This window comes from Eupeodes corollae, chromosome 2, assembly GCF_945859685.1.
Source record: "Eupeodes corollae chromosome 2, idEupCoro1.1, whole genome shotgun sequence".
Lineage (NCBI taxonomy): Eukaryota > Metazoa > Arthropoda > Insecta > Diptera > Syrphidae > Eupeodes > Eupeodes corollae.
Genome location: NC_079148.1, coordinates 121,450,466 through 121,522,554, shown reverse-complemented (window position 1 = coordinate 121,522,554; position 72,089 = coordinate 121,450,466). Strand labels below are relative to the sequence as shown.

At 32.2% G+C, this 72,089-nt stretch overlaps 2 protein-coding genes across 4 annotated transcripts; both read right to left on the bottom strand.

Moving 5' to 3' along the window:
* Positions 1–323: 323 nt before the first annotated feature.
* LOC129945472 (85/88 kDa calcium-independent phospholipase A2) lies at positions 324–10,464 on the bottom strand. 2 transcript variants are annotated; one of them, XM_056055251.1, is made up of 14 exons: positions 10,234–10,464; positions 9,304–9,554; positions 8,813–9,105; positions 8,567–8,737; positions 3,466–3,594; positions 3,026–3,379; positions 2,794–2,968; positions 2,644–2,734; positions 2,410–2,586; positions 1,689–2,338; positions 1,415–1,626; positions 1,199–1,322; positions 1,044–1,137; positions 324–985 (listed from the first exon to the last, which is right to left on the bottom strand). In XM_056055251.1, exons 2-14 carry the CDS (start codon positions 9,341–9,343, stop codon positions 847–849), a joined length of 2,649 nt encoding a protein of 882 aa, XP_055911226.1. In that variant the 5' UTR covers positions 9,344–9,554; positions 10,234–10,464; the 3' UTR covers positions 324–846. The 2 variants fall into 2 exon arrangements, with proteins under 2 accessions (XP_055911226.1, XP_055911227.1); XM_056055252.1 differs by lacking the exon at positions 9,304–9,554 and having other exon boundaries at positions 10,234–10,463.
* Positions 10,465–17,926: 7,462 nt separating this feature from the next.
* On the bottom strand, positions 17,927–66,395 carry LOC129944520 (serine/arginine repetitive matrix protein 1). 2 transcript variants are annotated; one of them, XM_056054005.1, is made up of 10 exons: positions 66,244–66,395; positions 65,414–65,523; positions 35,628–35,686; positions 30,772–30,917; positions 21,664–21,767; positions 21,487–21,601; positions 20,763–20,896; positions 20,428–20,706; positions 18,816–20,362; positions 17,927–18,725 (listed from the first exon to the last, which is right to left on the bottom strand). In XM_056054005.1, exons 3-10 carry the CDS (start codon positions 35,662–35,664, stop codon positions 18,625–18,627), a joined length of 2,463 nt encoding a protein of 820 aa, XP_055909980.1. In that variant the 5' UTR covers positions 35,665–35,686; positions 65,414–65,523; positions 66,244–66,395; the 3' UTR covers positions 17,927–18,624. The 2 variants fall into 2 exon arrangements, with proteins under 2 accessions (XP_055909980.1, XP_055909979.1); XM_056054004.1 differs by having other exon boundaries at positions 17,927–20,362.
* Positions 66,396–72,089: the final 5,694 nt, after the last annotated feature.

The window sequence follows — 72,089 nt, the reverse complement described above, 5'->3', positions numbered from 1 at the left end:
AACAAAAATATTATGATACCAAGAAAATAAAAACATTCATTTGGAAGCCATGTTTAATGGAATGTTACTTTTAGCTGATATTTCGTTTCAAATTTTTAGAAAATTTATAATGAGTATATAACGTGTGAATTATATAATTATATAGTTTAGTTATATGCAAATTATAAGGATGCCCAAATTAATCACAATATTTTTGAACTACGTATTTAATATGAATTAGAATAAAAATACACATAATAAAATAAAACTTAATAAGATTAATGAGCTTGACTCTCTAAGGATACTTTCGTGGTTGTTTTAGAATTAAAAAATTAAAGTATTAATTGTTTTTTTTTTTGGCAAAGAATATACATAGAATAGCCGAATGATTTAAGAAATTGCATACATTTTTAAATAAGTCAAAATTTGCATTTAATTTTTCACTTTCTAATAATTAAAGAATCAGATTTTCTTTTATTTAAGAATGTTTTCCTAAAACTTGACATTTTAAAAGCCAATAAGATGCAAATTTCAAATTAAAACAAATTGTTCAAAAACTCTTTAAGTCCAGTTAAACTATACTTATAGCTTTTCCTTGAAATTCGTTATCTTTTTCTTCTTTTTGCAATTATATAATTTATCTAGGATTTAATTTAGAAACAACACAGAAAAAAGAAGAAGTTCAAAACAAATGTTTAAGTTTTTTTTTTTTTAATTTTGTTTGGGCTTAAAGTGTAAAGGGAGTTTTAGATCGTGGGAGCGCCCTTAGAGAATCCCTAAATCTGATAAAATCAGTGCTGATGGTTTTCTTAAATATTTTTATTTTTTAATTAATTAAGTATAAACGATCTAAAACTTTCCAATGTGCTATTTTACTAAATTAATCATTTCGAGGAGTTTATTCCGATTTTGATAGCAATAAGCTTTAGCTTGCCAGAGCATATTGATAAGTTTTTGGTCACTTTTTTCATCCATACAAATATCTTCGTGAAGTTGTGGGTTGAATCTATCAAAATAAAATAAATTATTGATGAAAAAAAAAAAAAATAATAATAATAATTAACCTGAAGTATGGAATTCCAACAGTACTACACCAAGCACGAGCTCTGTCAACTACACGACCATCAGAAGCAGTTGCTTGGTCTACGAGTAAGTTACCTACAAAATAAAAAAGGCATATAATTAAATTTAGTCTTTGTGATAGTTAAGATAGTTTTACCAATGGTCGAAATGCCATAGGCAAGTTTGGCGGTATCCCAGATACTTTCGGGGCGAAATACATCAATGTCCTTCAATTCAGTGACGGGTATAAGTCCAGTGCCTAATGAAACCACAACGGAGACCTAAAAAATATAAGGAATGTTGTTTGAAGCTCCAAAGGCATTGATTCTTTTAATAAATAGGAGGAAACCACAAAAATCATAATTCTACTTACAGGAACAGCTTCGGATGCCCTGCCAACGCTTTTAAGTGCCATATTGTACTCATGAATCTCTGTCATAGCATCGAGTGTTGGATTGTTAGCAATCAAACCTCCATCCAAAAATCGACCAAAAGCCCTAAAGTAAGATGGAGCAGCACCAGTCGCTCGTGCTGCACGCCAAACTAATTGAGCATCGGGTTGTGGTGGAGGGACACGACGATTGCCTTAAACAAAAATAAAAAATAAAATCCCAAGTTGAAAAATCAATATTAGAAAAAAAACTCACTTATTGATGTTACAATCCCCAAAATATCGCTTGCACTTGTATAATTTCTGAAAAGATGAAGATCTACAGGTTTTCGATCGGCCATAACACCAGTGACCATGATTTTGGGATGTTTGATATCAGTCATAAGGGTGTATTCACCGAGATTATCTTTTAGAATTTGTTCGAAAAGCTCACTCGGATATGGTCGAGATCCAACAAAACACTGCTCTTTCATGCGGACATACAATCCCATGCATTGACGCATTGTCTTGCCGCAACCCAGACCAAGAGCTAATATACCTCCTGTACTGGTGCCGGCAATCCAATCGAACATATGAATTATTGGAGTTTGGGAGAGTTTTTCAATTTCCAGCAGCATTTGAACCAAAACCAAACCACGAATACCGCCACCGTCGAGTGAGAGCAATCTACCACGGCCATACGGTTTTTCGCCCTTATACGAAGGGGCGGCTGATGTTGGAGATGTCGGGGATGATGTTGCCGATGCCATAGCAGCATCGCTAGTCTCTTCAATGCTGCCTGTGGGTGAGTCTTTTTTCGATGTCGGCAGAGAGTCGGCTTTAACTTTGAGACTAAACACTCCTAATAAGGTGTCCATAACACTTTGTCCTTTCTTTTCTTTTTCCGTGTCAACTATAACTGGAGCTCTATTGATTAATAAAAAGAAAAGAATACATATACTTTAATATTGTTTAGGGGTTGTGTAGAAACTTCTTACTCTACAGGTTTACAGCCTCCATTTCCTAGAAGTCCGATAGCTTGTCGGCTAGTTGAAGCAAGCATGTTTTCGATATGTTCACGTGGCTCAACAGATTCAGGAGCTTCGGGAGGGATTCCGTTGTAGATTCCTGTAGCACTACAACCTGGTTGGCAGCCTTTGTTGGTTTCGGGACATCTAAATACAAGAATTGTTTTGTTACGTTCATAAATAAACGAACTGCGGGAAACTAACCTTTTAGCTCCAACAGAGTGTAGAATATAAAGAATCTCATCATCTTTTGAGCCACTAGCCTCTTTGCCAACCATATGACGTGGTGTGATACCTGAAATTACGCAACTCATGTTTTTCAGACTTTTTGCAAGGTTTACCCTAGTTACTTACCCTCTTTGTTCTTCAAATCGAAATCACTTCCAAACACTACCAAGCACTGTACAATAGGTACAAGCTTCTTCTCAATGGCAATATGCAATGCCGTGTTACCATCCTTGTCCAAGACATCAATTTCAGCATCATGAGCCAACAAAGTAACAACACATTCGAAACGGTTTCTTTCCACCTACACCAAGTAAAATAATTTAAAAATCTAAAGTTCCCAAAACTGGTTGGAATTTACCATAACATGAAGTGCAGTTTTTCCATCAAAATTTGTGGCATTAACATCACATCCGGTGTTAATCAAAGCCTGGACTGTTTCTCTTGAGGAACACCAATGCAACGGAGTTCCACCATATTTCATATCCTGCGTATACAATTTATTTGCATTGGTTTTAACAAATTCAGCAACAGAACTTGGTGCTGTTGTTTTATAGACTTTATTAATATTTTTAGCTGGTAAATTAACATCGGCTTTGGCTAAGAGAAGAGCCTTAACACAATCGGGCTTATCGTAGAGGCACGCAAGGTGAAGAGGCGTATAACCATCGATATTGCATTGATTTAAGTTTGTTGTACCTTTTTCAGTTAACATCTAATTTTAAATGAAATAAAGACAATAACAGATTTTATTAAAATGTATAATTTTGTTTGTTGTTATTGTTGTTAAAAATTACTTACAGTTATAATTTCTTTGGTCGTATTGGCTGCATAATGAAATACTGAATTATTTCTATTGTCCAAGTGTTCGATGTTGCTAAGTGGAAGGAGGACTTTTACCATTTCAATGTTATTCACGTTAACAGCCAGCTAAGAAGTTGAACTTTTAACATTCAATAATTCGAGCTAGATTCGAAAAGGATAAAACGATTTGTTTCAAACCTGGCAAAGAAAACTGTTTGTGATTCCCCGAAAAAAAAATCGATTTATTCTTTAAACTTTTCTTTAACTATTTTAAAAAGGTTTTGGTTTTTTCAAACTTTCTCAAAAACATTCAAAAAAGGGTTTGATTACACTTCACCCTACAGAAATATTTAACATCAAAATCTAACATCAATTCTCCACATGAGAAAGAGAACTTAAATGGATGCTTTGGAAGTATTTGAGGTACTTTTTTGATAGTGTGTTGGTAATAAGGCATGTATTAGTTTTTCATACTGGAGCTTCAAAGCTATGTTTTTATAGACAGAGTTAATTTTCAAGAAATGTTTTTTTGTACGACTTTCGATGTGGATTATGAAGGTAAGAATGCACTGAAAAGCCTTAATCCACGTTTGGTAATGAAACTCAATCTTTTCGCTTGGTATATAAAATTTAATACTGGACTGTATTCGCTTAGTGGCTAAGTTTGGGAAAGGTGTCCAAAATCAGTTGTAGTCGACTAAATGATGCTGCTCGAAGTACGTCTAATCATTTGAGAAACTCAGAACTGGCAGTTCGGAATGTTATAAAATATTTTGTTTGCCGGAGGACTGAAAAAATATAACGATTTCAAATGAGCTATTAGTGTATAATCCTTTGCACATAATAAAAGAAATTTAGCAAAAATGGTTTGACTATGACTGCTTCAAAGTTTGGAAGAAATCGTTTGCACTTCTGAAAGCACTGCGGTCATCGAATGATCTTCAATTAAAAAGCTGGTATCTGGAAGCGAACACAAGTTATATAATTTTATGCATGCCTAACAAAAAACCCAAAGGACTTCTGGAAAATTGCGAAAGAAATTAAGGGAACCAACTATAAAATAGGTACGGGTATTTCTACAGAAACCCTTGCCACTCACTTTACTTTTTTCTTCTCTCCAACGATTCCAGCTTTACAACTTTCACTGCTGATCCTTTAATCATTGACCAAATATTAGATGAATACATTGAAAGCGAAGAAATTCAAGCTGTGTTAAAGAAAGCACTTGATGAAGATGGAATTCCTTACGAATTTTTTAAAAATGCAACCCCTATGCTTCTCAACCATTTAAAAGTTATTTTCAATAAAATCTTTATATGAAGGTTATTGCAAAAATATTTTGCGGTATACTAGTTGTAAGGATCGAAAAATGGATAATATTTTATCTGGCCGATTTCAGAAAAAGCTTTTCAACGATCGATCACATTTTTATACTATCACCTATAGTCAAAGCGTTTCTAGCACGTAACAAGTAAATAGAGAGATGAACACGGTTACGAAGGGTGCTGTTTGGGATGGAGTGAGCTTTTCAAGATGGTTTATCACCAGCACAGGAGTCAAATAAGGATGTCCACTTAGTGCTCTTTTGTTTCTCTTTTGTTATGATGTTGCGGATGAACTTCCTGGATATTAAGAATAGCTAGTTGCACCGTGAATGTGTTACTATACGCCGATGACCTCGTTATACTTTCAGAATCACCCGAAGGTTTGCATATTGTAATAGATAGGGACTTTCTATCAACACAACAAAATCCAAAATAATTGTATTTGCCCGTACACAAAGCGCTTTTAATGGAAAAAGCTAAAAATATAATGGTACGCAAATGGAGGTAGCAAAAAATATCTAGGCTTGAAAATGAATCCAATATTAAATTTCAAAATTCATTCATCGGAGAAAGCCGAAAGCTCACAAAGTGTGATAAATGCAACATGGATAAATATCTTCTCTACCAAACAAATTAATTTTAACAAAATGCAAAATATTTAATTCAATAGTAAAATCTACTCTCTTGTATACTGCTCAGGTTTGGGGATCAGAAGAATATGAAGAAATCGAAAAATTTTATAGGAATTTTATAAAGAAACTTTTCAACCTATCGCTGAATACGCCTAGTTATGCCATATATTTAGAAACAGGACTTCCAAAACTTCTAACAATCATTATGAACTCTCAAGCTGACTACATCACCAGAGTCTGCAGCAACCTTTAGGGCACAAGACTTTCGAAAAATCTTCTTTTATATGAGCTGAGAAACAAGGACTGGTGGTTTGCAAGATGGCAGTCTGTTGGCAATGAGTGTGGAGTGAGATTGGATGATGATTTCAGCAATGTAAACCATGTGAAAGTACAAATGTACAGCATCATAGAGAAAAATGGGAACATAATGAGGCATTCACTGATAGAAGAAGCTCAAGCCTCATTCAGTAGATTTATCTACAGTCAGCTAAGCTATAATCTTGGTTCCAGAAATTATTAATTGTTTTCGACCGAGTTTCTTGCTTCCAATATATGTTAAACCGCTTGCACAGTAAAAAATCCGATTTAGCAAGTGATCAATTTGAATGTTTTCAGCGTCTGGTAAGGACAACGTCAAGGCGTCATACACCTTACGATTCCTCTCAGCCCCATTTTTAATATTGTTCAAAGACAGCCGCATGTCCAGAACCCCCAGACGTTTAAAAGAACACTTCAGACAAGCACCTTTCAAAAAAAATATATATGAAATGTGCTGCAGTTAGAAGGAGAATGCAGAGTCAATCGCAGCTAGATGTTGTTGTTTTTGGAACTACATATACATATATACGAATATTTTGGTATGTGATTCATACATGACTTATCTTGACTTTGTTATTAAGTCTCGTTGATTTGAAGAAAAAGAGACAAAAAAACAAATTTCGAGCTTTCTTTGTGGGAACTTGCTCTAGGTTATGAAGTGATCAAAATAATAAAAAACATACTTTATAAACATAGCACTAACCTTCAGTTTGAATATCCATTGCTAACAAATATAAACACAAAACTATTCTAAACAATATAGGACTTTAAAGCTTATTGCAAAAAGAGCACTTGCTATGACAACGATATTTGTCTGGTATGTCCCACTTCGGAAGCACAAAATGAAAAGTTATGTTTGTGGATTTGATTGTTTGAGTGTAATCAGATGAGGTAATAATAACAACATCAAACTTTTACCCTATGACCTACTACGGTCCCATTGTTTAATGGTAGTTTAACCAATTCTGTACGCTGTGCAACTTAAAATCAAAAGAAGATTGTCTACATTTCATTGGTATCTGTCAAATATTCAAAACTCAAAGGCGCTACTTTTTCGGTAAAAATACTCTTACCCTACAAAAGACTATAAACACCCTTAACGAGCATGATTGGAAAATATTAAGTACATTTTTGAAAGATATTTACAAATATAGATTCTTATTAATAACAGAATACTATTAAATTCAAAACATACATACATTTATATATTCTTATTTTTTTTCAACCTTATTGACGGCATAGTCATATCATCTAAATTCAAAATATTGTGTACAATTTTGTAAATTTAAATAAATGAATTATTTACTTACTTACTAATAAAAGAAATTATTTTCCAGAACTCAATGCGCTTTTAAGCTTTATATTGTGTAAGCCAATATTTTTTAAAAAATCACAACAAAAATTGAAAGAATGTGCATCACAGTTCACAATTTTTGACAGTCTTATTTTTCGAAGATGTGATCATAATTGTTCACCGAAATTGAACACCTTTAGACGCAATTGACAATCGATTCAACACTTTAAAAATAAAATTCTTTAGGTTATCAAGAACATGCAGTTGAAAAATGCGAATTGGCCTTTTAAATTTCATAAAAAGGATGGGATGGGATGGGACTTCAAATGAATTTTACAAAAAATTTCGTGGGTGGTTTTTTTAGCATAGCATTTACAAAAAAAGGGTGAAGATTTTGGTTTACCCTAAATATCTCACGAACTAATAACGCTAGAGGCTTGAATTAAATTTAATATTATATATTGTAACGTAATACTAAACAAGTATATTTTTCGAAAAAAATACATTAACGGATTTTTTATTATTCAAAAAAACAAAAAAAAATATTTGTCACCTCGAAAACTTTACGAACGAAAATTATTTTATTTTAATATGTTATGCAACGAAAAATAACGTTTTCAACAAGTTTTGAGAAAAATCAAATTGACAGTTTCCTTACAACAAATTAAAAACCTTAAAAAATTTAACAAAAGTTGGTAAAAATTAAATTTTCGACTCAAATATCTTTTCAAAAATTAAAAATATTGGCTTCAAATTTATTTTATTCACAGAAAATATTGTTTTCGACATTCAGTAATTGAATCCAAAAGTGCATTTTTTTATAAAAAAAATAAAATCTACAAAAAATAGTACGCACATTTTTTAAAAATTGATGTTCAGTTCTCGATATCTCGTGAACAATAGAAGATATTGAATTCAAATAAATTTCAATTTATATTTGTTTATGCAAGAAATTTAAATGCTTCTAAAATTGGTAAAAATTGGTTTCATTATATGCAAAATATTGTTGGTACCCTTGAAATTTTTAAGAATAATTGAATTTCAAATTTTTAACACAACACGAAAACCTACAAACTTTTAAGCATCCCAGCCTCGTTTTTCTGATAGTTTTGTCCATTGATAATGAAAGAACGACAATTTTTGAAGTTATTTCTGGACTAATTTAATAGACGCTTGTCTTATTTGTTTTTTATTTTTTAACACCTTATTGACTTAATTCAAGAGATAAATTCTCCTGGAATAACTGGATTTGAAAATATTTTAGTTAAAAGTACCATACCAAAAAATCACTTTTTAGGCTTCTTATTTCATCCAAATGTTTCTAAATAAGTAAAAACAAACAAAAATGTGCAGAGTTGAATGAGATAAATATCATAATAATGATAAATGCACATCACGTTTGAGTTCCCGACTTAAAAAGATAACTTTACATACTAGAAGCCTACTAACAAAGATGATAAAATGTTTACTTTTTTTAAGTTTGTTTTATACCTACCAAGGTCCAGACAATAAAAACACTTCCTCCTTACCTGAAGTGGAGTCATGTTTGTTACATGATCGGCATAATCAATAAATTCCAAAATTTTCGGATGACTTATATATTCCGGATAGTTGAAATAAGCCACTAAATGAGTAATGGACCACGATGGATTATCTATTAAAACATCGCATATTTTTTGAAGTCCATTAACATTGTATTGCTATGAAAACAAAAATACAAAAACATCAATAAATTTCTTTCAATATTAAATCCATATTTGCAAAAAAAAACTTACTTCCTTAACTATGCTAACATATATTGGCAATCTATGTAGAAACGCGTTGAATTTATCCTCGGCATCTTGTTGAGTTGTGGCTCGATATAAACTAAACGATGTTGTATTGGGATCAGTACATGGTCGCTGGAGGACAATCTCCCAAATTGTCTTCTTATCGGGTTGTTGATGGGGCGGGGCAAATAATACCATAGATTCATCTCGATGGATAACTTGTAGTGTTCCCAAAGCGTCTCCTTTGATTTCAATCACCTTATTCGGTGGATAATCACCACCGAGAAGCCTTTGAAAAACTTCAATATGCAAACAAAGAAAATAAGAAGGAAAACAAAAGTCGCAGATTAGAGAGGGTGGTGATAGAAAGTAAAAGCTTTTAGTTTTTCTTTTTTAAGAAAGTAAAAAAAGTCTATGCAAATCATATTGAGCAAAATAAATAAGATTAAAACAACAAAAATAGTGATTTAAGGCAACAAAGAGAATGAGAACAATACCATAGCCGGTAGCGATTGCTCCTAAGCCCAACCAGGTCATATTGTTCTGACTGTTTATTATCTTGCACTCGGGTTCGGCTTCGGGCTAGTGGCCGGGGGATGCAAGTTTTGTGGTTAGTAATTTTTTAGTTTTTTTTTTCTACAATGAATTGACCTAGTGAATCATTTAGTTTTTCTGTCTCTCCACATGTGTTTTTCTTATGTTTCCAATTGGGATTGTCGTCGCGTTAGATGAAGCGATTGAGGTAAACCTTTTAAAATTAACTTAGTTATCCGGCACTAATAGTTTTATGATGATTCAACTAAATTAGATTTATGAGTGCATTTTGCTTAAACTGCATTTATTTATCCAACAGAACACAACACAAACAAAAAACAACAAAAACAAAAACAATTTTAACTATGTGAATTCCAAAGAAGCAACATTTATTTAACAAAATTGAATTATTTATAAAGGAAAAATAATAATAGCTATAGGTAAGGTAGTATATATAAAAATGAAAATGACAATGGATTAGTTTAGTTATGGATGGTATCCTGCCCGGTGTTTTATCATCCACGTCCAGTCCAGAGTTGATGGGGGATTCACCGAATTGTTTTGCTTGCAATTTTTGTATTGATTACAATCAATTATTAAGTTATGCAACACTTATGAAGGATGAAATTCCGACGCATGGATAAGCATTTTATTGAATTGAATAGAACGTGTAAAACTCAAGGAATTTTTAAGAAAAACAAAGATTACAATTCGGCTGGAGTATAGGTGTGGGAAATAATTGTGTCTGGTGTCTATAGACAGAGAGACAAATGGCAGGGCAAGTTTGGTTTAGCTATGTTCTAGATCTATGATGAAAATTCATGCGCATAATGATGGAATCTTTGAACTGAGATATGGGACAGCGAAAAACTACTTTATTATTTTCTTCTAACCATTGAACATCGTAGAAAACAATGAATTTTAGTTTTTTGTTGTTTTGTTTGGAATATCTTTTATTGCGATTGAATAGTGTAGAATAAAGAAACACAAAACTTTAGTGGTTGGATTAGAGTATTTTGGAAAAACAACACTCAGCACTACGACACAGTGCGATTTTCTAATCTTTTCACTCCACAATCACGAAGTAACACAAATAACTAAATATGAATACTGAAAAGTAGAAGCAAGGCAAGAGCAAGAGGATTGGATGGAATCAAATCTTGCAAAATATTTATCTGTTTTCTTTGTTGTTGTCTATATTTGACATCTTACAGCTGTTTGAGTTGAGAGACTTTTCGATGCTTGTTGTTTGTTTTTTCGAGACTCGATTTCCATATTGGAATTGTGAGAAAGTAAAACGGATGTCGATATTGAATTTTTGGTTTGAATTTTATTTGAAGAGTTTTGTAGTTTTGTTGTTTAAATTACTTCAATATTATGTTTCAGTTGGAGATTTATATCAATTTAGATATAGAAAAAAATGATTTAATTTTAATACACATTTTAATAGCTTTTATATAAATCGGGTGTTAGAGGAAGTTCCATTTTTTAAATACGAATTAAAGGATGTGTTCATAGATTATCATCGGTATGAATTTTTTGGCTCGTTCAAGTTTGTGAAGATAAAGGAATAGTTTTAAATTTTTTCTATAAGAATTGCAAGAATTTATATAAAAAATAAAAATGTGCAGCAATTGGCAAAATTGGAAGAAATTTCAAGAGACTGAATTGATTACAGAAGTTGTAAGGCCTTCAGCAACGAAGCACATATCTTACTCGGTAGCATGTTAATAAACAAGATTTTGTATTTGTGGTCCTAAGAATTGAAGAGAGGCCATTACATCCACAAAAGTCACTGCTTAGTGAGCTCTAGAGGTTTAATTTGACCTTACTTCTTCCAAAACGACGATGGAATGACTAATACCTATAGTTCGGAGAGTTATGGTCATATGATAACAGACTTTTTTGCCTGATATTGAAGAATTCGACTTATAAAATATGTGGTTTCAACAAGACGGTGCCATATGCAACATTTCTTAATTGCAAGAGAAATTTTCTAGCCGCGTGATTTCTCGTCGTGTCGATATCTACTGGCCACCAAGATCATGTTATTTGACACCGTTGGACTTGTTTTTTGTGGGGCTACGCGAAAGACCGTGTTTATACAATGGACAACGCTATATAAAGGCCCTTTTGCATATAAATATTTATACAATACAAAGAGAGTGATAATTTCATTTATTGTTTGTTGTTTGTTTTGAAATTTCACCCATTAGTCCAATTTTATAAAGACCAGGTTTGAGTTTTTGCAATCCTGGGTTTCATTTAAGTCGTCTTCCATATCTCAAGGACCAGTCAAGGTATCGACTTCAAATAAATGTTGTTATACAGATAATAATGCAGAAAGATGTAGATCAGATCAAAAAATTGAGTGGGTGGTTTTTTACTATAGCAATTTCTATATTTTTATCTAAAAAATAATTTTATGCAACGAAAAATTACGTTTTTGAAATGTGGTAAAATTTTGAGAAAAACCTAACCGACAGCTTTTTTAAGAAAAATAAAACCAACAAAATATCTACAAGTTGTTAGAAATTGAATTTCGACTTAAATACTTACTTACTTAAGGTGGCGCTACAATCCGGGGTGGACCTGGGCCTCAACCAACAAGTGTCTGCAGCCAGCTCGGTCCCTAGCTAGCTGTCTACAGTTTTGCACGCCAAGTTAGTTGAGGTCCTCTCCCACCTGGGTGCGCCACCTGAGTCGCGGTTTTCCTCTACTGCGCCGCCGCCGTCCCTCGGGATTGGATTCGAAGACCTTCCAGGCTCAAGCGTTGACCCAGCCATCTAAGCCGTTGGACTTTAATTTTGCTAATTAGGTCAGAGTCGCTGTACAGCCCGTACAGTTCGTCGTTATATCTTCTCCTCCATTCTCCATCTATGCGTACGGGACCAAAAATCACCCGAAGAATTTTTCTCTCGAAGCATACTAAGACGCTCTCATTTTTCTTTGACAGGGTCCAGGCCTTAGGGGGCCTTAGGGCCATAAATCAGAACCGGGATGATGAGTGTCTTATAGATTATGATTTTAGATGCTTGAGAGAGGACTTTACTTCTCAATTGCCTTCCAAGTCCAAAGAAGCAGCGATTTAGCGCTGGTTTCGTTGTCTGTATTAATACCGGTGCCTAGGTAGACAAAGTGCTAAACTACCTCAAAGTTATAGCTGTCCATGGTGGCGTTTTGTCCAAGACGTCGTCGTTCAGTGTCCTTTTTTGATGACAGCATATACTTGGTATTGCCCTCATTGACCACTAAACCCATCTTCTTCGCTTCCGTAGTTCCGACGCAATGCTCAAAAACGCTCCACTGACATCACGCTTTGATCTTCCAATTATGTCACTATCATCTGCGTATCCGAGTAATTGGATGGACCTTTGGATTGTGCTGTGCCTCTAGTGTTAACGGTTGAGTTTTGCACAATTCTTTCCAGAACGATGTTGAAGAAGTCGCATGACAGTGCATCGCCTTGTCTAAAACCTTTTTTGACATCAAATGAATCGGTAAGATCTTTTCCAACCTTGATAGAGCAGCCTGCATTCTCCATCGTCATTCTGCACAAACGGATAAGTTTGACAGGGATGCCAAAACTAGACATTGCTCGGTAGAGCTCTTCCCTATAGATGCTGTCATACGCGGCTTTAAAATCGATAAAGAGATGGTGGGTATCGATTTGAAGCTCCTAGGTTTTTTCCAAGATCTGCCGTAGTGTGAATATTTGGTCGATAGTGGACTTTCCTGGTCTGAAGCCACACTGATAAGGACCAATCAGGTTGTTGACGAATGGCTTCAGACGTTCACATAATACGGCAGAGAGGATCTTATACGCAATGTTAAGGAGACTGATGCCTCTGTAGTTGGCGCAGTTTAGAGGGTATCCTTTCTTATGTATCGGGCACACTATGCTGAGATTCCACTCATCGGGCATGCTTTCTTCCGACCATATTTTCCAGATGAGTTGGTGCATGCTCCGTACCAAGTCATTGCCTGCTGCTTTGAATAGTTCGGCAGCGATGCCGTCAGCTCCAGCAGCTTTGTTTGACTTAAGTTTAGATATAGCTATCTTCACTTCGTCAAGGTCGGGTAGGCGGAATTGTTGATCTGCGTCGCCGAGGTTGAGTGGTTCTATCTCCCTTCCAGCGGAATTCGGTTCGTCATCGGCGTTATATAATTTAGAGAAGTGATCTTTCCATATTCTCAGCATCGACTGCGGTTCTACTACGATGTTCCCCTGATCGTCTTTACAGACTTCGGTTCGTGGCTGGTACCCTTGGGAGGTTTTTTTTTTATCTTTTGGTAAAATTTACGAACCTTATTCCTGTAGTGACATCCCTCTATCTCCTCGATCGCGCGCTTCTCATGCTCTCTTTTTTTCCGTCTAAGAAGCCGGTGTTCCTCTCTGCTCTTCTGCTCGTAGAGCTCGCGAGCAGCTCTGATCCTTTTGTGCAGCGCCGTTTTGTATGCCTCTTGTTTCGCTGCGTGTGCTTGCCGGCATTCGTCGTCAAACCAGGGGTTTCGCTGTGGTGGCCGTGTGAAACCTAGCACTTCAGAGGCGGCATCTCTGATGGCTGCAAGGCAATGTTGCCACTGGTTTTCAATGCTTAATGCAGGAAGCATAGGACTCCTTAAGAGGTTATTAGAGAATCGATCGGAAAAGGACATGGCAGTCTCTTGCGATTGTAGCCGTCTAACGTCGAATCTTCTCACAGTACTTCCTTGTTTTGGCTTGGATCGGGATATCCGTGGCCGTACCTTGGCAACAACGAGGTAGTGGTCCGAGACAATGTTTGCCTCTCGGAATGTTCGGATATCCTGGATACTGGAAAAGTGTCGTGCGTCGATCGCAATGTGGTCAGTCTGGTTGACGGTTGATTGATCAGGAGATTTCCATGTCCCCTTGTGGATATTAAGATGCGTGAACTGCGTACTAGCTACCAGAAAGTCTCGCCCCGCAGCGAAATCGACCAGCCTGAATCCGTTGTCGGAGGTAGTGTCGTGCAGGCTGTATCTCTCGATTATGCCACCAAAGATGTTTTCTCTTCTTAGCTTGGCATTAAAATCTCCTAAGACAATTTTAATGTCATAGCCAGGACATTGCTCATATGTATTGTCCAAGAGCTCGAAGAATATGTCTTTGGTGTCTTCATCTCTCCATCGTCTCCTCTGTTGGGGCATGCGCGCATATTAGGCTTATGTTGGCGAATTTAGCCTTGATGCAGATTGTCGTGATGCGCTCGCTCAAACTGTTGAAACTCAAGGCCTTTTGCCTGAGCCTAGTTCCAACAACAAATCCCCCCCAAATAGACGCTGTCTTTGTTCTCGGTAGCAGTCGCCGTAGTAGATATCGCAGTCTTTTAGTTTGCGTTTGCCCGGTTCATCCCATATACTTATCCGAAATTCGTTGTCCTTATTTCATTTGCGTGGGTTGTCAAAAGTGAATCCATCCTTATCTGAGACTTGTTGGTGCTTCGAAACTATGATGTTTTTACGTGGCCAGGAAGTCACCCCGACGGCACAACCCCGAACCTGGAGGGCCAGATCCTTAGTATAACTCCAAGGAAGGGGAGCCGGATAAACCGCTCCTTACAGGCCTGGGCTCCGAATATGTCGATGAAGCCCTATAAGGTGTTCACTAAGTAGTTCAACCTTACTGGAACTGTAGACGCCACCGTTGATTCCATTCGTCCGCTGCCGCCTGGATAAGGAGAGGTGCCTTAGTGGAAACACCTCTTCCTCCCTCTCTCGTTTGCTGCCCCCAACAACTTTCCACTGGGATTGGAACCCAATCTCTTGTTGAGGTACTAGGCACCCGATGTTCACCATGGGGACGTGAGAGTAGGAGTTGATAGACAGAGGTGGGTTTTGAGAAAAACCTGTGGACGCTTGTGTCCTCTTGAATGCACATGTCTAATAAAAACCTAAATAAAAATTATTAAAAACTGGTACAAAATTATATTTTACTCAATTATCATTTCAAAAATTTGAGTTTATGGTTTCCAACTAATTTTGACTTATAAGAAATATTGTTTCAACATTCAATAAAATTTTAAGAGAAATCAAATTGTCAGGTTTTTTCGACTTAAATAGCTTTTCAAAAATTAAAAATATTGTCTTCAAACTTATTTTATTTCACAGAAAATATTGTTTTCGATATTCAGTGATTTGTTTATAAAAATCCAACAGTCCGTTAAAATACAAACTTGTTAAAAATTTATGTTCGGTTCTTGATGTCTCTCAAATTGATAAAAAAGTTTTTAAAATTGGTAAAAATTGGTTTTCGAATAAAAGTCTCGTTAACCAAAATAGATTTTGAAATCAAATTCTTTTATCGTATACAAAATATTGTTTGTAATTTTTATTTTTTTTAGAATAATTTAACTGATAACTTTATTAACAAAACATGAAAACCTAGAAACCTTTTAAGCAAGGCAAACCAATAGACGGGATATGAAGTTGTCAGTGTGGGTCGCATCACAGCCTCTTTTTTTAATGGTGTTAAATATAATCAAGACAAACGATTGATCATGTTTGTCTTGCAATACAATGCTTTGAAAAAATAAGAATAGACTTTTGTGCCTGTTTGGTAACTAAACTAATAAGCTCAATCTAACTAATCTCATTAATCTTAATTTTGCGAGTTAACTACGTTAGCACTAGCGGGGAGAAAACAGAAGTATGGTAAATTTTTCAGACTTTAAAAACTACGTTGCCAAAAAACCTTAATAAATTCAGTTTTTTTTTTTATATTTAAAATGACAAAAATATTAAAACTTATGGGAGAAAAGATGTGAAATTATTCGAGGCTACAAAAACTACGTTATCGCCAAACCTTAATTCTATTCATTTTGAAAAACCATGGTTGAGTAATGTTTAATTTTTTTTGTAGAATTACGGATTTGGGCAAGTTTAAGTTTCTACAATTCTTGGAGAAGGGCCAAATTGTCAACAAACTTTGAAAAGTTCGGATTCAATGGGGCTAATCAATCGAAATCGGTTTATAGCTTCATCAAGCTTCATCCACTTTATTTCTTTATGTTATAGCTTCCCAAAAATAAAAACAATAATAATAAATTGGTTTACAAGTCATGAACTTATGGCAAACCCCTATAAACAAAGTAGCCTTTAAAAGAATCAATTCCGATCTCCAAGATTTAAGAAATAAATTGGTATGCATAAACTTGGGAAAATTAACCTCAAGTTGTTTTTGAAAACTAGGTAAACTGTAAAAAATACAATACAATACTTTAGAAAGTATATTTAGCCCTTGACAAATTGTAATAAAAATATGGGTATGTTCAAATTAAAAGCTATAAACTTGTTATTAAATGCTATAAACTTAAGTTCCTACGAAGCATATTCAAGATGAGGACGAACATGACAATTGTACTAAGAAAGAGTAACATAGGGATCATTGAACACATTTGCCCAGCGTTTTATAAAACCAAGCATAAAACTTACCTTATTGACAATAAAATGTAGGTGATGTGTTAATTCTAAGTTGGAACAGAAATTAACACCTAAATCTTTAAATGTGAAGACGCGACAGAGCTTTTGCTGTGATATTCAATAATCAAATGCACTACCGATTCGTTTATAAATAAATAAATAAATTGGGTGGCGCAACAGTCCGTTGATAACTAGGGCCTAGGGCCTAGTGACTTACAACTCTCAACCATTCCTGTGTGCGAGTAATGTTGTCAGGAATGAAGTACCCGTTGCATGATGGTTAGTGCGTTGGACTGTCACGGGAGAGGTCTTGGCTTCGATGCTTCGATCCCTGCCTATGCCATCTATGTCACGAAAAAGTGCTTACTCAAACTAGCCGTTCGGATTCGGCATATAAACTGTAGGTCCACAGAAAAGGGCCAAGATGGCTTGCATTGGGAACATATTGAGCAACAAAAAGTTCTGAATGGCAATTTCTAAATTTTACCTCACAGGATCTGTTTTCAAGGTATGATTTGATAAAATCTAAGTAAAATGGTTGAAAACCAAGAGCTTTTAATTTAACCGTGGTTAAGTTGGTCAAAAGCTTTAGAAAAGTCAGTGTATACACAGTAAACGTCATAACCTTGTTCTAAAGCGCATGATATTTGTTTGAGAATGTGACGAGACTTGTGAGGGTTTATCTTTTTTTCACGAAACCATATTGCTGTTTGCAAATGAGATTTTTACTAAAAAATGCTACACTTTCAAAAACTTATTCAAATAATTAAGGAATGCAACAAAGTTTTGCAATGGGCCTGTTGTTTGCTATATGTGCCTCGTTAATTTTCTTGAAAATTGGTGTTAGAAAATACTATCGGGGGAATACCGTCGGGACCTGCTAAGCAGTTATCATTCAACACGTATAAAAGATCAAGGACCGGTACTCTGTAGCGCAGGGATGTGACTACAGTAGTTTTACTTTAAGAACTACTTCAATGCTATTAAGAAATGTAACACGAAAGCGTTACAGATATCTAATGAAAGGTTCTTGCAAGTGAAGTGAACTATTTGAAATTAAACTATAAATTATTATTTTTATCTTAGTAAAAATAACGCCCCATCAGCTGTAAGTAATTAAGCATTTAAAAAATTAAACAACCTTTTGTTCTTATTTATATTTTTTTATTTTGTCTTTAATTATTTCTTTTTATGTTTTTTTTTTGTATTTCATTCAATTTAAAACTATTTATCAAGTCTTATTGGCGACATAAATAGATAACCATACATTTCTTGTTTAAATAAACGTACTTGTTCTATTAAATTATATCCTTAAACATATAAACAGATTTTGCAAAATTTCTAATTTTCATTTTTTGTTTTAAAAGAGTTTATAAAAGAAGTGTTTGTTTTTTTTTCTATAAAAAAAGGATATTTTTTTATTAAATAATTTACAATTTTATTTAAAAAAATAAAAAAAAAAAGAAAACGAAAACAGAAAACAGAAAAATCTGTTATGTTCATAACTATCACGACTCATGAGTATTTTCTAAAAAAAAATTAGAAAAGAAACAAATCAAAATTTAAAAAAACATTAAAAAACTTGTGTGTTTTTCATTTTATATTTACATATAATTTCATGTTTCAAAATGTTGGTTAAATTTGTTTGTTCTTTTCTTCTCCTTTTTTATTGTTTTGTTTGTTCCTAAATTGATTGCAAAATCTTATGTTTTGGTCCTTACGTTATATTAAAAAAAAAAAAAAATAAAAATCTTCGAAAATTCGTTGGCTAAGAATTCTACTTGTATCTATTTTTATTTTCCTCAAGGACAAAAGGGCAGGTGGAAAGCAAGCACTCCCGATTAGTATTCGAAGTCATCATAAAAATGTTGCGCTACTCTCGTCGCTCCTCGAAATTCTTGCCGTGTGTTACGCGGTGCTGAAACGGTTCGTCTCCGGACATCTGTGGAGGAGAAATATGAGTCAGGAGCGTTATTATAATTATTACTATTTGGAGCTGAATATCCAGCCCGCTCGTATTTATTGAACGGACCTAACGAGTTCCTATTGTTATTAGAGGAAAGGGGCTTTAAAGTGGGATTGAGAGCATCGTTTAGGGTAACGTCATAATCGTTTTCATACAATTCATCGAGGATGGCCTTTGGATGCTCAATCTGCGGTGGCAAGGTGGTTCGGGGACCTTTACGTGGGGATATGGTGTAGTGAATGTCTGATGGACCACTGGGCCCGGTTTCCCGAAGGATTGGGGCTCCGTGTTCCAGAAGACGCACTCCCGAAATTGTCGATCCCATGTCGACGGGTGTACTATCTGTGGCGGTTTGCTTGAGAGCAGCTCCTACAGGTTGGAGTCCTCTGGGTAAGTAGGGGCTTCCACCGCGCGATGGCAGGAATGGACGCTTCACTACTCGCACCACTGGACGTCCATCCCGTTGAGCTGGCTTATCACTTTCAAGGTTTGCAGATGGTTTTTCGTCGTCGGCATCGTCTACAACATGTTCATCGTAGACTTCTTCTGTATCTTCTTCTGGGACGGGAAGAGGAGCTTTGTCCACTTCCGCAGGTCTTCTGCGATGATCTCGTGGTTTATGTTCCCTGGTGTCTTCCACAATGGGATCTTCTTTCTTAAGAGGTCTGCGAGATCGTGGTCTCTGTTCACGGACTGGTTCTTCTATCGAGTCAGAATCTTCCGAAGGCTTTTCTCTGATGGCATGTGGGCGCTTTCGGAGACTGGGTTTCCTCTCTGATTCGTCATTCGCTGGAATAGGTTCGTAGTCATCATCGATTGCTGGTATTGGCTTCCTAGGCTTTCCAACTCTCTTGGGGTTTTCACTACCACGCCTTGTCTGGCTATGCGAACGACGAGGAGGAATATCGTCAGTTCGGCGAAGACCGAGTTCATCTTGAAGTCTTCGGCGGGGTGTCTCTCGTCTGCTAGATGGTTCTTCTCTTTCCTTAACCGGACTAACTTCTTCATATTCTGAGTCATCATAGTACTCATCGCTTAGTGGGGCTACTGTTGTCGTTGATGTTGTGGCCTTTTGTCCCTGATAACCGAACTTATTTCTTTCATGAATAGGAACTGGTCTGGGAATTTTCGGGGCAACACGAGGCCGATCGAATATGGAGGCTATTGGACTTCCTGCAGCAGCTGAAGTTTGTGGTCGAACTACAATTTCATCTTTAGCTGGTTTCACTTCAGCAGGGCTTTCGTTTTCTTCTTCTCCTTCATCGCGTCGAATTGGTTCATCGAAATCATCATCAACTGGAGCTGGACGTTTTTGACCATTTTTTCTCCTTCTTCCACCAGCTGTTGGACGTCGACGTTCTGGAACAACTTCTGGTTCATCATCGAGTCTATTTCTGGGCTTTTCCTTTTCATCACTTAAGCTACGTCTTTCGTCGAGAACTGCTTGACGATCAGCAGCGGATTTACGAGCAATCGGTTTGTTTCGACGTTCCGATAGGTCACCTTGTCTGCTCTTTGGGCGAGCTTTGGGCTTGGGACGGCGATCTTCTTCATAATCTTCTTCTACCTCATCTCTAATTGGATCTCTGTTCTTTGAACGTTTGTTGTCAAATCTGAAAAGCAAAGTTTGTATTTAGATTTTTGAGACAATTTATGTGACTGAAGGCTTGAAAGTTACCGTGAATCTTCATCACTGTAAGCACGCTTCTCCTCGTATTCATCATCGTATTCCGGTCGGCGGTTACGTGGTCTTTGCTTACGGCGTCTGTTGGCCCTACGGTCTTCCTCATAGTAGTCATCTTCATAATCTTCGTCATAGTAGTAATCTGATGGACGACGACGCCTTAAGGGTCTACGATTTGGTCCACGTCTGAAATCTGGCTCTGGAGTTAGAGGAGCTGGCGTTGTTGTTGTTGTCGTGGACGTTGTTGTGGTGGCCATATATAAGTTGTCATTTCTTAATAAAAAGACAAAATAATGTTTAACTTAAAAGACTCTTATAGTGCATGTTACCTGTTCCAGAACTTGGCCGAATTTTCACAGTCTACTTCGGAAACGAAGTGGCAAATGAATGTCCTTTGATCGAAGGCTGTAAAATTGGCGCACAGGAAATCGTGACGAATACCATAAATACAATGATGGTAGACCTAAAAGAAAATTAACGAAAATGGGTACAGATACATTTTTGACACTATAGGGTTTAATTTATACATTAAGATAGGTAGATATTTTATCTCAGATTAAATTCAATCTAATCTAATTTACATATGGTCTTGATTTTATTGTACGCAAATCTAAGGCTCATGTTAAATTAAAATGTGTATGACTGCCTATCAAAAAAAAACAAATTTAAAATCTGATTTAAAAGACATCTTGACCAATGGCTAAAATATTGTATTAATTATCATTTCCACAATAATTATCGCACTTGATTGTTTCGCAATTTTCGCACAGAATAATTACTATAAGCCATAATAATGTGGTTTATTATTTGGTCAAGGTTGTTAACATAAAAGAAAGAAGAATAAACTTCCAAAAAAGGCATTAGGCATTCATTTAAATTAATTGTGAAAAAAACAATTTGAATAGACAACTGTAATTGAAGACGACAAATGATTAATTTATGGGAAACTAAAAGTGATTTTCTATTGTTATTTATATTTTTTTGTTATTGTCATTATTATTGAGTCCTTGGGCTTGAGAAGTTTTTTTTTTTTAAAATATTTTAATACCTTACCTGACATTTGTATTCAATTGACGCATAGAATCCATCATGAAGTCCATCACATTTAAATGCAATTTCATTATGAGGTGGTACGGTGCTGAAGAAGGGATAAGTTGAAAGATTGTATCTGAAAAAAAGGTATAATTAATTTACATTATTAAATTAATTGAGTATTATAACTAAGCTCACCCATTTAATTCACGAGGTAAATTTGGATCCCAGACCCAATCAATTTGAGGAATTCCAGTTAGTTTTTTTGATGGTTTCGTTGTTGCATTTACATGATGTGCCACCTGAAAATGATTTAAATTTTTAGAAATTTGAGTAGATAGTAAAAAATGTGTATATTTGGAAGACAAACTATAAAAAGTTAAATGTAAAGACACAAAACACTTTTTAATAGTTCCTATTTACCTTAACTATAGTAATTGGAATTCTGATTTTGAAGAACTCCTTAATTTCCTTTTAAGCCAAAATAATGAAAATATTCTACTAATTGGGGACTTAAACGGCAGGATATCGAATTATCAGAACTCTCCCTTTATGAACAATGGATATTTTTCTTTTGAAAGAAACTCTTTAGACGAAACTATAAATACAAACGGAAACCGTTTGATGGATTTGATTGAGGATTTTGGGTTTTTTATCTTAAATGGTATTTCTAGAGGGGATATTAATGGGAATTTCACGTTTATATCGTCACAGGGTTGCTCTGTCATTGACTACTGCCTTGTAAAAGGTGAATGGCTGAATATAGTAAAAGATTTTTTAGTACTGCCTGCTAACTACTCAATGCACCTGCCTATCTATGTCTCCTGTGAGTTTAAACCTCATGAAAGTTTTATTAGAACTCGCGAAGAAAATTTTAACACAAGGCTTCGTTGGAACGAAAAAAAAAGTGAAGTTTACAAAAGTAACTTAAATCAGTATTCAACTTATTTGCTAAATCAAACAACGTCTACAATAGTTGAAGCTACAAATTTTGTTTTTCAAACTATAAGAATGTCTTCGGTCAGCTATTCAAACAATAATAGAACAATTTTTAAATCTAGCTGGTATGACAACGAATGCAAAAAAAGTAGAGAGAGATCGTTTAAGTTCTTAAAACTCTTTAGAGACTCAAATGATGTTTTTTATAAGACTTTATATCTACATTATAACAACGCTTATAAAGATTTATGTAAACAAAAAAAAGAACTTTTTTTAAAAAAAACTGCATCAAATTTGGTTGTTAGTCATGACTCCAAAGCTTTCTGGGCCAATGTGCGCATTTTGAGTGACCGTAATTGGTCAGTTATAAATCCCATTGGAGTGGATATACTGGCATTGCACTTTGAACAACTTTTCATAGCTGATCCATGCCAGAAATCTATAAGCTTTGCACTGCCTTATATATATATTGAATAGTTAGATGCTCCATTCTCAATGTTAGAACTGGTTGTTGCGCTAAAAAAAATGAAGAACAACAAGGCTGCGGGGCTGGACGGCATACCAGCTGAGTTCTACAAGAACGCCACCTTGCAGTTTTTAGAATTTATTTTAGTGATTTTCAACAAAATGTTTGAGGAGGAGCAGTTTCCAGGAATTTTCCAGTCCTCATCTATCTCTGCAATTTTTAAAAAAGGTGACCCTATTTTACCTGAAAACTATAGAGGCATCTCTGTGCTTAGTTCTCTAAGGAAATTATTCACCCAGATCCTCTATTCCAGGCTTGTAAGATGGGTCGAACAAAACAACAAAATAAGTTGCTTTCAGGCGGGCTTTCGAGCTAATCTTTCGACAATCGACCAAATTTTCACTCTCACGAGTGTTGCTAGGCGTTACTTAGAGAAAAAAATAAATCTTTACTCTTTTTTCGTTGACTTTAAATCAGCATTTGACACCATTAACAGAAAATCTCTACTATTTAAACTTGCAGCTATCGGGCTATCGACAAAATTTATCCGAATCTATGAGCAGCTGCTCTCAAATATGACAGCTGTAGTTTCAAACGGTAGTAGCAAATCGAAACCGTTTAGTTGTAATACAGGTGTGCCCCAAGGCTGCGTTTTAAGCCCGCTTATTTTTTCACTATTTATAAATGATATTGAAGACTATATCCCTGGTGGTGTTACTTTTGGTGATTTGTCTATTAAAGTTTTGCTCTACGCCGATGACTTGGTGATCTTAACTGATAATGCAGTCACACTTCAGCTTCAAATAAACAAATTAAAACAATTTTGTGATCAATGGGATCTCCAAATAAACACCTCAAAATCGAAGATAATGGTCTTTAGGTCCCAACATCGTAGCATTAGAACCGACCGCAACTGGACCCTCAATGGTTCCAACTTAGAAGTGGTGAAAGAATTTAAATATTTAGGCTACACATTAACTCATAACCTGAATTTTGGTGTTCACATAAAAGATAAGGTGAGAGTTGCAAAAACTGCAATAAATTGTATGTGGTCAAACTTTTTTAATAACAAACTTGTTGATCCTACGTCTAAGTTCAAAGTGTTTGAAGCAACTATCAAAAGCTGTTTGTGTTATGGCAACCAAATCTATGGGTACAAGCAATTAGAAGATATCGAATCTGTCCAAAGATATTTTTTCAAGCGTATCTTTAGACTCCCAACTAACACGCCCAATTATGCTATACATATCGAATCGGGACTTGCTCCAATATTTATTATGAATTTAAAAGTAAACGCTGATTATATATTGAGGGTAATGCAAAGGCCGGCCAACAATTTGCAAAAGAGGGTCCTATCAGTGTGTTTTAGATGCCGGTATACTCCATTTAAAGACTGGTATGATTTGGCCTCGGCACACAACTTTCCTCTGACTCTATCTGTTGATAGTTTAGATACGTGGAGAAGTGCTTTCTACGACTGCATATCTACCATTGATGATCACTCATTCCAAAGCTATCTAGATAGGGCGAGGGAGTCTGTGTCGAGATCAATTTACAGTAAACTTAACCTTAGACTGGGGTCGTCTAATTACTTTAGTGATAAATTTACTGTAATGGAAATGAGCATCATATTTAAAGCACGCACGGAGATGTTAGAGCTTAATCACAGACCGCACAGAACTGGTAACAACCCAAACTGCACTTTGTGCAACTTTAATCAAGTTGAAAACAATTTCCACTTTGTTGCATTGTGCCCAATCTTGCAGGAAATTCGTCGGCTTTATTTTAACAAGAGTTTTCTGTCACTTGAAGAATGTCTAGGTGTTATGAATGGAGATAACGGATGGCGTCTACTCATTCAGTTTTTATTAGATGCAGTTTCATATAGAAACATGTACATTAATATATACTAGAATAATAATTCTATTACAATTTTGTTTTAGCTAAACTAAAAGCCTAAATCGCATTTGAAAAATTGCTAATCATTAAATTCCTTGAGATATCTTTCTTTTTTTTTCGTTTTCGCCAAACTAAAAGCCCAAACCGCATTTGAAATTGCAAATACTTTATGATCTATGTATTGTTTAACACATAATTGCCATAATTAAATGATTGCTGTTTTTGAAAAACTTAATAATTTTGTTTTAGCTAAACTAAAAGCCCGAATCAGATTTTGTTTATATTTTTTTTTAAATAAATGTATTTATCTATTAAATTAGCTACACCATTAAAACGAATATATATTTTTTTTTTCTTCTCTCTGGCATTATTCTTTTTCTTTTTTCAATTGCTTTTTTCTTTATGTAACCAAATTTTTGTACTTTCTCTCACAAAATGTTTAGTTTATAAAAATATACCGGCAGACGGCCCATGAGCCATGCTTGTAATCTTTAGTTTTAAGTTTGTAAATTTTTGAAATGAAAAAAAAAATAAAGATGATAATAATAATAATAATAATAATAATTATTTAGTTTTGTTAATGGAAATGGACTAACTGGGCTCTTTTTGCAATAGAAAAGATAATTAAGTTTTGCTTTGTTTCCACCAAATGTTGATCTCAGTTTAGACTAAATAAATATTTTTGGTGTTTCCACCGCACAATAATATTTAAAAATGATTAAGTTTGACAGCACTTTCTTAAATGCAAACAGTGTTTCGATGTTTCTTTTGAAGTGCAAATGAGATAGTTTGATTCGTGTTAAACAATGAAAAACTATATAGTTGAGCACCATATAAGAATATGCCACCAAACATGAAAACAAACAGACCATAATGCATTTTCTGTAAAACCAACTCCTTCAGACAGATTTTTCATCACAAATTTTGAGTCGACTCCGATTCCCGACCGGAATCGAGTCGAATCAAGATCATTTCAACTCAATTCAGGTATATAAAGAATTTAGACGAGCTTCAAGCTCGCTTCAACACCACACGTTAATGTAGTAGTCTACGAACAAACCCCCTTCTTGAAGTTTTTATTTTATGTCAAATTGTTTGGTTACAACTTTAAAATCGACTATCCCATTACACAGACGTATTTTCTTGATTTTGATAGTCAACCATCAAAAATCAGCTTACACAATTTCACCCCTGGTCTGAATTTCGCTATTTTTCTAAAAATTTTGTGATAAATAAATCCGGGAAATATTCAATTGTACCAACTTTCAAATATAAAAAACGAATTACTATATCTTTTTTTTGGCAATTTCTCACTCGATGGAATACCAACAAAACACGGCTAATGCCTTCGAAATATACCAAAGTTTTGAATTGTACCAAAATTTGTGTTCGAGATTCAAGTAAACGTCAAAATTCGATGAGCAGTTAGATCCTACTACTATTTTTATCTACAGTGGAGGGTTGTACAATCGTACTTCACTACGGATATTTTTGCCAAGAAAATATCCCATTATCGATGTTGAACTTGTAATTATATTATACAAAAGTTTAACGTTTCAATCAAAAGCCATAATTGGGAAGTAAACTACAACAAGTAACAAATATTTAGACTTTAAAATAATGTCCAATTTGTCAGTGGTCATAGCTGCCAAGAAGCTGACAATAGCCAAATAAATTTTTACGAAGAATTTTTTGATTCAGATTGGTAGATTGTAAGCTGCATCAATTTTGAGTACTCGCAGATGCTTTATTATATATAGTTAAATGTCTGAATCAGTGACATTTGTGACAGTTTCAAAAGTCATTTGACATTAGTTGAGATCTGGCAATATTGGGCAGGTTCAGGTGACATAACGAACTTGAAAGTAAAGCAAGTTTCTCGCATGTGATTGGCCAGCTGCCAAAAAATGCCTTCCAATTAAATCAACTTTATTGTAATTTTGACTGGAAAGCTAGTCAAGAAAAAGCTATAAATCCAATCAATCCAAGTCAACTTATGTCACAGTGACAATTGATCACGTTTTTACATTCAACTGAAAGCTGAACTTTATTTTTCATTGAATTATTTTTTTTCTGCACAATTCCATTTAATCTTTTATATAAAAGGGTTCCTTGTCAAATTATAAAAAAAAAGAGGCTGGGATGCGACCCACACTGATAACTTCCCATCCCGTCTGTCGATTTGATTTGCTTAAAAGTTTGTCTATATGTAGATTTTATTTTTTATGAAAAAACGGACTGTTGAATTTTATATAAAAATTACTGAATATCGAAAACAATATTTTCTGTGAAATAAAATAAGTTTCAAGCCAATATTTTTAAGTTTTGAAAAGCTATTTGAGTCGAAACTAAATTTTTACGAAGTTTTAGTATTGTTTTTTTAAGAGTTTTATTTTTTGTAAAAAAAACTGTCAATTCGATTTTTTAAAAATTCTACCAAATGTTGAAAACAATATTTCTTTTGAGATAAAATTACTTTGAAGCCAATATTTAAAATTTTTAAAGAGATATTTGAGTCGAAAATCAATTTTTACCAACTTTTATACATTTTTTTTTCGGTTTTTATTTTTTGTAAAAAAACTGTCAATTCGATTTTTTTCAAACTTTAACTGTAAAAAAACTGTTAATTCGATTTTTTCAAACTTTAACTGAATGTTGAGAACAAGATTTTTTGAAAGATAAAAGTAAATTAAAGGCAATATCTCAAAGTTTTGAAAAGATATTCGAGTCGAAAATCAATTTTTACCAACTTTTATAATTTTTTTTTAGGTTTTTATTTTTTGTAAAAAAACTGTCAATTCGATTTTTCTCAATATTTTTCAAAATGTTGAAAACAATATTTCTTATAAGATAAAATAAGCTTGAAGCCTAAATTTCAAGTTTTTGAAAAGATATTTAAATCGATATTCAATTTTTACGAACTTTGAGTAATGTTTTTTTTAGATTTTTATATTTTATAAAAAAAATGTCAATTAGATTTTTCTCAAAATTTTATCAGATGTCAAAAACATTATTCTTCGTTGCAAAAAATTGTTTTAGAGATGAAATCATATTTCAGTCGTAAAATTTTGGAGGTGACAAATTTTTTTTTCAGTTTTATTGATTTAAAAAAAAACCGTTATATTGATTGTTTTCAAAAAATATACCTGTTTGGTATCACGTTACAATATATTATATAAAATTTAATTCAAGTCTCTAGTGTTTTTGGTTCGTAAGGTATTTAGGGTTAACCAAAATTTTCACCTTTTTTTCAAACTGCTATGGTAAAAAAACCACCCACGAAATTTTCTTGAGAGCCCTTTCTGCATCTTTCTGCCTTATTATCTGTATAACAAAGTTTATTTGAAGTCGATATCTCGTCTGGTTCTTGAGCTATGGAGGACGAAAAAAACGTCGTGAACGTACGGACGTACAAACGTACGTACACACGAACGCACAGACATCTTTCTAAAAATCTTTTATTTCGACTCTAGGAACCTTGAAACGTCGAGAAATGTTAAAATTTTCAATTTGACAAATCAGACCCATTACAATAACTTCCTATGGGAAGTTAATAAGCAATAGTTCCTTATAATACAAAATGCAAATTAATATGGACTTGTAGCTTGCCTGAGGAGTGTTTTGTAGACAATAATGTTTGTAATAGTTTTTGTAAGATGAACTGAAGGTAGAGGTTGGCGGAGTAAAGTTCCGAACTTGAGGTTTATGACACATGCAAAACTAATTAGTTGCCTTGGTCTAAATTTACATTGGAAGAATGCAGTTGACAATCTTGAAAATAAACAAGTTTCTAGTTTTGATTGGCAAGCTGTTAAACAATTGTCAATTGTATATGGCAATTTTATTAAAAAGTTGAATTGAAAATTAGTTCCGCCAGTTATTTTGGTTTCAATGTATCAGTTGTTCATATTTTTTCAGTCAACCAAAAACTGATCTTCATTAGTCGTCTACAATTTATTTAATTTTTGTATATAATTATTCTCCGCGCCAACAACTGAAGGTAAAATTTAGTGAAGTAAATTCCAAAGTTTCAAAATTGTTACACCGCAAAAACAAGATAGTTGCCTTGGGCTTAGTACGAGTTAATACAATTTCATTACAGCTATAAAATCCTTTTGTTTCTTTTGATGTTCCCACTGTCACATACAATTCCAAGTACACAGAAGTTTTTGATATATGGGACCATTTTTTAACCAAACAACCTGACAATATTCTTATTCCTAACCATCGGTTGTACTAAGCATTAGACTTTAGCACCATAAATGTCAAATGTAGGGCCTTTTATTACGTGTTGTTTATATTTAAATTTAAAGTAAACAGAATTAAATTGTAAAAATATAACATTGTTTTAATGCTGATTTGACTGATGATGGCTACCTCCATCAACTGTTAGTTATCGAAATATTATTTATTTCAAATTTGTGATCGTGGATAATGGCTGAATCACAAACACGCTTCAGCTTCGGCTGACGTTTACGAGTTCAGCCATAGGAATTCAATGCATGCTATCACAATGGAGCTTCGACTTCACGTTTCGTTTGACAATCGTAAGCAAAAGAACGTAATGTAACGTAATGTGACTCCAAACGGAAGCTCTAGTTCATGGCTGAATCACAAACACGCTTCAGCTTCGTCTGCGTTACGGTGGGCCTGCTTCGAGGTTGCTTTGAATGACATTTCTATTATTTCATCCCTCCACAGAGCAAATATTTTGTTTGTTGACATTTTTTTATAGCTGTTGAGCTGTCAGAAAAAGCAAATGTTCAGATAATTGAACTATAGCTTCCGTTTGGAGACACATTACATTGTTTTTCTTACGATTGTCAAACAAAACGTGAGGTCGAAGCTCCATTGTGATAGCATGCATTGAATTCCTATGGCTGAACTCATAAACGTCAGGTGAAGGCGAAGCTGAAGCGTGTTTGTGTGTCAGCCATTATCTGAACATTTGCTTTGTCTGACAGCTCAACAGCTGTAAAAAAATGTCAACAAACAAAAGTTTTGCTCTTTGGAGGGATGAAATAATAGAAATGTCATTCAAAGCAACCTCGAACCAGGTCCACCGTAACGCAGACGAAGCCGAAGCTGAAGCGTGTTTGTGATTCAGCCATAAAACACATTTAAAGCACACAAATGTCAATTTAAGGAGTGTTCAAACTTCAATCATTTATGGGTGCGTTCAGTGGTTCAGAAAAAGAAACATTTTCAATGAATTTGTTGAGTACAATGTCCGTAATAATTTGTGTAAAAAGTCCTAAAAAAAATGAGATACAAAACCAATATATAACCAAAGTTTCAATTTCATACAAACGGCTTCAACTGTATAAACTCGCACTCCATGAATTTTTTTCTTAAAGTTGAATAATCATTTAACCTTTTCCTTCATTTCTAAACAAAACATAAAACTCGTGCCATAAACAATAGCTGCTGAATGACTTTTACTAGCTAGCTTGACTAATTAAGACACACTTTACTTTAGAGGCATAATTTGTTTAAACAAAACATCACCCTTTCACTGCATTTGCCTACATCATAAATATTTATATACTCCTAGATCCAAAAGCTAACGTAGATTACAGAATGACCTTCTTGTTGTTGTTGTTATTGTTTTCTTCTTTCGTTACCATAAGCAACCATCAGGCATTATGCTTAAGGCAAATGCACCTATAAAATTGTCTTTCTGTTCACCCACACGAAGTTGGTCATAGAGTACGCGATAATTTGCAAATGAAAAACAAACAAACAAATACCGCAACACAACAACGAACTTTATATTCACCTAGTCAAATTGTATTAAGTAACTGTAAGTTGTCCCTAAAGAGGTAACTGTGTAATTGGGACAACATAGGCCATTATGGTTAACCTAGGTCAATATAATCCGAAAGTTCAATACCAAATGAAATTTTAATTATGATGAAAGTATCATCAGCTGAGTAAAATGGAAAACTACTCGTTTTAGAATAGTGCTTAAGAAAATATCAATGTTCAGAACTTATACTGACTTTTGGTTCAGTTTCTTCTGCGGCTACTGTTGTTTCCGGAACTTCTGTTGTCGTTGTTGTTGTGGTTGTTGTTGTAGAAGTTGTATATGCTGGTTTAGGAAATCCCGGCCTCAGGGCTCCAGAATGTGACATAAATCCCAAAAGAGCTAGAAAAAAAAACGAAAATTAGAAACAATACTAATTAAGTCAAAATGCTGAAGAAGAAGATAAGATAAGCTCAGATTGTAAAAGAGCGAAATAATGTTGACATAATAAATTTAAATTTTTTAAGATTTACAACTTTTAATGAAGATAAACATTTTTAATTATGTTGTTGCTAAAAGCTTAAGGCTCAAGTTTTTTGAGATGCTTGACAGGTTTTTATTTTCTTAATTAATCTTTATACATTTTCGTCTATATTTGTGGTTTGTATGAATATTGTTTGTGAGTCTTTTTATTTATTATTAACAACTTTTGACATTTTAAAAAATGTATATACGGGCAATATTATAACGAAAGTTGAATGAAATATTGAACAGTAGATAATTAAATTTTAACATTAATTAATTGAAATCTAACAAAAGAAAGAAAGATAATTAAGATAATGATTTTGATAGTATTATAAATGGTTTCGATTAAATTTTATTGATTTTGTTATTTGTTTTATGATATTGACAAAAGTTTATTGGAAACAAAACAAAAAATTAAGTTAGTGACGAATAAATCAAATTTTGTGTTATAAAATTAAATAATGTACTGTTATTTTAAACTTCTGATTTGTCAAATTAAAAACTTTGACATTTCTTGACTTATTAAAATAAATCAAAAAAACTGAAAACAAATATTTGTCATTTAGAATTTAAGCGGAATGTATACAAATATAATGTTTTTGAAGGGTCTTCGTTTTTTTTAAATCTAAGTGATATTTTTTTTAGATTCACATTCATATGAAAATATCATGACCAAAAGTTAATACACATTTTCACGAATATCTTAGCAACAGGTAAAGATGTATTTTGTAAACATTTAATATTTTAAGAAAAATCTAACTGTCAGTTTTTACAATAAAAAGTACTACACAAAAATTTATGTTCCCTTCAAATATATCGAGAACAAATAAAGGGATTGTATTGAAAATTAGTTTATTCTACGTTAATCTTGTCTTATTGAAACTCAATAGATATTTGATTACTACAATAACAAAGCGCCTGGATCTGATGGAATCCCAGTAGAGTTTTATAAACATGCTACTCCTGAGTTTTTGGAATATCTGTTAGAACTTTTCAATAGAATATTCATTGAAGAGATAGTGCCTGAAAATTTTCGTATGTCTCGAATTACAGCCATTTTTAAACCGTGATTTGCCAGAGAACTATAGAGGAATTGCTGAGCTTAACTCATTAAGAAAAGTGTTTACACAAATACTCTATACTAGACTTACGATTTGGGTAGAAGATAATAACATAATAAGTTGTTAAGGTTTAATTAGGTAATTAGGTTTTGCACCACTGCTAGGCGTTTTATTGATAAAAACAGAACTTATATGCCTTTTACTTGATTTAAAAGCGGCTTTTGACACTATTAATAGGAGGTCCTTACTCTATAAGCTCTCAGCAATTGGGATATCTACTAAAAAATTCTCGAAAACACGATGGCATCTGTTCAGAATGGTGGAAAAGTATCTAGAGAATTTAGTTGTGAAGCAGGTGTCCCTAAAGGATGTGTTCTTAACCCTATCATGTTTGCACTGTATATGAACGATGTCGAAAACAGTATACCTGGGGGAGTTCAGTCCGCTTACTCTACAGCTCCAGATAAACAAGCTGAAACAGTTTTGTGATCTATGGGATCTTAGAATAAATACCACCAAATCCAAAATAATGGTTTTCAGATCTCGAAATAGATCAACTGGCTATGGGCGGAATTGGACTTTAGATGGTGAGATAATTGAGGTCGACATATAATCTTAAGATTCAAACAAAAATGCTGCAAAAATTGCAATAAATACAATGTGGTCCCAGTTCTTCGCAAATAAACTCGTAGGTCCAATCTCAAAATTCAAAGTCTTCAATGCCCGGTGAATACTTGTGTTTGCTATGGTAATGAAGTATATGGTTTCGAACAGTTGGAGGAAATGGAAAATATGCAGAGGTATTTTTTCAAGCGAATTTTTAGGTTACCTATTAACACTCCTAATTATGCTATCCACCTAGAGTCAGGCTTACCTCAAATTTTCTTGACAAACTTAAAGGCTAACGCCGATTTTATGATCAGAGTTATGAAGCGATCTGACCAAAACTTGCAAAAAAGGCTCCTTAAAATTTGTTTTAGTTGTGGGTATAGTCCGGTCAAAAATTGGTATGATCTTGCTGTAGCACATAACCTTTCAATATCATTGCCAGTGGACAATGTGGAAGCAATAAAAAATGCACTATATGAATGTATCTCTGTTATAGATGACTCGATGTATAGGCTTTGTGTTGCGAGAGGGACTGCATCAACCTCCAGGAATATATACAGACTTGGTGAAAGAAACTATTTTAGAGAAGAGTTTACAGTTTCTGAAATGAGCTTGATCTTCAAGATAAGAACGGAAATGCTCGATTTGAATTATAGACCACATAGAACAGACTTAAACCCTGTGTGCTCCCCTTACAACCTTGGTCAAAACGAAGATGTTTTGCATTTTTTAGCACTTTGTCCAATATTACAGGAAATCCGAAGGCTTTACTTTTATTCTAGTTTTCTTTAACAAGAGGAATGTGTCAGTGTACTAAACGGAGATCGTGGCTGGAAGCTTCTTATACGCTATGTCTCACATGCACGAAAATATCGAAACGAGTGTTTGAGTTTGTTTTGAGTTGTAAGACGATGTTAATGTGATTGTATCTTCTCCTTTTTTTTGTTTTTAACCAAATTAAAAGACCTTAAAATTGAAAAATTAAGTAAAAAAAGAAAACTTGAGAAATATGCAGTTCTTTTCCTATTTTTTGCTTTTTTTCTCTCTTACAAACCATTATCTGTTTTAGCTAAACTAAAAGCCCATTACCAATAATTTTCTTTTTTCCTTAATTTTTTTGTTTTGACTAAACTAAAAGTCACATTATGAAAATCATAATTTGAAAAACAATATTCTTTAATATTTATATTTATATTTACATTTTCTTTTTTTTTAACTATGAAACTTATTATGTGAAATATTCTCTCTTTTTACTTAAATTGTACTTTTTTTTTGGTTGTTTATTTAATTAGTTTTTTTTTTCCCGGCAGACGGCTTATAATGCCATGCTTTGTATATCTTTTATTATGAAATATTGTACTTATAAGAAAATTGAAAAAATAAAGAACTTATCTATCTATCTATCTATCTACAAACTTTCAAAAATGTTACTAATATTGGCTTTGGAATAGTAATGTCCCGAACATAAAAGAGATTGAAATTGAAATTATTTTTAAAATATTATTCTTTAAAAAATCCAATTGACAACTTATTTGACAAAACCCGAAAACCTAAAAAACACCAAAAAATTGATAAGAAAGGATTATCTACTCAAATATACGAAAGTAACTCTGTCAGTCTGTCTGTTACTCAGTCACGCCTAAACTACTAAACCAATTTGCATGAAATTTGGTATGGAAGTATTTTGATATTCGAGAAAGAACATAGGCTACTTTTTACTCCGGGAAAATGACGCATTCTCATGGGAAAATTCATGATGGCCGATCGACCTACTGAACAGATTTAAATGAAATTTGGTAAGGAAATAGTTTGAGACCTAAGAAAGGGCATGAGTTACTACAAATGTTTGAATACATACATACGTGTTATGGGTACATGTAAAAAGTTATCTCTGCCTACGAATATGCGAGTACAGCTACACATTGATTCTCAAGCAGGGCAATATGCCGCTACTCTTCTAAAAATCGGAGAAGATTGTATGCCAACAGACTCTAAAGGCTTGATTACGTTGAGTCATGAATTTTGTCAAATTGTCTGTAGCACAGATGAATTAAAAAGTAATGTCTTTCTAAACCTGCATATAAATATGGGCAATCGGGAGTGTATGTGTGATATCGTCGAGTACCTTTCAGTAGACAACGTTATGGACACGGAGGAAGAAACATCATACACCATATATTTTCTTAATCCTTTGGAATTATCAGAGGTGCCTTGTCATAAGTTGGGATTGAAGGTTGGTGTTCCAGCCCTGTTAATGAGAAATCTTGAAGCATCAAAGTTATGTAATGGTACGCGGCTACAGTGTACACGCCTAAGACGAAATATTATAAAAGCTTTAATCATGACTGGAATAGCAAAAGGAAAATAAATATGTTTTAATTCCCCAGCATTCCAATAATTCCAAACGTTACAGTTTAAAAGAGTGCAGTTTTTGCAATAATAATACATACAACTCAAGGGCAAACACTAAAAGTTCCAGGTGTAAATTTGAAAAAAAAACTGTTTTCCCAATGGAAAATTATATGTAGCGTGCTCACGAGTCTCAAACCCATAATTTTCTTAGGTCTTAGGTTAGATTCCATCTAAAGTTTTTTTTTCACGGGTACTGCCTCTGGAATTCTCAAATTCTCCAAGATTAATTCTTGTCATGAAAAGTACCGTTCGGATTCGGCTTAAAACTGTAGGTCCCTTCTATCCCCGACTAGCACACATGAATGGTTGAGAGTTGAAAGTCCTAGTTCTCAAAGGACTGCTGCGCCACCCAATCTATTTATTTTTCTTAACTTTTGTAAAAAATGACAACTATAAGACACATTCTATGTTTTATGGAAACTTAAAGAAATATAAAAATACAGTAATAAAGAGCGTACGAGACAAAGGTTTTTGATTTGAATATGTTTTTAGTATTTTAACTCACCTGCAAATATTAAAAGCCATCTTTTGGCCCTTCTCATCGTTTGGCAAAAATTAAATCACCTGTAAGAATATAAAAGAAACACAAATTTAATGAATGCATTGCAAACAAATGTTATTACTAAAATACTTATATGTAGTTAAAATAAAAGGAATTATGTGCTTCTAAGCAAAAATGAAGTGTTTGAAAATTTATATTTAAAAAAGAAATATATTTCCAAAAGATTAAACTCTTAAATAAAAAAAGAACTCAGGTAGGCTTTTTGTTCCTATCAATATTCAAATTTCAATTGGGTTTTTGATATTTATACGAGTTTCGAATGGATCTTATGTGATTTTGTTCTCAAATGTTGGTACGATTGATATTGCATTTGTATCTCGATGGCTGTGTTCGTTGAGTAATTGTGCATTTGAAATAATGTGTTTTCTATTAAGGAAAAAAATCAATCTGTTACTGTTGATATTATTTAGGTTTGTTTATGAAAATGGACTAACTGGGTTTATTTTGCAAGCGAAACCATTAAAAAAAGATAATTAAGTTTTGCAATTTTTCCGCCAAAGGTTTATCTCAGTTTAGATTAAATAAATCTTTTTGGTACAAGAAGATTTAAAAATGATTAAGTATGACAGCACTTTTTAAAATACAAATGGATAGTTTTATTCGTGTTAAACAAAGGTAAACTGAATAGTTCAGAAATATATAAGAATACGCAAACTACTCCATTTTTATTTTTTAATTTGATTAAAACCAAACTATATTTTTTCTGCACAAATATGCAAATAAACAGACAATAATGCATTATCTGTAAAACCAACTCCTTCACAAAGGTATTTCTTCTCAAACTCTGAATCGACTCCAATCCCCGACTGAAATCGAGTCCAATCAAGCTCATTTCAACTCGATTCAGTTATACAAAGAATTGAGACGAGCTTCAAGCTCGCTTCAATACCACATATTAATGTAGTAGTCTACGAATAAACCACCTTCTTGAAGTTTTTATTTTATGTCAAAGCTGCAATTGTTAAATGAACTCTTTTTATAGAATCTCAATTTAAAGATGTTTTCTTACCATTCTTCTTGAAAATTGTCCATTTTATTAGTTCAAGTTAGTTTTTTTGCTGAAGTTAATTTTAACTTTTGATTTTCACAAAACTTTTTCCATTTGTGTTTTTTTAAATTATTAATCTGACAGATCTTCTTTCAGTTGTACCAATTTTTAAATACAAAAATCTGGCTACTGCCGATGCGTTTCCTTGGGAATTTTCGAGTAATGTTTTGATTTGAGCAATTTTTTTGAAATAAAATGCTTTAAGAACTGTGTTAAGATTATATATAAATTATGTTACGTGTTTTTGAAATAGAACGCGACATTGCATTAATTTTACATACATTTTTTTTACAAATGTATCATCATAAAAGACATTTTCATATTAACCTAAACATAACGTAAGCTACTGCTGTACAACAAATACCAGAAAGATTTACTCAATTCTACGAATTTATTGGAAGAAAATTAAAATCTCATATCCTTTTCCACTCTTTTAAGCAATCCTTTGTTTTACAATGTTCTGAAGATTTAGAGTAGAGGCTATTTGCAGCATGACCTTACATTTTTCCGTGTTTTAAATAGTCTCTAGTTGTCTAATAATGTACTTAACGCCGCTTGTTGTCAAGGAACATTCAACATGTCACTATAACAATTACATATACATATATGTATATGTAGATCTTTTCTTCAACAAGATACCTCAAGTGCAATCATTTTAATCCAGCTTTCGCTTCTTTTTTTTTTCGTTCAGAATTAAATCTGCACCTTGTGGTGAATTTTATTTTTACACAAAAGATTTAATTAAAAAGACAACATGCAATCCGTGTTTTATAACTATAAACTTATATTTTCTTTTTGTAGTTTTATGCAGAAGACTGATGCAAGGTGAATTGATGGTAACTGGTTTCTTTTCAAACTTAAAAGATGTTTACTTAAAAGTGTAGTATGTACAATAAATCGATGAAGGAAAAAAATAAAAAATCAAAGAACCTATAAGGCATATAAATCAATGATAATTTAAAAAAACTAATTTTTAATCATGTTGTTCTATTCCCTGAATTTACACTTTATACATATGTAAATTAATATACACAAATAAATAAGACTAACTTTGGTTCTTAATAAAGTTATTCCTAAATAATCCCTTGAGATTTAACACACAATTATTGGTCTCTTTATTTTTGACATAAATACCCCACAAGAACAGTTTTATTATTATAAGTCACTATAAGCCCTTAGTTATATTACAAAATGTTTGTTTTATTTTATGAAATATTCTTTTGCAAAATTTGAAATCAAAATATCTTCAATGTTGAGAATTCGACTAGAAACATGGTATATAAAATTCGAAATTTTTACATTGTACACTAAGGCGTATGTGGAATGTTTTTATCGAAAAATAAATGTACATTTATCCATTCTTTCGATAGTTGAGAATTAACTTTGGGTACCGTCAAAGAACTTAAGAGAGTCAAAGAAAATAACATTTGCCTTAAAAAAAATAAATAGTTGGTAGGTTTTCATTAGATTTCTTGTTATAAAAAAATATAATTTGTAGTTTTAATTCTCTAAACAGAAAAAAATAAATGATCTTTTGATAACTATTGAGTTTTGCATTTTAGTTTACGTGTTTATAAATATATATTACAAATTGTTTTAGAAATTTGTAAATTAATATTTTTAGGAAAAGTGAATTTAAAATAATATAAAAGGTTGAAAATAGAGCCTTCGAATTTCTTATAGTATCGGACAAATAGCTATGAAATGGTAAATATCGTCACCCTCATTTCTGTTGTAATAATTGCATCTGACCGATGCGGAATATAATTCAAGTTTAATATTTCAACCCTTGCTCTGAAAATTGTACCTATAGCTCTCGCAGAAAGTCGGTTATTTAAATAATTTGTGGCATTAGTATTTAATTTAAGGAGTGGCTTAGATTTCTATATATTTCTCTTGTTGACGATGATGATGCTCTATTTAGATGTTTAAGAAATATATTTTCATCAACTTTTGCGCTAACATTCGAAAAAATATCTTGCCAGTTATCTATGGTTAATTTATTCAGTTCAAAAAAAACATTATGCAATCGGGATAGTTGAGTCCATTCCTTAAATAGCGATGCTTCTGTTCGCAAAAGAACCTTCATGATAGATGTGTGAAGATTCGAACTTGGTTTACTCATTACTATTGTTAAACAATCTGCAGGGAATTTAAAATTTTTAATATAAATCGGCGCAATTCCAGACTCAACATGAATTGTATAGTTTGGAGTCGAATCAGGTAACCGAAATAATATTTTGAAAAAGAGGAGCTCAAATTCTTCAAAATAGGTGTGACAAAAACTTGAATATCGTAAAAAAAGCAAGTTTTAATGGTTGCTTAGAAAATTCGGTATTTAGATCCTAAGTCTATGTTTTTGTTTGAGAAGAAAGTTGGCCACATTATGTTGAGAGCTACTTTACTCTTATGCTGAACATGTTTATTTAAGCTACTATTAGCAGACATCAGTAGTACCCGTGGCATGATGGTTAGTGCGTTGGACTGTCATGCGAGAGGCCTAGGGGACGGTCCCTGCCTATCCCACCTAAATTTTTTTCACGGGTACTGCCTCTTGCGAGGAATTGACAAATTCTCCAGGAGTAATTCTTGTCAAGAAAAGTGCTTTCTCAAATTTGCCGTTCAGATTCGGCTTAAAACTGTAGGTCCCTTCCATCCCTGACAACAGTACTCGCACACAGGAATGGTTGTGAGTTGTCAGTCACTAGGCCCTAGTTCTCAAACGGACTGTTGCGCCACCCAATTTATTTTATTAGCAGACATTAACATTCCAAGATATTTGAATTCCTGTACTATTTCAAAAGGTTGGTTGTTAATTAATCATATTTCTTCTCTCAATCTTCTACAACTCCGTGCCTTAAATACCATTATGTTTGTTTTCTCTGAGTTTATTTTAAGGTCCCAGATATTGCAGTACATTTGATCCCTATTGATTTATAGCTGGAGAGAAGATAGGTTATCCGCTAGCATAACCAAGTCATCCGCGTAAAGAAGTACTTTTATACGACAATCAGAAAAAACAAACTCCACCGGGTAATTTATCTGAAATATCATAAATATAGAGGGTTAAAAGATTGGGCTAAGGATACATCCTTGAGGAACACCTACAGTCGTTTGAAACCAATTTGAAACCTCGGCCCCATCCCAAACTGTAGCATAAGTTGTACATAAACATTTTTCGTAGATATTTAGACATTTTCTATATATACCAAGTGAGGCCATTTTCTAAATGAGAGCTTGTGGATTGACGGTATCAAAAGCAGGTTTTAAGTCGATAAAGCAAGTATACATCTTCTTTTTCTTTTGAATAAATTTGTTAGCAATACTCGATAAAGCAAAAATATGGTCAAGCCCTCACGAAAACCAGTTTGAAACATATTTAATCGATTGTTTGATTCTACCCATTTGATAAGTCTTTTGTATAGGATTCTAGCAAATACTTTGTAATTCTCAGGTAAACTAGCATCACTTTTCTTAAATATTATAAATATAACAGCTTTATTAAAGCTCTACTTGAAAAAAGTATTAAAACCTTCAAATTTTTAAAATCTTGATCGAAATTAAAGCCACTGGGTAAATAATATATATGTACATATTTATTTATATTTTCAAACTTTGGTTAAAAATTGGCTTCTTCATCAATTAAAAGAAAACCATAGTACTGAATAAGGTAAATAACATAGCACCGCAGTCAAGACATCATACATACTCGTACTGCTTATAGATCAACAGTAAATTAAGCTTGCGTAATTTTGGTCCACCTTAATTTACCTACATACATACATATGTATGTACATATGTACGTCTGTAGGTACTTATCAATTCAATGAAATCGAAACTCTAGCCTAACCACAACAATTATAATTAAAAACCAGAAAACCAATAACAGTGAGATACCAGCCCAAAAGTTGTATCTACTTAATGTTGCTTAACGCCACTACTGCTGCCGCCACCGGCCGCCGATCCTTGTTTTTATTCATGCCAACAAGAAGTTTTACTTAAAACCGGAAAGGTAGGTAAAAGACATACCTGTATCTGTACTTATGTATGTATGGTTCGAAGAAATAAAAATCACATATATTTTGATTGAAATTGGTTTAAGAACAAGAAAAAGTAACAAGTTAATAGGTTAAAGTAAAAATTATATAAGTGGAGCAGTTTAAAGATACTTTTGTTATCTAATTTTGACACAATGCTCTAGCTATACCACCCTCAAATTATTTAATATTCTGTATACATTTTGATTTGATATAAAAGGTAAACCTCTTTTGCCTTATGTCTCAATTATCAGTGATATGCTATGTGTAAATATTGTCATTTTAAATGTTTTTCTTAAATATCAAATCAATAAACTTGTTACTTGTACCTTCCTTGATATTAGTATTATTAATATTTCTCTTTTTGAAGGACAGCTAGTTGTGACCACTTTATATACATAATATCTTATGACATGCCAATATAAAAATTCAATAAATTTAAATTTACTTTGACATCTAAAGAAACTTCGTTATTATTTACTTTACCACAACCACTTGCAAATTTCCGGATCTCCTAAGAAATCTTTTGGAATTAAAGAAATGAATGTGCATAATATGTAAGCCGACAAAAAATGTTCTAAACAATGTAACAGTAATGAATCAATACGACCAATTGGAACACTTGTTGTCTTCAATAACTTCACGAATTCTATCATTAAGGTCTTGAATCGATTCTTGACCATTGGCATAGACTTAATCGTTTACGTGGCTCCAAAGAAAATTCTCTAAAGGTCTTAAATCTCAGTATTTTTTGTTTGTCAAACTGTGACCATTTCATCATTTTTGTCTTGAATTTTAAAAATTTCTTTTAATTTTTAATAATAGTGTAGTTTTTTAGTGGTTTAATGTCAAAAGATGACAGCTGCCCATAAAAAAATCAAGAATTATAAGCTTTTAACAGAAATTTTAAATACAAGTCGGGAATAAAAAAAAGTCCGAAAATATCAAATACTTTAAGGAAAATAACGAAAATGATAGCACAACAAAAGAAAAGCAAAAGGGAGTATTTTTTAAATATTTTGTTATACAAAAATTGGAAAATTAGTAAAATTAACCCAAGACCAACAATAATTTTTTGTTGGTTGAGTGGCAATATTAAAGTTGATCGTAGTATATATGACTTTCAATATTATGAACCGCACTTTAAAAAAAAGATATCGAATTGATTAAATTTAGTTTAAAGGTGATAAACCAATATTTGAATAGATATGTAGTATTAAACATTTAAAAACCATTAAATATTAATACAAAATATGAATACGGAACATTAAAATGAAGGCTATTTTTTTAATCTGCGAAGATATAACGAAAGGTAGTTTTATTTTATTAGCATCATTGAAAAGGTATTACACAAATTTGTCACAGAAATCAATAACAAATTCTGCCGAAATTATTTATAGGAGCTTAAAATAAAAAAAAACTATAAGCCCACATTTGAATCTCAAACCAGTGATAGAATGGCATTTAAAAATTGAAAACAAAAAAATACATAATTTACATACTAAGATCATAAACTAATGGGATTGGCACGTAGTTAATGTTATTTTCAAGATTTCTACGAATTTTGTATGTTTTGCACAGAGATGCGAACTATTGATAGGTATATTAATTGCGTTGGTGGTATTATGCGAATAGTTAATTATCATAAAAATAATTATTGAGTATAGATAAAATAAATAAATGATAAATTTGAAATGATATAAAAATGTTTTTAACTAATTTTTGCATACAAACATCGATGAAGCAATCAAAGTTTATATCCTTGAACTTTTTCAATTTTGAGTTCAGGTGAATCTTCAAATTTAATGTCATACTTAGCAACGGAATTATTTAACTTAAAGCGTTGGTGGTGTAAAAGTTTTCTAATATTGTATATGCTAAATATGTTACTGATATGGGCACCTCTTTAAAAAAATGTAAAATTAAAGACAAAATCAGATGGCTTTTGGGTTAAGATCAATTACATCAAATCGTTAGATAAAACAATTATATCTGTATTGCTTGGGCAACAAATTTCCGTGAGTAATTTGTTAATATCCCTGAAGAAGTTGATGAAACAATCTTCTCTCCTTTTCGCAAACTAGCTGTAGCAGCATACATTTGATACAAAGTACAGTCCTTGATCTTTTATCCATGTTGAATGATGACTGCTCATCCGGTCCCCATGGTATTCTTTCGATAGTTTTAAAAAAGTGTAGTAATTATGTTCATATTCAAATTTTTTCTAAAACAAATTTCCCAGTACATGGAAGATGTAATTTCTAACAACGGTAACAAGCCAGATATAACAAACTACAGGCCCATTGAAAAGCTTTCTTGTATTCCTAAATTGTTTAAACAAACAACTTGTAAAAGTTTAGAATTTTTTTAGCAAGAATCTCATTTGCGAATATCGAGATGGTTTTGTGAAAAATTAATTTAACCGTGACAAATCTTCTCACATTCTCAAACAAATGTTCAAACACTTTAGAACATGCGCAACAACATCTGGTAAAATTTGGAGAAAAATCGAATTGACAGTTTTTTTTATAAACAATAAAAACCTAAAAATTGAATTTCGACTCAAATATCTTTTCAAAATTTTTGAATTTGGCTTTCAACTAATTTGAACTTATAAGAAACAGTTTTTTCAACATATGGAAAAATTTTGAGAAGAAAGAAAAATGGAAAAAATTTGTTTACAAAAAATAAAAACCTTAACAAAAAAGTAAATACAAGTTGGTAAAACTTGATTTTCGACTCAAATATCTTTTCCAAACTTTAAAATATTGGCTTTAAAATACTTTTATCTATTAAAAAAAAATCATTGTCAACACTCATTAAAATTTTGAGGAAAATATAATTGACAGTTTTTTTACAAAAAAATAAAAACCTTACAAAAAAACAAATATTGTCTTCAAACTCTTTTTATTTCACAGGAGATATTGTTTTCGATATTCAGTAGTTTCTTTTATAAACATCGAACAGTCTATTTTTTATAAAAAAAAATAAAATCCACAAAAAAGTACACAAATTTGGTAAAAATTTATGTTCGGTCCTTGATATCTCTCAAATTAATATCGTTTATCCAAGAAATGCTATAAAATTGGTAAAAAAATGTACTCGACTAAAAATCTATTTAACAAAACTAGATTTTCAAACCAAACTTTTTCTTAAAAAAAAAAATATTGTTGGTAATTTAAATTTTTTTAAGAATATTTCAACTGATAACTTTTTTAACCCAACACGAAAACATATAAAATTTAGACATATGGGATGCGAAGTTATCAGTGTGGGTCGCATCCTTTTCCTCCATTTAAACTTGAAACTCTTGATTTTCCACCATTACCATCCATTAAACCTTAAAAACAAATCCCATGAAGTAAAATTTATAAATTGTCATTCAAAACCTTTTGTTGCTCAATCTGGTGTTCCCCAGGGAAGCCATCTTGGCCCTTTTTTGTTTTCATTCTGTCTATTGACGAAGTATTGTAATGGCTGTGCTCAAGTTAAGTTCTCATTTTTGCCAATGACATGAAGATTATTAAAATAATAAAGTCCGCCCATGACCGTATTATTTTACAAGCCGACATCAATAGTTTCACATTTTGGTGTGGGAAAATAAGCCTTGCCCTCAACCCTTTATAATGTTAGACGATAACTTTTACTAAAAAACGAATGTACTTATGATGAATGAGACTCTGATAGTAGTTTAATGATAGCTATAAGCTAAATACTTTCTGAAAATTCTGAAGTGTAACAAAAAAATGCAAACAAGAAAAATATATTGATAGTGAGATTTATACTAAGTTTTCAGGCAATTTTATAAACTCATGACTTACAACAATTACCAATTCACTATTAAAAAGTCTAGAGGATTTAATGTTCAAATTCATTTTGACAAGCCAAAAACTGAACCGTACAATTCTATATCAATACGGAATTTTAAGAATTGACAAAAATCTTCTTCTCAATTCACGAGAGATAACTTAACGTCATTTTCTTTAGAAATAAACTAATAATTCCAAATATTTGTATGCATTTAAGTCTTCTGTCAGTAAACTGCATAAATTCCAGATTCAATTTTTCTTACATGTACAAATTTTACAAAAGTGTAACGTATTGCTTTTACTTAAGCTGACATGAGCTGTTTTCATTTGTGGGTGATTAAAAATAAAAACCAATACCTTCGTTTTCACCTGAATGCTTCCGGTCGATCCAATGAGAACATTAGAAGATACACTGTTAAGTGACAGTTTATATTTTAAACTGGTTAATCTTTTTTTAAATCAAAAAATAGAAAGTTTTCACGACCGTTATTATTTGCATTCAAGAAAAATGTCTCCAATAACTCCTATATATGAGACATTTTGTCTATAGATTTCTTCCGGTTTTATTTATATGATGTATAGAGAATGTACTGTACATGGTACTTTCTTATTTTTCTTTTTGTTTGTTCAAAAATGACACCATGATCTATTGACATATGTTAGTAGTGTATCATGAAACAATGAACAAACAATAAAGTTTACTTAATTGCTCTAAATACCATCACTAATGGGGTACTCGTTCCAAAAACAAAATAAAAATCTAAAAAAAAGTGATTTATCTCTTTAAAAATTGACACTTAGGCTTAAGAAAGAAAATAAAAGTTGTTTACCTAACATCGTAAATTGTATGTTTAAGTAGCATGAAGACCTTTTTAGATTTAAAATTCATCTAATTCAATTATATTTCCCATTATATTCATTTAGTAGACATTTTGATGTGCTATACGTATTATTCACCTAACTTACATAATTATACTCAATTTCTTCTATTTAGATATGAAAATTGATATTGTATTTAAAATTACTCATATTACCCAAATTGATGTGTTCCGATTTCAATAAAATAAAGAAACTTAACTTCCATTTATTTATGCTCTCGTATGATAACTCTCAGCTGCTATCCGTCCGACAGCTATTATTAAAAAAATACATCCATAAGATTTAAATACTTTACACCATAACAGCTACAAAGTAAAAGTTTTCACAATGTCTAAAATAGTGATAGCGAGTCTATAATTCATGTTGAACGAAGACAAGTACGCTTCCATGTTTGTTTGGAAATTGAATGCAAGTTAATGATTCACTTGAACAAGCGGATATTCATTAGCTTCATTTGTTGGTTGGTTCATATATGGCTTAAGACTGTTGGTGGCGATACCGGAATTTGAAATTTTGTATTTTGGCAGTAGCACACGATTTTTAAATTTGTAATCGAACTTCAACTCAAAAAAAAAAAAAATAACAATAATATGACGTACGGATGAGACAGTATGTGACACACCACATAGTCAAGTCAACGTAACATAATTGACAGTTTTTTTTCATAACCGTTGTGGTGACAATACAACGTAGAAAGTGTCAATAATATCCTTGGGATGTAATATTCCAAGAATATGTCATAAGATATTTATTTCTTGAAGACACTTTTAATTATAATGATAGGATAAAGAATGACAGATGGTTGCGTAAAAGCTTCGAACCTTCTGAAAACACTATATGATAAAGAATTTCATTCAATTATATGTAAGTACTAAGTACATAATTTAAGATTAGATCCAAAGTGACTAAGTGTGAATTTGTTCGTCCACAAGTCCATTTTTCAAGCCTTAACACAACAAAAAAAAGATCCCTTTGACATTTGAAAGAGTTGAAAAGCTCATGAAATTGGAGCAAAATCTATAAAGTACTGTATTAAATTATTAGCATTATAATTTTTCTATTTTTATACACAATAATTTAAACATGTCAACAAATCGAATCCAATTTGCCTTTAGCAAAATCGAACAACACTTCTTAATTTAAATGTAGTACTTTCTTTTGAATATACTTAGGAAACCTGAAGACAATATAGCAAAACAATCCGTCCAATGGAATCACCAGGCTAATAGACGTATTGGAAGACCAAGACAACTTGGAGGTCATCAGTTTTAAAGGAGGCTCTGTCTCAAGGTATTTAATCGTGGCCACAGCTGAGGTCAGTTGCGTTGAATCTGGATAGGTGGAAGGATCTTGTTGCTGCCCTATGCTTCAGAAGGAGTTAAAGCGCTGCTGTACTTACAGCCAGACAACATATATTTCTTTTGAATGATAGATTTTATAAACCATTTCTTAGAAAATTTAGTTTTTCCTCGCAACATTCAAATGTATAGGAACTACATGGCAAGTTTTGCATTAGTACAAAATTTCGAACTCGAGATTAAAGTAAACATGAAACTACGAAGTCGAAAGTCGATAAAGTGGGTTCCTCGATTTCGTCCGTTTGTTTGTCTGACTGTCCTGGAACCTATAGCCCAAAGTATTGGGTCAATTGATTTAAATTTTGTAAACTAATGTTTTGAGCCAATTCGTGATAGACATTTTTTTCAGACTTAAAACAACAATAGTCCCCATATACATTTTTTGGTAAGAAATCGAAAATTCAAATTTTCTCGAAAACAAACCGATAATTTTTTTAATGTTCGCTAATATTTTTTACTTAAATTGGCTTAAAAATATAATTTTATTATTGCAGAAGGGTACTCCCCCACATAGAACCGTTATTTTGCTTTTAAATTTGCTCAAGAACTAATCATTAGATTTATTTTTTTTCTGTTCAAGCTTTTTACTGTCTCAATAATATTTGATGATCAAAAATGTCATTGTCGTTATTTTTAATCTAAAAAGATATTGATTTTTTTAACATAATTAAAATTTAAAATATATTTTAATGAAATAAATATAACTGCATACCAAAAAAATTTGTTAGCTAAGTCTTATGTAAAAAAAACTTATTAAAAAAACACTAACGATTTTCAAATAAAAAATTTGGAAAGTCAAGTTTTTTTGAGAAATCCAATGGCGTTTAAATTTTTGAAAACAACCATTTTTTCCGTTTCATATCTAAAGGGACCGAAATCTAAAGTTTTTTTGCAACTAATGCTTATTTCGTGAATGGTAACACTTAGCTCATGGCTGATTTGTTAGATAATTAGTTTTATCATTCCGCTGGACGAATATGGTTGTGTATACGCTTGAACAACGCTGGGAAATATTGCGATGTTACTTTAAAAATCATGGTAATGTTGTAGAATGTATGCGTACGTTATCTTGAGGAAAAAGTGAAAGAAACTGGTATCCTCATCGATAAACCAAAGCATTAAAAGCCAAAAACAGTGCGTGTATTTTCGTGTTTATACTGCTGCTGTTGCAGAAAGTGTGAGTGAAGCGCCATCAACATCAATTCACGGTCGTTCCCAACAATTGAACATTTCGGAGACATCATTGAGACGAATTTGCATAAAGGCCTTGGTATATGACGCCATACAAAGTCCTATTGGTTCAGGAGTTAAAGCCAACTGATCAACCAATGCGTTTTCACATCGCTAAGTAGGCCTTCGATCGACTATGAGAAGATGCCGATTTTTCCAAAAAATCATCATTTTGATCTTGGCGGGTATTTAAACAATATTGTCGCATTTGGGGCACCAGAAAACCCGCTAATGGGCCAATAACGAACGAATTTTTGTTCACAAAAATTGAAGAGAAGGATATTGGCAACATTCGGTTTCAACGGAACGGCCGGCGGCCTGGGTGCTACGTGCCACACAAACGAAGCTACACTTGATGTTTTTAGCCCTGTTTTTGAAGATCGCAATATCAGCCACAGAGTTGATGTCGTTTGGCCACCTCGGAGCTGCGATTTGACACCGTTGGACTATTATTTGTGGGGTGTCGTAAAAGATAAGTGTTACACTAATAAGCCAGAGACAGTTAACGCTTTAAAGGATCATATTCGTGAAGCCATTGGTGAAATACAGCTACACACAATCGGTAATGTGCTTACAAATTGGATCGATCGTGTAGGCTACTGCATGGCCAGCCGAGGAAGCCATTTGAATGAAATAACTGTCCATTATTAACCGAAAGGATTGTACTTTTAAATAAAAAAGAATTTTTTTTCGACTTCTTTCACATTGTCACGTTATGTTTGATTAAAATTTTAAGTGCACTTCCTGTTCGTTAAAGTCAATGGTCAAAATGGGATTTCAATTGAATCTTAATTAAAAAGCTAAAGCTTTAAGTTAAAAGTCCGTACATTTTGTTATTTTTAAACTAAGTGGACAAATTACTCTATGCTCGCAAAAAATACGAAAATAAACACACACACAATATTATTTGCATGCATTTAGAAATTTAAGTCGATTATGCAGATTTTACGAGGAAAAAATGATTCTGTAGGACCCTAGTTCCTGATAACGTTCCTATACTACTTTTTAAACTTATTTCATCAGCTTATTTCTCTATTCTCTGAATTTTAACAACAACAAAATACAACAAAGTATCTTAAAGTATCAATGACACGTTTCATATTGAGCTGAGGTATATCTTTATTGTGTGTGCGGTTTGATTTTGTAATTTTTTTACTTTGCACTTGACCAGACATTCGAATTATGATTCGAAGTGGATATCAATGCGGAATTTAAAATTAGATAACAATATAAAACCGAGACTGAGACTGAGAAAAAAGAAAACAAATAACAAAGTAAAACAAATGCCGTATATTACCACATCAATCACCATCTATGGCAAGTTTTATTCAAATCAGCAATAAAAATAATACCGAATCGATGCCGATATGATGCTGATGCCGACACAAAATCACTTCGCTATGAGTGATCTATAAAAGTATCTAATTACATTTTGAAGTATTTTGTTGTTGTTGTTTTTTTTGGTTCCTCAACCAATCCCACATAGATAGGTATATCTATATGTATATTAGGAATATCGATCAGTGATCGGTTACAGTCGAACGGATGGATGAACTTTCGTTTTCACGGGCTCTCAATTATGGGCTTGGGCATCATTATTGTCTTTGGCTTCTATTGACATCGTATCTGTTAGCCAGCCAAGACGTTTTTAGTAAGTTATACGGTATGGTTTAAATTGCAAAACTTATCACATATTTTTGGTTGACTAATAACACTTAAGTGATTTATGATATTACACTTTAAAATAAAACGTGCGATATGCACTTCACTCGAAATGTATTTTTTTTTTGATTTTAAATAAAAGTAAATAGTTTTGGCAATAATGTTTACCGGAATATTTTCAAATTATTTTATTCGTGATTTGATTTTTGTGGTTTGATTTCATTGCCAATTCTGAACAGGTGCCTTATGCTGATGATGATGATGGGGATGGTAGATAGATCTAGCCAAGTTTTACTTATAATTTAATTTGTAAATGTTTTTGTTGTTGTTATTATTTTAGTGTTAAATTGAGCTGAAAATACTTTTAAGTGCAATTCGTTTATACGAGGATGGAATTATTTTCGAAATACTGTCATTGAATTTCAGATGAAAAGACTGTGATCTATTGAGATTTCACTTCAACATTTGATGATATTCAAATGACTTGTTTTATTTCTTCTCCAGCTTTTAAACAATTTGGTTTTTAAAACAAAGAAGCTTCGATTATAGTACATTTCCATTCAAATATTGGATTTTATTTCCCTGCAAAATAATACCTCTTAAATCAACATCTGTATCTTCTTTGTTCGATCTAAAGGTGTATATAGATCAAAATTGGATTCAATTCGGACTCTTATAATTTGTACACCAGTCTTACTGTATCCGTCCGATTAAATGCTCTGCTAGGACCGAAATGTGCAGTTTGTCACAGTTCGTGTGACTGCAAAATCATCCGTATTTTTGAAGTGAATTTTAACAATTTGAATGCATTTTTGAAGCATGCATCCTTTCATGTTTAGTAATTTTTTACGTCAGCAGAAGACAGCTTAAAAGTGATCAAACGACCGGATATTTGGTTAATTCAAAATGAAAACCATTATTTTAAAGCTTAAATTTCAGTACTGAATTACTGAATCTGGAATAAAAGTTCTGGAGAATAGCGGAATTACACCTGACAAAATCTCACTGAGACCAGAAGACTTTAGATATTTTTCAAGTGGAACAAAACAATCTAAAAACAATCATTTGATAGGTCAGTTACTTTCCGATATATTTGAAACAAACATTTTTCAGTTCAGATCTCTCAGGCATCCATTTTGACACCTTTCAAGAATATACATAATTTACTTGTCATTTGTGTTTTTTTTTTCTGGCAACACTGTTATCGTTTTTGAGAGTAATAATTCCACCAAATAAATTAGCCTCCGCCAAAGTGACACTTAGATTTTAGAGAGATTGGGTGTATTCATAGACGTAGAAAATCTGCGCTAGTACAATCACATTTCTTTTCTGATGCATTTGTGAACGCATTCCCAATGCAGAATGTTTGCTGTAAACGAAAAGGTCTGACTTAGTCCGATTTGTATGTAAACAGAGTTCATAAACGTCAGAGAAAAATGGCTGCCAAACACATTTTGTTGAACTTGATTTTTGATTTACTTACCGAAAAATATAATTATTTCGTATTATTATTTATTTCTAAGCCAAACAAATTTAGCTTAGAAGATGAAATAGAATCAATCACGACAGAAATGTTAAATTAAATCAATAATTCGTACATTCCATTTATTTTCGTTATTGGTTATTTTTAAATGTTGGATAAAAATAAGAATGAGAATATAATTCCATTTTTAAATAAAGTAAAATGAAATTTCTTTATTCAAATATAATCTTCGTCTGGGTTTGCGCGGACTTAGTCTAATCTGGAGTTCCAATTATCGATGACTTTTTCCAACATTTGTAAAAATAGCCAAGCGGCGTTAAATCGCATTTTGTGGATGTAACGCTGCCTTAATATGTACACCTGAGGATCATCAAGATTCCAAATATGGCAGTTCTGTTTATCAAAAGTGAACTTCTTCGATAAACAAAATTCCCTACTAAAATTAATCGAATCTAGTCCCTACTAGGTGTAACTGTGCCTTTAATTCTTGAAATGCCAAACCAAAATTAAAAATAAATCTATTAAAAGCTGACAAAAGGGCGAGCCAGTTAAAATAGTATTAACAACTTGTACCTCATAACAATCGTCTAGACACAGAAGCATCTAAGAATACAACCAAAATCAGTTTTTTGATGCATTTAAATGTTGTATCAAGTTTCTGGACCTTATTTAATTTCACATTATCTATATACCACGTACTATATACGTATGTATATACCCAGCTCAAGTCCAAGCACTTTGAAGACATTGTTTTACCATTATATGCATAACCGTTTCCAATGTATTTATTATTCCACTCTTAGCTTGTTCTTATTTGACTCAGCGCGCAGTTATTATAAATATGTGATGTGAATTTAAAGTATTATTCTTATTTTCAAAAAAGAAAAACCGCTAAAATGAATATTTTGTTGTTTAAAAAGAACTTAACCTCGAGAAAAGACGAATGATGTACTCGTAGGTAGGCATGTTGTACTTTTATGCATATAAGATGTTCAAAATAACACAAACGAAATACCTTCTCGGATCAAGGCTATAAATTCAATGACTTATTAATATTGTTAAGGGGACTTCATAGTTCAACACAAAAGCCGAGTTCGAAACTACAAGTGCAACCCACGTCTAGTTGACTATATAAGTCTACAATTAAGTACCTACTCGAGAAAGACGTACACATTTCTTAGTGCTTAAGAACGATTTGTTTGATCTCAATAAATTTTCTTTTACTAAAAAAACTACTTTGCCCTGTATAAGCTACAAATACCACTGACAGGCTTTTGACATATGCAGACACATACGAGCCTATCGTGATTTAAAAAAGTGTCAACATCTTTTTCTTATTTCAAGAAAGATCAATGACATTCTATATTCTTGATATGTGACATAGCGTGATGTGTCAAAAACAAATATTGATGATGTGATGATAATTTGAAAAAAAAACTGAACACATACATAAATGTCACGTAGAATTTTTGAGTAGGTACAATTTATTCCATTCATAATTTTGCCACAAGTATACATATAAAAAGGTCCTCTTTGTCACAATAAATTGTGTAAAGAAGGTGCATAAGTCTGAAGACATTATGTGTCAGACTTGGAGTTGTTTGCTTTGGGCAAACAATGCGAAAAAAGTTCTTTGTTAGGGGGTAAAAAAGTCCTCGTTAATAATGGAGTGAAACAAAACAAAATAATTGTGAAATGTCATTGCACTTACGTTATTTTAATATATATGAGCATTTTTGAGCGGAAATGCAAGAATCCGGATATTGTAAACACACAAAAGAATGAACGTATTACATTTTGCACTTTTTCAATGGGGAAAAAATAAATGTGTGACATCAGGTTTTTGAGATATCACTTTTGGAAGTTCGAAAAAAACACGTATACAAGGATTTTCGAGGCGAACTAAATTTATGAAGAAGCTTTGCTTCAATACATTCCGTGATGGTTTTCCAAATCTACAATCCTATTCTTCAGTATTCTGCTAAAATATTAATATTATTTCATATAATAATCGAAAAAACTTCAAAAGTTATTAGATGTCACCTGTCTTACAAAAATCTAAAAGAAATGCTAAACTATTTTTTCCTTAAATGGTTTTCAACAAAAAAAGGCGAAACGGTTTGAAAGTAAGTTTGGCTCTTGTAACGAATCTGTTGTCTAAACAATTCGATTATATCAAGTTTTTGAAATACATTTAAAAATGTAAAAAATAATGTTGGAAACGGATATTTTAAAACCTAAGCAAATAGTTAAAATTGTTTGGATTCGTGATTAGCACTAAAACTTAAGCCCAAAACTTATTTTTCAAAAATATTCAAGTATATAACAAAGACTAATGAGAAACTAAGTTAGGTACTGAGATGCTTTAAATTGTATCTAAAAGGGAAAGATTTGTACTTTTAAAAATCTACATACAATTAATTGTTAACCTGATGTGATTGAATTTAGGACATTTAAGTCCTTTAACAAAAATTATTCTTTTGTTTGTGCAACATAAAAAAAAACTAATTTTGTCAACCAGTGTTATCTGTAGGGTTTTTAAATTGACTCGAGTAACCGTGGCATGATGGTTAGTGAGTTAGACTGTCATGCGAGAGGTATTGGGTTCGATCCCTGCCTATGCCACCTTAAGTTTTATTCAAGGTTACTGCCTCTTGCGAGTAATTGACAAATTTTCCAAGGTGATTCTTGTCATGAAAAAGTGCTTTCTCAAAAAACTGAAGGTCCCCTACATCCCTGACAATAGCAGACAGGAGTGATTGAGAGTTGTAAGTCAGTAGACCCTAGTTCTCAACGCCACCTTATTTATTTATTTATTTTTAGATTTTGGTGCCCCGTGGCGGCCATTTTGTTTTGGTGACATCTGTCAAATATATTGTTTATTATTCAGTTGTTAATGCCAAATCATCATCGCGCGTTACCCAAGTGACTAGAAGGTTCAAATTATAAAACTTTATTATCAAAATTTGTGTTCGATAACGCGAACCTAGCGCACATCGTGCCCATTTTACTATAGACGTGGTGGCCTTTCACAGCCGACTCTTCAACGTTTGGTGGCCAAGTATGAGACAGTCAGCCAACACCGGTACGTTTAAGGAACGCATGATCAGCCAAGAATATCGCCAACGCCCCTGAAAGTGTACATCAGAACCCGAGGCAGTCTATTCCTCGTCGTGCACAAGAACTCAGCCTTTCGCAGACTTTAACTTGGAGAATTTTGCGTCGGGACTTGGGCTTAAACCCATACAAGATCCAAAGTTCAGGGCCATATCTACGCCGTTTGTTTGTTTATTAAAAAATGTTAAACTGAATGTCAGTTTCGTTTTTAAACAAAAATTTCGATCTGACAGTTTTAAAGTTTTAAGGTTGTTAAAATGTTGGCCAGCAAAAAGTCGACAATTTGAAAAATAGTTTGTCAAAATGTGGATCAACATCAGTCAGTAAAAATGTTATTTTTAAAATTAAAAAAATTCCTGCGTGGGTGGGGATAATTTTATTCTTCAGCTTATTTCCTTCTTTTTAAGAATCGACATTTTGATAAACCGACATTCTCAACAATCGAAATTTTTACAATCGTTTTTCTAAAAGTCGATTTAAAAAAATTATGTTAATCATAATTTACGCAACCTTTTTAAACTTACCATTGCATGTTAAAAGTTGTTGTAATCCGCTTTGTTTTCTGAACTCAAAAATTTATAAAAACCCACATTTTAATTTTTTCTAATTTGAAAGAACAAATTGTTTTGTAACTTTTAATGAGCTAAAATAAAAAAAAAACTTTTTCGGAGAAATGGAATCTAGTAGTTTTTACCCGTTTTGCTTTAACTTTTCTAGAATTGAGATGACTATGACCAAAACACAAACCAATTTAAGTTGCCAGAGAATATATAGAGTTTTTACGAAACTAGAGTTGGAAATTAGTTTTGTATATTCTTTATGGAGAAAATATATATATATCTATTTTTTAAATTGTGTCCTGATGATGGGAACAGTTATTTAATTCTCAGAGTTAATTTTCATATTGACTTTAGTTTTCTGTTTGACAAAAGGCCCGTATTGATATTCATTAAAGACGCCTCCCATATAATTCTTTTTAATTCAAGCTTCAAACCCGCTTCAAAATCACATGTTAGCATGGTTATAACTATTCTGTGATAAATGCTGAAAGTACGATAACAAAAAGTAACTAAAAATATAATCAATTTTAAAACTAAGCATCTTTCTAGGATCCAAAATCCAATCCTCTATTTTGACAAACAAAATAACTTTCTTAGTTCGTTTTAACAACTTTGACAACAAAATTACTAAATACTAACAGGAAAAACAACAAACATAAAATTAAAATCATATTTCTAAATACAAACTAAAATTTTAAATAAAAAATATACACACGTACATAAATACAAACATAACCCACAACTTAATTAAATGTTAAGTTATTCAATTTTAAAGGTGATGGTTGATGAGTATCTCAGAGGTAAGGTACAATTCGTACTTCGTACATAGGTGTTTTGATTTCTTAGTTTGAAATGTAATTTGAACGTGTTTGCAAAAGATAAACCATCAATCAATGTAGTTTGTTTGGCATTTTGTAAAAACGAGTATAATGAAAAAGCGGAGGTGGCTTATTACAATTTAATGCACTTCAAAATAGTAGTTTATGCAGATTTCAGAAGATGCATTTGGTATTCAAAACTTATTTTCAACAAAAACAAAAAAGAAACACCTACAATCTCTTCACGGAAAGTTTATTTCTCTATCTCATCTTTAACAATAGAAAAATCTGCATACAATTTAGACTTGTTTTTTTTTTTAAGCTTATTTTTGTTAAGGTAGAGTAATGAAAATTAACGAATCATAAAAAGGTCAAACAACAGGTATACAAATGTTTCATGAAAAATCTATCTCCTTGAAATGTTTTGAGACAAAATTATTCTTCTTTTACTGAATAGGTAAACCAATTTAAGATAATTCTAATTAAAAGTTTTTCAAAATCTGAGTTTTCTTAGAATTATCTTTAACAAAGGCTAAATAAGTTAAAATTATTTTTAACTTCCAATAGGAAGTTATTGTAATCGGTCCGATTTGTCGAATTGAAAATTTTTACATTTCTCGACTTTTTAAGGTGCCTAGAAATAAAAGATTTTTGGAGAGTTGTTTGTGGGTGCTTGTGTCGTACGTTCGTACGTCCGTGCTTTTTTAGGTATTTTTTCGTCTTCCTTAGCTCAAGATCCAGAAGAAATATGGACTTCAAATAAATATAGTTATGCAGATAATAAAGCAGAAAGATGCAGACAGATTGAGTTTGTGTTTTTTTTACCATAGCAATTTAAAAAAAGGTGAATGTTTTGGTTAACCTAAAATATCTCATGAACCAATAAAAAAATAATTGTCACCTCAAATATTTTACGAACAAAAAATGATTTTATCTCCAAAACAATTGTGTAGAAAGAAAAATAACTTTTTTAATATCAGATAAAACTTCGAGCAAAAATTAAAAGCTAAAAAAAAACAATACTAAAACTTGGTAAAATTTTACTTTCGACACAAATATCTTTTTTAAAATGCAAGGTATTGGCGTCAAACTTGTTTCATCTAATAGACAATTTTGTTTTCGATTTTCAGTTAAATGTTTATAAAAGTCTGAAAGTAAGTTTTTTTTCATTAATATTACAACCTACAACGAATAGTTCTCAAAATTAGTAAAAATTGATGTTCGGTTCACGATATTTCGTGAATAACTGAAGTTTTTGAATTCGCAATGATTTTATCCTGTGATAATATTTTTTACAAAACCTAAAGCTTTCAAAAATGCTACTTAAATTGGTGAAAATTGGTTTTCGACTAAAAATCTTTTAAACAAAATAAGATTTTGAAATCAAACTATTTCATCATATCCACAATATTGTTGGTAATATTTAGTTAATTTTTTTAAGAAAACACGAAAACCTACAAACATTTTAAGCAAGACTAATTGACAGACGGGATGGGAAGTAATGAGTGTGGATCGCATCCCGGCCTTTTTTTTATCCAAAGTTATTGTATTGAAATTTAGTTTTTTGCTGATGTGTTGATAAGCCAATATTTTTACATCTACCACATACACTATATCAAAAATTGTTCGTACAAGTGATTCTTTAAAATAATAGCTAAGGTTTTAAAGAAAAGCAGATTTTCAACCATTTTTTTTTTCAATTTTGGTATTGTTTATTATATGAGGATTAAAAACAAAATAAATTAGTACAAACTTCATGAAGAAAAAAAAATGCAACAACTTAGGCTAAGTGGGAAATCAAAGGCCAAAAAATTGCACGTACAGTGATACAAAACTTATTTATGTATATATATGTAAGTTTTAGTAGCGAGTGTGATAATCTTTCTTTTATAACATTCTGCAGGCGATTCTTCATAGAGAGAACTAGTTTTGAAGTGACTTCCAACATAAAAGCTTTTAGCTGGTTTTTATTACTTATTTTTGATTTTTGGACCTTTCTTCCTAAATAATCCCAAAGATGCTCAATGGGGTTAAGGTCTGGGGATTGGGGAGGATGAGGCAAGTGCGATCTAACATTATAGAGAAGCCATTTCTTTACTATCCTTGATGAATGTTTAGGATCGTTGTCTTGCACAAGTAAAAAGTCAACTTTAAGGTCAATTTTTAAAGCGATGGCTTTCAAATTTTCTTTATAAATTTTTAAATATTTGTTTTTATCCATTGTTGTTTCTATTAAAACTAAATTTCCCACACTATTGGACCCCATAGCTCCCCAGACCACAACATTTCCGCCTCCAAGTTTCACCGTTTATTGCAAATTCTTCACATCTAATGCTGTGGTTTTCTCCACACAAATCTGCGACCGTCCGACCCAAAGACATTGAACTTGCTATTGTCAAAGTATAACACACTCTTCCAAAAATCATCTGGTTTCGAAACGTATGCATTCGCATAGTTCAAGCGTTTTAAAATGTTTCCTTTTGAAATACAGGTTTTTTTTTTGAATGCAGAAAGTTCCGAACAGTTTGAGGGTTTGAGGCGATATTCCATCATTTTCTTGAATGTCAGCAGTTATTTTAGGAACACTTAACTTGGGATCAGCCTTTACCATTCTTAAAATTTTTTGTTCCATATGAGTGTCTAGAATTTTTTTTCGACCTCTTCCTGGGGCCACTTCAAAGCTTTTATTTTAGACCGTGGTTTACCAATAGTAGACGAAACCTCAGCATAACTTTTTCCGTCGTTTCCTAGTTTAAAAATCAGGTTTCTTACGTCAAGAGGTACTTTCTTATGTCTTCATGTTCAAAATAAACTTCGCAAAATTAAAAAAAAAAAAAAAACAATTGAAAAGATTAATACACCACGGAACAGTGTACGAACATTTGATTGATGTTCGAGCATTTTTTTGACATTCCTGGCGAAATTCTACTAACGGTAAAAAAAACAACAACAACTTTTTGTTGCAGTTTTGTTGCATTTCATATCATACATTATATTTTATCAAATAAAGTCAATAAGCTCAGATTTGTGGTAGGAAGTTCATAGTGATAATGATATCATCTGCAAATCGATTTTCCTCCCAATCTAGCTGCCTATAGATTTCTTCGAGGGCTGTGAAAAATAGCGATGGTGAGAGAAGATCTCTCGCGAAAATTTAAATTCTGGTCCGATAGATTCCCTTTTTAAGCGTGCAGTGCTTTTATCGTATATTTTCTTCAAGAGTACCTTGGTTTAATAATGCCTTCCATATAAAATTCTGTTCGATGGTATCAAAACGTTTTGCAAAGCCGATAAGAGCAATGTAATATTGTACTCCTTGAATTTTTCTATTATTTGGTTTACAGTTTGTAAATGATCCATTGTTGGAAAACCTTATTGGAAACCAGATTTTTCAGATTGCTGGTTAAAATTTAGATTAGCTTTCATCCTCTCCTAACTTAATTTAAGGCTGATTGATGCAAAGTATCTTAAGTCAACTTATATTGAGATAATAAGGGTAATCTCAGTTGTGCTTGGATTAAAATCCTTTTTCCTTGCGGCCTTGTGTAAACGATTGTTCACATTTTCAGTCGTGATTGTTAGTTTTCCCTTGATGGAAATTTTAGCAAAAATAAAAATAACTAATTAGAAAAATTAGAAACAAATATAAATTCAACTAGAAACAAACAAGTTAGTCTTGCAATAAACATCATTAGTTTTATTGGTAACTATTTTGAAATACTTTTAAAGTCCAACATTCATAACAAGTGAGCCTGAGAAAAAAATAATTTTCCAAAAGAATTCTACTTTAGCCAAATAAACCTGATTCTTTTTAATTAATAACCATAAACAGGTTTGCACTTTTTTTCAAAGGTCATTCACGATAATAACACTGCTGCCACCGCCGAATGACAGTTAAATAATTATGGTGGCAACATTCACATCGAATCAAAATAGCTGAAGGTACAACTTGTCAACAGACAACAGAACTAAATGGTCTCAAATTTAAAACAACAAAAAAAATGTAGACAAGCTACCATGTTGACGAAGACGCGACGATAAAGACCAAGACGCATCAAAAAAAAAAGACTCAAGGTCGATTGAATAATATTTGTTTATAATTTTTTTATTCCGAGATGTTCGAATTAATTAGCACAGTTTATATAATTTTTTTTCTTTGATATTATATTCAAGCATTTCACTTTCTATAAACATAAATCTGGTATCATTAATGTGATGGTTTTTTGTTTAACTTGTTTTTTAAATTTAAACATTTTTTTTCTTTTAATTTTCTTTTCTTTTCATTCAAAAGTGGGAAAACCAGCAGTGACTAGTAAAGTGGTAACAATTGAAGGGCAATTAAGATAAGATATGCGCGATTTGAAATGACATCTTACAATATAAAAAAAGAAGAAAAACATGGCAACAAAGCGAATGCACCTTTCGCAACGAGGAAGTTGGTAGTTTAAAAGTTCATCGTGATTATGAACACAGAAAATTATCAAAATGCTTTACAAACATACTCGTAATACATTATAGAAGAAATGTCATTAACTTGTTAAACTTTTAAGTTGTAACAAAGGGATTTTGAGGTGAATGGAATTTAATTTTTTGAGTAAGATTTGTTTTTGTTTTAAAGTTCATAAGTATTTTATTCTCGTTACGTGAGTAATAAAAGTTAACAGACTTAAGATCATATTATAGTAACATCTAAAAACGTGGAAGATAAAATTAATTTAATGTGCTGAGCTTCTCTTCATGTTTAGCTTCCTTATGGGTTAATTTTATGACCACTTTTTGGAAAGAAACTAATTTTTTTTATTTTTAATCATCAAAACCCTAACTAATGGTCGTAAATTGCATGGATTTTCCAATAAGAGGTCAAATTTTAGTATTTAACGCAAGTGAGGGGTTTTTTTTAAAGAAATAATTGTATGTATATAAAATGAATTAACGTAGTAAGGAAACTTTTCTTAAACAAATGCGATTTGTTGAATGAACTCAATCAAATTCTTTGTTAATATAAAACTTGTTATTTAATTTTGATTGGTGACATTAATATTGATATTTTAGACACATCTGATAAAGACGTTGAAAATTACCTATTTCTTATGGCTTCAAATGGTCTCAAAGGCTATATTAAAGTGGCAACCCGGGTTACGTAAGCTTCTAGTACTTGCATTGACCACATTTTCTCACGTTTTAGTAGGAATAATAAGTTTCTAGATTATAAAATCACTGATCATAAAATTATCGTTTTAAAACATGAATTTTGGGATCAAGTTTATTCTGAAAAGGATCCTTTTTCTTTGTTTAATGTTTTTAACTCAATATTGCAAAAGCATATCAATACTTGTTCTTCTTTTTAGATTAAGAATAATAAAAAAAGTTTTTAAGGGCTTGGATGAGCCATTGCCTTCTTAAGCAGATCAAAAATAAAAACAAAGTTGGTACTAAGCTAAAAAATAAACCCAAATAATACAAAAGTATACAAATATTAGGATTCGTTATGTAAAGCTGTTAAAATTAACATTGAATCAAATAGTGAAAACTATAATTCTAATTTATTCAAAAGTTCGAAAGGCAAAAAACTAATGGAAAATTATCAACGATATTTTAAAAAAGGAAAAGAAACTCTAACGTAATAGGAACTATTGTTGCAAACGATATTTCACTATGCGATTCAAAATGTATTTCAAACAAATTCAATGAATATTTTACGGAAATCTCTGAAAAATTGAAGCCGTCTTTTGATTTGTAGGTTGATTGCAACTGTTCTGATTAACGCTGTTAAGATTCCGAATATTTACAACTTTTTGAAACTAATAACATTATTTTATCATTGGAAAACAAAAATTCTTGTACTTCGGATGGAAAATCTAGTAACTTACTCAAAAAAAGCATAAAAATTGCTTTACATGTTTCAGATGTGCTAAGTTATATATTCAACTTAAGTGTCAAACAAGGTTGCTTTCCTCAACAAATGACCGGAGCGGATCCCTTTTTATAATTTTTGTCTGGAAAGTCAACCGAAGATGCAATTTTTCGAATTTAGCAACTTGAATCATAATAAACCGACTATGGTTCTTTTTATTGATATGACTAAAGCCTTTGACAAGTTGATCATGATTAACTGCTTAGTAAATTATATAATGCAGGATTTAGAGAAGTTTTCAATGACTGAAGTCGTATTTAAAAGAAAGAGTTCAAAAAGTATTAATTAATGGTGTTATGAGTGAAGCTGGATGTATAAAATTTGGAGTACCTCAGGGCTCCAAACTCAGAACATAATTGTAACATTCAATTTGAAGAAGATCTCGAAATTCTAAGAACTTGGTTCTCGGTTCATAAGTTAATCCTTAGTGAAGAAACTAAAATAATGTCTTTCAAAACTTCTAGTCATCAGCTTTGCAATAAAAATTTTATATTTCATGGGTCAAATTGTAGACAATTGACCTTTTCTTTTCATAGTTGTGGTAGACCTAATTTTCAAGCAGCTGGTTCTTTTTCCGATTCTTGTTTTAAAATCGTTTCAGTGTACACTTTTAAATATCTAGGAGTTACAATTGATTTTAATCTTAACTGGAAAGGTCATATTCTCAATATAATAAATTATTTGATGCTCATTACTAGAAAAATGTATCTGTTAAAATCATTCTGCTCAAAAAGAGTTTTAACTTTAATTTATTATGGGCTTGCACACTCTAAAATACAATATGGTCTATCTAGCTGGGGTGGTTCATATGCTGGTACTTTAAGACCCTTGTTGATTGCTTAGAAATATCTTATTAGAATTATTTGCAACAAAAATCGACTAACTGAAAGTTAGACCTTATTCAAGGATTTGGGAATTCTGCCTTTGAGTCACCTTTACATTTTTAAAATAATGAAAGAATTTTTCAAGAAAAGTGGTAACATTCCAAGTAGGAACTCGCAGTTTTATAATCTACGCATAAGTAATATGCATCTTGTCAATATTGCATATTGCATTTTATTGCCACTTCTCATAAAACTCATTTCTCTAGCTCAAAATCTAAACTCTTGTCTTAAAAATGTTAAAGACTAACTTTTCACAATTTACTTAAATTGTATTGATAATTATTGTTAAAGAAACTTTGATGTATCAAAACTGAGTATTAACTTTTTATTATATTTCTTTTTCTCTTAATTTATATAAATATATTCTAATTCTAATTTGTTTTATATTTTGTATGTAATATCTTATCTTATCACTTGACTTAAACAATTTAGTATTATTGCAGTACTAATTGTCCCCCACATCAGTTTTTAATGTATGTATACATAAATTCTATATGTATCACTCAACACTAGCTTTAGAGCTAAAGGATGATAACTATTATTTATTCTTTATTTATTGTAAAAATGTTATTATTGAAAATTAATGAATAAAATGTATTTCTAATTGTAATAATTCTAACTCTGTTTTGTTGGTTAAAATACTATTTTTTTCTAAAAATGTATCTAGATGACAAAAATGCATTACTTCGTACGAGTAGAACACTATTATTTATAATTTGTTCTTAAAAAGTTCTAGATAAAAAAAATGTATGTTATTATTTAGTTTAATTTTTTCTTAATTTGTTGATTATATGGAAAAAAATAAATGTGTGTAATAAAAGAAAACAATTCAAGCAGATAGCTTTATTTATTGGTGTAGTATTTTGAACCTAGAACGTCAAGAAATGTCAATATTTGAAATTAAACAAATCGGATCTTTTAAAATAAGTTTCGATACCATAAAAAATGTATTCATATCTTTCGATTTCCTTTTTTTGTCTTCATTTAAATTGAATTAAATCAGACATTGGCTATTTCTTGCACTTAACAAAACTTCGTACCTTAAAAAAATATTCTAAATAGTTTTTAAATTAATTTCAATTAAATGTCAATGAAAGAAAAATTTCGTATTCTGCTCAATGCCAATATTGAAATTTGATCACTATGATTCTGTACCGAACGAAAATCCGTAATTTTAGTTTTAAACAATAATTATACGTACTTGCAATTCTTCAGAAATGTTTTTTGGTAATCAAAAACTTCAACCGTGTTTTATAAATCTTTTGATAAAAAAGTTGTATTCTTATGATTTCTAGCAATGATGACTAACAATAAAATAACTTTATATTAAAATCGTAACACTCGTTTTAATAAATTTAATTAACGCCTTTGTATTAGAAAAGTTGGAACTAAGACTCATATTTTCAGAATTTGACAGCTATAAAACATTATTCATTTGAAATCGCACTTTATGAAGTGGAAAATTTTGAATCTGCAAACATTTTTTTAAAAATTATAATATTCAAAAACTTGATTGCATATAACATACATAATGTGCATTAAATTACTTTGATTTGCAAATTTTTCCATTTCCAAACTATCACGCCGTGAAACAAGTCTGAAGTTTTGAACTGGATTTATAATTATCAGTATGAGATTTTTTCGGTTACACCGGCTAATTAAATACATCAGAAAACAAGTTTAATTGTTTTGTATTTTAGACTTTCAAAAAAAAATTTGCCCTTTACTAGGAATGATTTAAGCTCAAAGCCCTAAACATAACCGGTATGTATGCTAAATTTTTAATATATAATGTTAATAACATTCACCTATTTAACTAGCCTACTTATTTTTTCTCTTTAAAATTAAGCACCTCAAAGATTATGTCACTTTGAACGCACCACACCCGTTTTGAAGTGTTAAATATTTACATTCAAATAGCTTATTTGTCTCGTGTTTTGTTGATTAGTTATAGCCATGATGTTGCACTAAAAATTACAAAATTATTTATCAAAATTTGCGAAATATCTTACTCAAGTAACTGCAAACCTATTATTATCACTTTTTTTTCTTTAAAAACAACTCAAATCAAATATCTTGAATAGGGCAAAAGATCTTAACCCATATACTGAATACTGTATGGTATCGAGTTTGATTTAAAAATACAAGAAATCTCATATGCCAATCTTAAGATATGCCGAATTCATTCACAATAAATTCAACCTAAACGAAAGACAACAAAACTGAAAGTATAAAAAACCTGCTGTTCCAACGAAGCCTTGCAACATACCATGCCATACACTCTGGTCATACAAAAATAACGACAACAACAACAACAACAAAAGCAGCAACAGGTATTTCCAAGCAAAATTAAAATAAATCAAATAAATTTACGAAACCTTATCATTTTGTCGTTGTTTTTTTTTGGTTTTTTTTTTCGTTTTAATGGTGGTGTTGCTGATGTTGAGGTTGGTTTTGTTGCCGCCTTGATTCGTAAAAATGTAAAAGACATCATACTTGTGGAACGAAATACCGAATTAAATAATATATTTTGTGTTATGTTTTGCAGCTGAGCGCGTATTAATGGCTGAAGCCCCGTCACTCGTCTACTCACAGGAGCTATGTCGGTCATTTTCGTTTCAATTTTTGTGTTTTTTAATGATCTCAAGCTCAACACCTGTCTGAAATTTTTAAGCTTTAAGTCTGTGAAATATGTTAAGGTTAAGCAAGATATCTGTAAAATGTAACGTTTTTATAGGTTGTTCGTAAACTATCAAACATAAGCGAATCAATCAATTATAAATCATTGCGCTTCAGGGAACATAACCAATGATGGACTTAGCAATTTCTACATCAAATATGATTAGACAAATTAATTTAAAAACAAAATTAAAACTACAATTAATTACTTAACTTAAAAAAATATAGGTAGCAGAAATTAAAACACTTACCTTCAGCGAAAGAAAAAATTCGAAAAATAATCCAAAATGGGAGTTTTTCCACACCCTTAAGTTTTCAAGAAATTCTTTTTGTTTGTATTTCTTCGCTTTTGCCAACGAAACTATATTTTAATAAATATTTCAATAAATATTTTATGTAATTAATTTTTGTTTTATTATTTATATTTTAAAGTAATTTATTTATTTTATTTATTATTGTATTCACTTTCGTGGAAAATGTGGAAAAATCTACACTTGAACACAGACAATCACTTTAAATGCAAGATAAAACAAAATATGTAAAGGTATGTACATGGACAAAGATGGAAAATTTATGTTTTTTTTTTAATGTTGCTGTTGTTGTGACGATGATAAAAAGCCAGAGAGATTATGATAATAAAGAGGAAAATAGGAAAAACAAAGATGAAAAGGAAAGAAGAAAAATTTGCTAAGAAATACAAAATGAAAAAAAAAAAACAGATATAAAAAATGGAAAATTCAGTAAATGCGATAAACTTCACTCAACTATGAAAAATTTTTAAAAGTAGAAAAGGAAAAGAAAAATTATAACGATCACCGAGGAAAAAGTAGTTTTCATTTCTACGTCAAAATTTTCGCGAAAGAAAATCAAAAAATTTTCACCAACAAAAGAAAAATAAGCAAAATCCAAGGTTGAATTATTTTGCGAATTAATTAGTCCTTAAAACACCACGAAAATATTTGCCAAAAATTTAATTAAAATTGAATCCGACGAATGAAGGGAGAAGTGATAAGTTAAGAAAGAAATAGTTTTTTTTTTTTTAAGGTATCTCTATTCCGATCGATTTTAATAATATTATTACCAAGAAGTGCTTTTTTAGTCAAACGCCGATCACTTTGCTGCCTATTTGCAGACTGAAGTTGCGCTGCAGACTTATGGGCAGTGGGAGATACAAAGTCGGGTAACTGCTGCTATTGCCGTTGCCGTTGTCGCTGCCGTTGCCGTTGCTGTTGTCTTGGAACTATTTTCTTAGGCTTGTCTGGACTGCTTCTCTCGTTCAATGTGTTTGTAAGTATTTTGTGAGTGTGTGGTAATTTATAAAAATATACATTTTGATCGCGAATTCAAGTAAAACGCGGGGATGGATGATGGTGGATGGCAGTTATGGTGATATAGGGGGTGGTAGAGGCGGTGGAGGCAGCGGCATTGGCGCTTTACTGTTAAATGCTAAACATAAGTCTCATGGAAATGGCATGGTCGATATGTAGGTAAGGTAGGTAGGTAGGTTCTCTCGTATAAGATACCAAAATAAGACTCTATATTCGACTCAACGACGACGTCGACTACGACGGCGAAAAGTGATCATGATCCGAATGCATGTAGAGTTTTATAAGCTGATGTAGGATGGATATACCATGGCATGGCGCGGTACGGCAGCACGGTATGCATAGCTTTTTGTTGGTGATAAATGGTATAGTTGCTAGACGCACGTATAAACTACACTCGCGCATGTGGTGCAAGATATTTAGTCTCTGATTGTGCTCAAAAACTGGTTACAAAAATGATAATGTGGTTGAGTTTTTTCTTGCTTTTTGTCTTCTAAATTAAATTTCGGTGACTGTTTCTATTGTTGGATTCTGCCGAAAAAAAATTCGGTGACAAATTTTTTCCAAAAAAAACAACAATAATCAAAAGTCTATTGGTAATCTATCTGCATGACATAGATTATATAATTCTTAAGAATAAAGTCAGGTTAAGTTTTTGGGGAGTTAGCAGGCAGTTTTTTTGTTTTTATTTATTATCACTAATATTTTAAAAGTTATCTCACCTTGGTAAAATATCAATTTATTTTGGCGTAACGAATTAGTAAGAATAAGATTATTATCAGAATTTTTTCCTCATTTGTTATTTTCCAAGGTATAACTTTGAAATTAAGATTTGCATGGTTCTTAGGTTCAATGCAAACACAATCTAGATATTTGAAGCTTAAATGTTAGATATTGTATACTAATTCAAATTTTATTTAAAAAAGTAGAACCGAGTGGTAAAAATTGTACTGAAAGGAAGTTTATTACAAATACAAGTTCTTACCTCAGCTCTTTTGTTTTGTTTCATTTCAAATATACGATTTTAGATATTCCCTAAAATAATGTGTTCTAGTTTTTGTGTCTGAAAGTAGCGGTATTAGCTAGGTAATTTCTTTGGTTTTTAGGAACAAACATTAAAATATAATGTTAGAGTCATAATAATAATAATAATAATAATCGAAAATTGATATTATGCCATTACCTAAGGAGTTTTTTAATTGGCTCAGGTAGATTTATGTGACTCGTAATGGCCATTTTGTTTTGGTGACATCTGTCAAACCATATGATTATTATTCAGTTGTTTATGCCAAATGAGGAGAAGCACTTTCAAACGATAAGACTTTATTATCAAAATGAGTGTTCGTCTACGCAAACGTTGTGCTCAATGCCCTCATTTTACGGTAGACGTGGTAGCCCTTCACAGTCGACTCTTCAACTTTTAGTGGCCAAATTTAAGACGACCGGTTCAGTAAACAATTAGCCAACACCCGTAAGTTCAAAGAACGCAAGATTCGCACAGAATAACACCACGGTCCGTGTGCAGCAGAACCCGAGGCAGTCTATTCCTCGCAGTGCACAAGAACTCGGCCTTTCGCAGACTTCAACTTGCTGAATTTTGCGTCTAGACTTAGGCCTACAAGATCAAATGACCCAAGAGCTCAAAGTTCATGACAACGCCGTTTGTTCGCTGTCTGGGCTTCGAATCGTTTGGAAGAAGACCCCAATTTTGGCCGAAAAATCATCTTAAGTGACGAAGTGCATATTTGGATATATGGCTTTGTTACCAAGCAAAATTGTCAAATATTGGGCCAACCCACTCGAGGTTTGCCAGGTGATAATGCATCCTCAAAAAGTTACCGCTTGGTGTAGATTTTGGGCAGGTGGCGTTATTTTTGAAACCGACGTCAGTGAGGTGGTCACCGTCAACAGCGAGCGCTACATGACGATGATAACTAATTTGTTATGTCCCAAAATTGAACCATATTGACCTAGACGGCATGGGGTTCCAGCAGGACAACGCTACGTGCCACACAGCAAACGCTACGATCGATATTTTGCTTGAACGATTTGAGGGTAAGGTTATCGCTCGCAGGAGTGATGGGAATTGGCCACTAAGGTCATGCGATTTGACCCCGCTAAACTTTTTCCGGTGGGGTTTTTTGAAGTCACAGGTCTATGCACATAAACCACAATCGACCGATGCCCTAAGGATGAACATAACACAGGCAATCGCTCAAATTCAGCCGGATCTATGTGGAAGAGTCCTTTAAAATTAGGTCACTCTGATTCATTCTACCGTAAGACGCCGATGCTGGCATTTGAATGATATCATATTCAAAACCTAATACCATATATGCGGTTTTAAAATACAAAATAATTTTGTCAATACCTCACACAGCTTGTTTTCTTCCATTTCAATATCGAACCGCCCCTATTGAAAAACCCTTTAGCTGGTTACTAGCTGTGAAAAATTTTAACTTTATTATTCAAATGTTTCCTATATTTTTTTCTGCTTTACTGACCTGATACCAACTAAGCACCCTCAAGAAAAAAGTGAAATATTTAAAGTCTTACTGGCTTTTATTTCCCCTTAGTTAGTTACTTTATTAATTTTAAAAGTATTGACTGTCAATGGTTTCTTGCTTTTCAATTTAACATTTATAAACATGTTTTCTGTTACAAATTATTTTGTTCGTTAATGATAAAAATTGGAAATATTTTTAAACGTATTTGATTTTGAAATGATAATTTCTGAACTTTTTTGGACAAATATAAACTAGTTATAAGGAATTAAAATTTTTCACAGTTTAGGTTATAGAACATAAATGGAAAAGTTAGAAAACCATAAATAGATGGGTATTTTTTTATCAAAAATAAATGTCATTAAAACAAAGTTGTAAAACAATTAAATTGCTATACAACATTTTGTGTTGACTAATATCGATTCGATTTAAATAAAAATAATTTTCAATCTCCATCTATTTTTAATTTTAGAGAATTTTTACCGAAAATGTAAATTTGTAGATTTATTTTAATTCATATCTATTTTTAATAATTTCATTTACATTTTTCATCTTGAAAGTAATTAGGTATGAGTATATAGCAATTTCCGATAAAACCACCTCAACAACTAATTTTTGATCTACAAACCTGTATTTGAAAATGAATTTTCATTAACTATCACTGCTGTACATATGTATAAGTGGCTTCAGCTGGTGCACGATAAATCCATAAATCCAAACCGCATAAAGCTTAAATAAAAAGAAAAAAAATAGCATAATGCCACTCTAATACCTTGAGTTACATTATACTCTTTGAAGTCAGTATTGTTCGTTGTTGTTTTCTATTAATAAGAAAGAAAAAAATAAAAACAAGAAACAAAAGCTTCCCCATATTTGTCAGAGTTCCCTAGTCGACGGCGACTATGGGTCACACAACTCTTATACCTATCTAACTTACCTATTTCTTTCGTTTTTTTTCTCTTCTGCATCCGAATTCAAATTCATCATCATCAACATCATTCAATGGTCTACATTTCTTTGTACAGCTGTAAGTAAAATTTATCTACGAGCATTATGGAGAACGTACGAAGACCTCAGTGCAAAATTTTTAGTTTCTTATGGGCTACTGGATCAAATCTGTGGAAAAGCTACATTTCCAGTGGTCTCTGATGGTCTGCACCATACTATATGTATAACAGAGTAACAACCAACCATAACCAAACCAAACCATGTTATCGCCAACACTACAAATCTTAACTGATTTTATACAAAAGTAAGAAAACAAAAAATAACCACAGACAAGCACTGCTGAGCTGCCATTCAGTCAGTAAATACGCTCCGAATTCATATGATTTCAGACTATTTCAAAGTTACAGATATACAAAACTTTGAAAAGATACAAAAACAAAATTTATAAAAATTCAACTTTCACATTAGTGTGACGCAATAAGTCGTTTATGTTTTTATTTTTATTTATTTATTTATTACTCGTACTCCATATTTATTATTTTTATGTTTTTTATTTTGTATTATTTATACATTGCATTTAAGCGACTAACTGATGCACAACACAAATATAGTCCGAAGAGTAAAGTTCGACGTATTTACATTTATAGGGATATCACTGTCAAGCTATCGGTCATTGTAATGAAATTAAATTGTCTTTTTTTTTTAGTGTATTTTGGCACCATGCAAACACTTATACCACAACAAATTTTTTGAATGGAGAACATTTATTTTCGAAAATCGTGTGTTTTTTTTCTAAACACCGTCAAATCGTTTTAACAAACAAAATTGTCATTTTTGGAGTGGGACTCAAAGTCACTGCTTAGTGCAGTTTCCAACCCTGCGTCACCAGCCCATTTCTATTTAAATCTTACAACGGTGTCAACATTACGATTAATGGCAAATGCCAGAGGCATATCTGGATTTCTCATATCATCACGTATTATTTAGACGAGAAATGTCTTTAGCACGACGCGCTCAACATCAATTTGTTAAGCCAAACATTTGGTAACCGAATCATTGTTCGGATGTCCGCTCATTTTAAATTCTTTTTCAATTAAAATGTGCATGTACATAATTATATTAAGATCTACTAAAAGGATTTTCAAAAGTATCGGTTCAGTGTTTTCCTTATACCAGCTTTTTTTTCAAAATGAACATTTTGTTCGATCACATTTATTTATTGAACCATTGATGATATCAACGTCACATTACGATGCCATCTAAAATTGTTATAAATTAAACAAATTATAAAAAAAAAAATATTTTTCTGCTCGAATATTATGAGTTGAGTTAGGTCTTCAGATTTTTTAAGTCCGTTGGGAACCGCTTAAGGGGTATAGATCCTCTACTACTACTGCGCGGCATCATGTGTGGTTTCCGGAAATGTGTTTCAGATCCCCTCAACTCTGGCTTAATGACGCTGATTCATGTTCAACTGTCCCGCGCCATGTCCTTCTCGGTTGTCCAGCTTTTCTTACTTCTTCATTGCTTGACCTACAATGCAGTCGTTACCTTTTCGAAGTGTACGTTCACTTCATTGCCACTTACGTTTTCGAATAATAGAGAATATAGGTACCTGACCTAATGAAGGACATTATTGGATATTCGGTTCGTAAAGAAAATCCTTAGGATTTTGGAAGACATCTGTTCACGAAGTTTTGCAGCTTAATTGTGATGGCTGAAATAACCTTCCCGCTGCTGTACCCATTAAGAAGCACAGATTCGACATTTGTACGAAACAGTCATAGCTTTGTTCTTAAGCTGATATAGTTATTCCTCCAAATTTTCGATATCATACTTAACGCCGCCTTTGCTTCGCCGATAAGGCAGATGACGTCTTTTTCGGTTTCAGCTTCGATGGAGACTATACTTCCAAGGAATTGAAAGCTCTCCACTTATTCCACCGGTTGCGATGAAATATTTATTTGAGAGGATGGTCGCCGGTTGGGTTCATTTTTGTTTTGCCGAAATAAATTTTTAGCCCCACCATTTCTACTTCTCTCTCCACACTTGTTGTCATTTGATGGAGTTCCGTGATCCTATGAAAGAGTAAGCAAACATCGTCCGCGTAATCCAAATGCTTCAAATAGATCAAAGTCAAAGTCCATAAG

What these genes read in the sequence shown, in the direction of transcription:
- LOC129945472 (XM_056055251.1), bottom strand. Translation starts at nt 9,343, where the DNA reads ATGACCTGGTTGGGCTTAGGAGCAATCGCTACCGGCTATG. An exon ending in AGCAATCGCTACCGGCTATG is followed by an intron (nt 9,106 to 9,303) that starts GTATTGTTCTCA and finishes TGCATATTGAAG; the next exon opens with TTTTTCAAAGGCTTCTCGGT. An exon ending in AAACTGCACTTCATGTTATG is followed by an intron (nt 2,969 to 3,025) that starts GTAAATTCCAAC and finishes TACTTGGTGTAG; the next exon opens with GTGGAAAGAAACCGTTTCGA.
- LOC129944520 (XM_056054004.1), bottom strand. Translation starts at nt 35,664, where the DNA reads ATGAGAAGGGCCAAAAGATGGCTTTTAATATTTGCAG. An exon ending in ATGGCTTTTAATATTTGCAG is followed by an intron (nt 30,918 to 35,627) that starts GTGAGTTAAAAT and finishes TTTTTTTTCTAG; the next exon opens with CTCTTTTGGGATTTATGTCA. An exon ending in TCGGCCAAGTTCTGGAACAG is followed by an intron (nt 20,707 to 20,762) that starts GTAACATGCACT and finishes CTTTTTATTAAG; the next exon opens with AAATGACAACTTATATATGG.